The sequence below is a fragment of the Rattus rattus genome, chromosome 1, assembly GCF_011064425.1.
Source record: "Rattus rattus isolate New Zealand chromosome 1, Rrattus_CSIRO_v1, whole genome shotgun sequence".
Classification (NCBI taxonomy): Eukaryota; Metazoa; Chordata; class Mammalia; order Rodentia; family Muridae; genus Rattus; species Rattus rattus.
The window spans coordinates 45,361,243-45,433,331 of record NC_046154.1 but is presented as its reverse complement, the minus strand read 5'-3'; the positions used below and the strand labels follow the sequence as shown (position 1 = coordinate 45,433,331).

The following is a 72,089-nucleotide window of genomic DNA, read 5'->3' as shown; positions in this document are numbered from 1 at the left end:
GCTTCTTGAGTGCCTTGTCTGCTAGGGAAAAAGAAGACCCAGGTTCTACACAAACAGCCTGGGCTGATGGGCAGGAGCCAGTCAGAGGACTTTAAGGAACAGCAGCAGGACTACACGTTCTTAAAGGCCCAGTCCAAATCCTACTTTCCCTTTTTAAAAAGATTTATTTATTTATTTCACGTATCTGAGTACACAAAGTCGCTGTCTTCAGACACACCACACCAGAAGAGGGAATTGAATCCCATTATAGATGGTTGTGAGCCACCATGTGGTTGCTGGGAATTGAACTCAGGACCTCTGGAAGAACAATCAGTGCTCTTAACCGCTGAGCCATCTCTCCAGCCCCCAAATCCTACTTTTCATATGAAGTCTTCCTTGACCTTTCAACATACAGGGATAGCACATGTGCACATAGACATAGATACACACATACAGACATGGACACAGATACACACACATGAATACATACACACACATACACATAGGGAGACACATATGCACAGATACATATACATACACACAGATGCATATTCCCCACACTATGTCTGTGTTCCTGGTACAAGTCCTTTGGGTCAGGAACAAGCTGTGCTGATGGTTGAAAGCCAGAGCACTTTTACCCAGTGTGGCGATGCAGTCTCTCACCTACAAGTCTGAAATCAGACAAAGCTCTGAACACCCAGCCCTCCTCCTGTAGGTTACACAGTAGAACTTATTTCCCATTACACTTTGAGAACACTTGCTGTCTTTACCTCCTCCTCCAGGGTGACTGTCCCCTGTACAGTACACCTAAAGAAGGTCTATGCTGGGATTGTCCAGGGACAAGTAGACAAGTGTCACAGTCCCTCCAGTGTCCCTGCCAGCTTCCAGAAGGGTGACTGCACAGTACATGTCTGCCCAGACCAGCTCTTCCCAGCTCCCAGGCTCCCCTCTCTTGCAGAGTGATGCCTGGATCTGACCATCCCATGAGCTCCCTCCCCAATCTTGGCAGCCTCTCCATATCACTCTGCTGCTCCCTTAGGCCTGGCCTCCATTCTTCAAATACGCCAAGCTTGTCTGTGCTTCACAGCTCTCAGACATCCGGCTCTGTCAGAACCCTGGACCAGGCTAGCTCCAACTCAGCTCCCAGGTCCTAGCTCACATCCTGGCTCTCCCACTGAGGAGAGGATCCGCTCACATATAAAGGAAGGAGGTCAGGGATGTCTTAAACATCCTATACTGTGGACGGGTTCCCTCTTTTCCCCCAGCAAAGATCATCCAGCCTAAGATGGCGATGGAGGCCAAAGGAGTGTGTTGTACCGAGCACCACTAGGTCCACTGTGGTACCAGTTAGGGCTGAGAATCATGGTGCCATTTAGAGGGGAGGAGCATCGTCTGTGGTAGAAGAAGGATATTCATCAAGTGACAGCTCTCTGGGCCTGCAGAACTCCAAGTCCTCCATTATTGAGTTCCTGACAGGGAGGTGGAGGGATGGATCCCAGCCTGGCTCCAGCATGTGGCTAAGCAGCACCCTTCCCACAGGGAACTAGACAGCCTCGTCCAGTCCTCACAATACTCGAAGGGAGAGAGCCACAGACACTTCGAAGGAGGGGTGAAGCTCGGCGTAGGGGCCTTCAACCTGGTGAGTGGGAACCCCTTATTTCTTGAGTTTCTGGGCCCCAGATGTAGGTCTCCCGCATGTCCTTGTCCCATACAAGGTCACCCTTTTGTGCCACTGTGCCTGGCTGTGCACTAAACATGGGCCCTGAGGTGATCCTTAAATATCACCAGCCTTAAGGGGCTTGAGCTGGGGTGTCACAGCGGGTGACCACCTCTAGAGAGTCCACATGTGCCCACATGGTAGTTTGAGCCCTGCAAGGTGGGTAATTATAGCCATGGAGGTTGGCAGTCTCAGAGACCAGACTGTTTCCACCCCAGAGAGCTGCTGTTAAAATGCTTTCCAGGGGTAGGGAAGGAGACAGGCCTGAAAGCAGCTGTGACCCACAGGTGACAGGGACCCAAATTCTCTTCAGGGGTCTGGAAAGAGTTCCCAGGGGAGGAAGATAAGCAAGCATTTGAGTTGGCTTTGGAAAGACCCAGTGAGAGTTCCAGGCAGGGAGGGTGTTGCAGGCAGAGGGAGCAATATGGGCTTGGGTCGGAGAGACGTGCAGATGCCGAGCGGCTTGTGAAGGAAGGAACTGGTCCAGGGAGACCGTGCAAAGGCTGGTACGAGTCTGGAGAGGGTGGTTGCTCTCTCACCTGAGTAAAGGGTAAGCCGTGGTGGGGCCCTCTGACTTTCCCTAGGATGCCCTCCACACACCCACTGCCTCTGATCCCGCAGACGCTGTCCATGCTTCCCACTAGGATTCTGAGGCTACTGGAGTTTGTCGGGTTTTCAGGAAACAAGGTAAATGCCCACCTTTGGGTACCCTACATCTTCCCAGTACAGGGTTAGAGCTGGGCTAGACAGAGTGGGGCTGAGGGATCATGGCCTGGTGCTAATCCTCGCTCAGAGCCCCCTCTCTCTGTGGCCCTGGAGCCAGTCTAGATGTCTGAGCCTCAGGCTTCCCTCAGGGTTTGTGAGGCCACAGATCTCTCCCTGCCTGGCATCTCGCAGGGTAGAGGACTGTGCAATAAGGATAGATATGAGGGTAGCTCCAGGGGGACCTGAGGCACATTGCCTTTCTATGGCACGCATTAGGGACCTGGTCTTCTCCCCTGGGTCACCTGCTCACTCCAAGGCCTTTATCTAAGGCCAGCCTTTGGTGCCCCTATGCCATCTGTGAGCTGTGCAGGGAGCCCTTCTGCACATCAGACTTTGAGAAGAACCAGGAGACTCACTGAGGGCAAGACCTAGCACACCAGCAGGGGTTGGAGGAAGCAGAGCAGGGAGGTCCCCTTCAGGAGGTGGCCACTGTGGTGATAGAAGCACTGTCCTGGACATCAGGAGTCACCCCCAGCCTCCTCCCCATGATGCCAGACAATTCCCTTTTCCCCGTGAGCCTCATCTCTGTAAAATCAGATGCTCCACATGGTCCTGAAGGTGCTGAGAGAGGGTCTTCTTTCTAACCTTTCCTGATATCAGACACACATGGACCACTAGTTTATGGTTTACCTGTTATTTTTCCCAAAATGACATCATTTTACCTAAATTTTTAAAGGAAATGTTATTATGCAAAATCCATCTTAATCATGAAAAAAATTATTATGAGGTCCTGACAAAGCCAGGCGTGATGGGTCACAGCTTTTAACACTAGCTAGCACTTAGGAGACAGAGGCAGAGACAGGAGGGTCTCTGTGGGTTCAGGGCCAGCAGCTAGCCTACACAGTGTTTCAGTGCACTGAGAGATGCTTGGTGAGCCCCTTTCTCAACAAACAAACCCAGAGAGTGACATAACAGTCTTCAGAAACAGACCTGAGGTTGGCCACAGCCCCGCCTGGGTGAGAACAGAGCTGTGTGAGCCCAGAGCTGGGGCTTCCCCAGGGCACCATCAAAACGACAGAACGCAGAACAAGCTATAAACATGAGTCCTGGGGGACAAGAAAGGCTGGGTGGCTCAGCGGCTCCTCAGGCCTATGCTTGGTCTGGGAGACCCTCTGTCTGTGGTACACAGCTGGAGGCTCTGGGGCCTGGTTGGTTGCTCCCTTGAGCAGGCAGTTGGGTGGGGGCTGGGGGGATCTCAGGAAGGCTGAGGTGGGAAGGGCACCGCAGTTGCAGGTGTGGGCGGAGCAGAGAAGCTGTGGCAGGGTTGAGGCAGGCCAGGCCTACATTTGAGAAAGGGCATGGATGCTGAGGAAGGTAGATGGAGACTACACACAGGTTAGGTCTGGTCCCAGAGATGGTTTGGAACATTCTCCCCCAGCAAGCCTTTCAAGGCCTCCTGGTTAGGATTGTTTTCCTCAAGCCATTCCTTCTCCCCTCCCCATCTCTCCACCTGCACATGCCCATGACCCTCTCATGGGGAGGGAAAGTCAGTCCTTTCCTCGGGGGTCACAGTCCTGGCACCACCGCCCCTGGCTCCAGAGAACAGGCATCTATGGCTGCCTGCCTGGGCCCTGCATTTTCTGGGAGCCCACCCAGCCTTTCTTGTCCCCCAGGACTACGGGCTGCTGCAGCTAGAGGAGGGCGCGACCGGGCACAGCTTCCGCGCAGTGCTGTGCGTCATGCTGTTGCTGTGTTACCACACCTTCCTCACCTTCGTGCTCGGTAGGAGGCCCAGGGTGCGAGATGGCGGGCTCCCGGGTGAGGGGCTGCACACCCTGCTTGGGCTTCCAGGGCTGGGGCCAAGCCAGGTCCGTGGGCTGCACCTGGCCTGCTGAACATCCACTTCCTCTCTGTGTGGGTTCCATCGGTGAAATGGGGGTGATTGCGTCACCTTGTGGAAAGTATGAAGATGCCGTCCCTTCTGGTTCCGACTGAGAAATGGCCTCCAGATTACTGAGCCTGTGGTGTGATAGGCACTATCCACATTAGCTTGTTTAAGCCTATCCCTCTGGAGATAGGGAGAATCGTTGTGCCATCCCACAAGGGAAAGACAGAGGCTCCGGGAAGGCTCTGGCGGGTTGCCAGAGGGAGCACAGGCCCCAGCAGTGGTAACACGAGCAGTGTACCTCCCTGCCTCCTCCAGGTACTGGGAATGTCAACATCGAGGAGGCAGAGAAGCTGCTGAAGCCCTACCTGAACCGATACCCCAAGGTGAGCCCAACCCCTGCTGGGTACCCCAGCCCACCAGTACCCAGTGGGCCCACACACATCCTCACGAGTTTCATTGCAGGGCGCCATCTTCCTGTTCTTTGCTGGGCGGATTGAAGCTATCAAAGGAAATATTGATGCTGTGAGTGATGTGGGGATCTCTTGGGGTATCCTAGGCCAGCAAGAAGTTAGACACACAGAGGCATACTCGGGGATAGGGTGAGCCCATGAAAGGGCAGGGGTGGGAGAAGCATTCTGTGGGAGGTGGTCTGGGAGGAGGGAGCTCGTGCTGTAGGCTTTTGGTAGGAAGATGTAGGATTATGTCATTCCTGATCAGGAAAAGCTGCTGGCCAGGGTGTGGGTGATTAGGCTGGATGTGGGAATAGGAATGAGGTAGGTGGGGAGAGAGCCATGGAAAGGGGTTGAGCAATGTTTCTCAACCTGTGGGCCACCACCCTTTTGGGGTCGAATGACCCTTTCACAGGGGTCACCTAAGACCATCAGAAAACTTAGATATTTACAGTTCACAACAGTAACACAACTGCAGTTATGAAATAGCAATAAAAATAAGTTTATGGCTGAGGATCATCACAAGCTGAAGAACTGTATTAAAAGGTCACAACACTAGGAAGGTTGATAACCACTGAGCTAAAGACCTCAGGGAAGGTCACAGTCATGGCAAAGTCCAGAGAACTATGCCATGATAGAAGGCTACATTGTAGAGTCCTGGAAGTGTCCAGCCAGCCCTCTCAGGATCAATCCCTAGGTGTAGGTTACCATGGAAACTACTAGGCTCTTTGGTGTTTTCTCTGAGGCCCAGACATTATTATATCAATATATTAACACCCTCTGGAACTGAGTAGGCGGCCCAGTTGGTAAGCTGCTTGGCACAAAAGGACAAGACCTGAGTTTAGTCCCCAGCACCTATGTGGAAAAGCCAGACACGGTGGCATGGGGTTTGTTGGCCAGCCAGCCAGTCTAGTTGGGGAACCCCAGGTCTCAGCAAAAAAGCCCTGACTCAAAACAAAGGCAGATAGCTCATGAGGAAAGACACTTGAGGTTGGCTCCACCCACATCCATTCACAGGAACACGCAGGCATGGGAACAGTAGTAACATCTTGTGCTTCCTGTCCCCTCCCCCATGTGCGCTACTCCAAGCTTTCACTCAGTGACCAGATCTCTAGAACCCAAAGGAGAGGCAGTCATCATGAATAGCCCACAAGGGGCCCTGGGAAGGCGTCCCTGCTGTGGAGTTAAAGGGTGCAGCAGTGCGGGGCCAGGTGGGCCTCCCTAAGCTGACTGTGGTTGTCCACAGGCTGTCCGGCGGTTTGAAGAGTGCTGTGAGGCCCAGCAGCACTGGAAGCAGTTTCACCACATGTGCTACTGGGAGCTGATGTGGTGCTTTACCTACAAGGGTCAGTGGAAAATGGCCTACTTCTATGCCGACCTGCTGAGCAAGGAGAACTCCTGGTCCAAGGTGGGCTGACACTGTGGGTCAGGGCTCACCCACATAGACCTAGGAGCCTCAGAGCTAAGGACCAAACCCCAATGAACACAGATGTGTCCACTGGGATCTAAACAGAACCAAAGGTTTGAACAGGACTCAGGGGTGGGAGGAGCTAAAAGCTGTGACAAGCAGAGAAACTTGATTTGGTGCTGGGGGTTGAGTCCAGGGCTGTGCCTGTCCATGCATTCCCTACATCCTGAGCTACATCCCTTCAACCCTAAGGTGTCAGCATAGCTATTTGTCACAAGGAATAGACATGTCTCACTGTCTAGCATGTGCTGTCTACTGTGGCTGGGATGTCCTTCTGCACCACCCGGGTATGGCAGCCACCAGCCACATGGACACACCAAGCACGGAGCATGGAGCACCGAGACAGTTTACACTTTATGTATTTTTAGTCAAAAGGCCCCAAGTAGGCGTAAGAAGGCAAGACCTTTGAAGGAGAGTCGTGGAGGAGGACTTAGGGAAAGAGGAGAATGAGAGAACAAAGCAGACCCAGAGCAAGAAACACACACGGGCTCAGGGCGAGGGCACTGCGGAGAGGAGCTGTGTCCACTGGGTGAGGGCGTGGTATGAAAGTGGGGCCCGAGGCCAGAAGCCACTTGCTGGAAGCTGACAGGCTGTCTGCCTGGCACAGCCTGGGTTTCCCACTCTTGTGAGGTAAACATTTGTGGAATTAGAGGGCAAAGAGCTGACCCCAGGGAGAAAGGCCTTGGATCCGAAGTGATTGTGGTCCACCTAATGTCCCTGGATGACTTGACGCATGAGTCACTGCTTGCTCCAGCCTGACTCCTGGCTGTACAGTGAGTGTCTATCAGGGTGGGGACAGGGAGGCCAAAGAGTGTTTTCACAGGCAAAAGCCCGGAGGGGCTCTAGAGGACAGGGAAGAAATAGCATCAGATGATCCTGTGGAGGAGTTTGGGGCAAGTCATGGGAAGCCTGAGAGGCTCTTTTTGCTTTATTATAACTGGGGCAGAAAGGGCCTGAATCCTTGTGCCTGCTGGACACTCCAAGTGCCAGGCCTTAGCCTCGGCCAGGATACAGAGGGACAAAGGGAAGACACTGAAGGCACATCCTGGAGAGAGATGAAGCACAGAAGATACAGTGTTTGATGTTGGCTATTCAGTGAAAAAAAAAAAAACCTCCCCAGTCAGGGACAACATTGGGGTACAGTCGAGGGTGTGCCGTGTGTCTTGAAGGAAGACTGGGCTGCAGTGGGCTGCAGGAGGGGGACCCCTTCTCTCTGGAGCAGGGCAATGGCTGGGATTAAAAGCTTATGCCACCACGTCCAGCTGTCACAGGGCTTTTAAAGACTTGTCCCACATCCTCCTGTGGCTTACGGATTTCCATCTGTCTCTATCCCCTTGTCCCATCCTATGACTTATGAACTATGTGTTCCCTTGACTATATGAGACTACATATTAACTATCTTTCATATGTGGTAGCTGTTATCCAGGAACTCACTTTTGTTTGTGTGCTAGAGCATGTATTTGGCACATGAGTGGATCTGTGAAGGAGGCATTGGCTTCCAGATGTCATTCTCTGTTCACCTTATTTTTTGTGGTGATGTCTCTTCATGGAACACAAACCTTGCCATTTCAGCTATGTAGGCTTGCCAGTGAACGCTAGGGATCTTCCCGTGTCTGCCCTGCTCCAACTCCTCCCTACTTGCCAGTCCCAAACTGGGGTTCCAGACACCTGCAAGGAAGCCTAGCTTTATGCATGTGCAGAAGATCTTAACTTGGGTTCTCATGCTTACGCAGTGAGCATTTTGCACACTGAGCCATTACCCAGTTTTTTTTTTTTCCTGGCTGGTTTTTATATCAACTTGATATAAGCTGGAGTCATCTGAGAGGAGGAACTTCAATCGAGAAAATACTTCTGCAAGATCAGGCTGTAGGCAAATTTTAAAAAGTTAGGGATTGGGGTTGGGGATTTAGCTCAGTGGTAGCAAGCACAAGGCCCTGGGTTTGGTCCTCAGCTCCGGGAAAAAAAAAAAAAGTTGGGGATTTGGGGATTGATGAGGAAGGGCCCAGCCCCTTGTGGGTGATATCACTGTGGGCTGGTGGTCCTGGGTTTTCTAAGAAAACAGACTGAAAAGGCCATGATGGGTAAGGCAGTAAGCAGCACCCCTCCATGGCCTCTGCATCAGCTCCTGCCCTCAGGTTACTGCCCTGCTTGAGTTCTTGCCCTTGCTGCTTTCTATCACTAATTGCTATATGGAACTGTGAGTGCAATAAACCCTTTCCTCCTCTGGTTGCTTCTGGTCATGATGGTTCACCACAGCAATAGAAACCCAAACTAAGGTAGTCTCTCACTTCAGCCCAGGCCTAGAATTTTTTTTTTTTTTCACCGCCCTACACTGGGCAGCCAAGAGCGGCGACCGGGAGATGCAGGCCTAGAATTTATTATGTAGCTTTGGCTGTCCTTAAACTTGAAGCCATTCTCCTGCCTTAAACTAACAATTGTAAGGATTACAGGTGAGAGGGCTCACCTCATGCTAAGATCGTTTAAAAATTATTTTTTAGGTCAGCACACAAAATTATTGGTTTTATTGTGACATTTCCACACATATATGAGAGTATACAGTGCACTTTATTTTCAGGCCCCTTCTTCCCAGTCCCCTCCTTTTCTCCAAAGTCTTCCTTTTTTTTCATGTCACATAGAGAACTGAATAGATATCTTTTTTTTTTTTTTTTTTCCGGAGCTGGGGACCGAACCCAGGGCCTTGCGCTCCCTAGGCAAGCGCTCTACCGCTGAGCTAAATCCCCAACCCCAATAGATATAATTCTATGTACATCATCCATCCATCCATCCATCCATCCCTGGTTTGCTTTCTGTTGCCATGATCTGTTAACACCATGACTACACTGGCTAATTTTAACTCAGCTTGACACAGGATAGGGTCATCATCAGAGAAAAGGGAGCCTCAGTTGAGAAAATGCCTCAAGGTCCGGCCACAGGCAAGACTGTGGGGGCATTTTCTTAACTAGTGATCAATGAGGGAGGGCCCAGACCATTGTGGGTAGTTCACCCTGGGAAGGTGATCCTAGGTTCTAAAAGAAAGCAGGCTGAGCAAGCCATAGGGAAGAAACCAGTAAGTGTCACTCCCCCATGACCTCTGCATCAGCCCCTGCCCTCTCTGCTTTTGATGATGAACTGTTACATGAAGTTGCTTTTGGTCACTGTGTTTCATCACAGCAACAGTAACCCTAAGATAAAATGGTACCAGGATAATGGGGTTTTGTTGTGATAGACCTAACCATGTTTTGAGGAGAATGAAAGGACTTTGGAATTGGGGGGCTAGAAAAGCCAATGAGTGTTCAAAGTGTGGTGAGCTGTACTGTGGAAGCTTGGAAGATTAAAATTTTGAGAGTAGTGCAGATGACGAAGGCCTGGTTTGTGAAGCTGTAGCAGGAAGTTACAGACTATCAAGGCTGTCTGCTATTTTGAGTTGAGATTCTGTGATTCTGGATAGCTGGGGTTGAAGAACCAGCCACGATTAGCAAGAGACCAGAACCTCTGAAGTAAAATCTTTGCTTTCCTGGGACAACTGATGCTGGAGCTAAGAAATTAGCAGCAATTAAGAAGAAAGCATTGCTGAGGTGAAGCATGGGAGGTGTTTCCTTGGAGTCAGCATGCAGAAGCTAGAGGCCGTCATTATTGTGCCTTGCACTCAAGTGGTGCTGGTTTTGAAGGCACGAAGGACTCATGAAACAAAGCCGGGGCTTGGCACTGTGAGATCAGGATAGACTGAGGTGCAGCCTCAGTGGTTAAAGCTACTTCTTTAGGTGCACACTCAGGAGTGGCACACTTGCTCTATTTTTGTTTGTGAGGAATGCCCGTACTGATTTCTATACTGGCCACCGGTGTACCGGGCCAGCAGGCTAGAAGGCTCCTCTTTGTTGCTGGTTTTCTTGAATGTAGTTTTGATCTGCGTTTCCCTTGTGGCTAAGGCTGTTGAACATTTCCCCAAATATTCATTGTATCGGTTTTGAAAACTTATGTATTGTTAATTTTTGTTTTTATGATTGTGGTGGGCATGTCAGTGTGTGTACACTCTGATCTTCCCTTTCACACTTTTGTGGGTTCCTGGATTGTTATGCTTATATAACAACCACTTTCCCTATCTACTTTGAGCTATCTAGATGATAGATGACCCCTTTTCCTTTTTTTTTTTTTTTTTTTTTGGAGATGGGGTCTCACTTAGCTCAGGCTGGCCTCAAACTTACAATGAAGCTAAGAATAAACTTCAACTCATGATCTACCTGCCCCGACTTCCCAGCTGCTGCAGTTACAGACTCTCCATGCCCAGATCCCAACTCATTTGCTGATTGGTTGCTAGACCTTTTATAGTCATTTAACAGACATGGTTTTTGACCTGGTTATTTTACACTAATTGGAGGCCCTACTGTCAGTTTTAAATTCTTAGTTTAAAAACCCAAATAAACTGAGTTTGTTTGGGGGCAGTGTTCTAATAAGAAAGATGTTCCTGGGTGTGGCGGATGTAGAGTCTGTCTCCATTGCTTATGAAATTGATTTTGAATTAGTGTATATGTACTCAGCCATATCTTTATTAAATTAATATCTCACAGGCATTCAATCGATAAAGCAAAGCTAGACGGGAGCTACTATCCCTGGAATTCAGTGCACCCTTGTCAGGGACAGGAGACCTATAGGTGGTGTGCAAGGGTGACACCGTGTTAAAGGTCCCGTGAGGGGATTGCATTACACACCCACAAAGACGGAGCTTAGCTGATTGAAGGGTAGGCCAGCCGAGGGTGCTCCAACATGGATGGTGCAGGCAAATATTCCCGGATGTCCTCATGATCTTTTTCTCCAGTTCTCTTTTGGCCACTGGCAGGCATTTTCTTTGGCAGAGCTGTCCTGGGAGGCAGCTGTTTCAAAACTTGGCCACTTGAGGGCAGCACTGAGGCAAACGCCTCAGCTCCTGTCTGTCTTGTGATACTTACGCTTATGGGGTGTGGTCACTCTGCAGTTGGAACAGGGCTCCCCACTTTTCCTGTCAGGTGGCCTAGGATCTAGCAGGCGAGGTCCTTGCAGACATTTTCTTTAAGGTGGATTGAGATGACGGTGCAAAGTGAGTGATGTAGGTCTATCACTGAGCCTTGCGAGGGTCCCCTGTTCACTGTTCTGAATCATCTGTGTCCCATGCATGTCCTACCTATCTACTTCCACTCCAAATCTTCCCACCTGCAGTCACTGCTTCCAGTAGCTCTCCTCATACTCACCCTGTCTGCACCGTCTCAGCAGCCCGCATGTTGCTCAGGTCTCTCTCGATGGGGCCAAGATGGAGAGGGAGGCTGCTTTGCAGGGACCTAACTCCCACCCCTAAGCTCCTCAGTTGCTTCAGCATCGTCCCTGGGGCTTAGTCATTATAAATCTCTATGGACCCACAGTGAGGGCTGAACTTCATGTGGCACTCACGGTGACTAGAAGGAGGGCTGCTTGTGCCTCACTGCTGCTGTCTCCCACAGGCCACCTATATCTACATGAAGGCTGCCTACCTCAGCATGTTTGGGAAGGAAGACTACAAGCCATTCGGGGACGATGAAGTGGAGTTGTTCAGGTGGGCCCCGCCACGGTGCTCCTGCTGTAGGTCTTACTGTGATAAAGCACCATGACCACGGACAAGTCCATCACAGCAGGGATGACGACGGGGGCCAGTGGGAAAGGGATGGGCATGGTAACAGCTGCAAATGCAAGGCAGAGAGCAAAACTGGAAGTGGGGGGTGCTATGCATGAACTCTCAGAGTTTGACCCCAAAGACCTACTTCCTCTAGCACAGTCATATTTCCTAAACCTGTCCCTAAAACAGCACCACCCACTAGCAGCCAAGTTCAAATCCTTGTAGGGGACATTTTTCATTTAAGCCACCAGACTCTGAGGTAAGAACTCTCCATCAGCTGAGTTTGCTAAAACCACAGAGAAGCACAGCCCAAGTCATTGAATCAAACCGATATTAAAGCCACTGCCCAGCTGGACAATTCTATTAAGAAAGGAATAACAAGCAGGCTAATTTTGCAACTGGAAAAGGTATTTGAAGACCCTGGAGTAGAACCTGGAACCAAATATCTTTTCATTATTTTTTTAAAATCACTTATTTGCCTTTGGTGAAGTCAAAAGGTTAGTGAGTCCAACCTGGAGTTGGAGGATGGTGTCTAGACCTCTCCTCCCATGTGGAGATGAGGCTGGCCAGCTTCATTAACAGGCCTTTGTTAGTGCGGAAAGACAGCACTTTATGTGCATAGTGCCTTCTGCTAGAGCAAACTGTGGCCCCAGCTCACAGAATTCTCCCAATCTTGAAAGCAGGTATACTTTTGAGATTAGAAAACAGACCCAGAAAGGTTCTGCAATGAACACACAGCAAGGAACCTGAGGTGGCCTCACCCATCCAGTTGTTTCCTGAGCCCACAGAGCTTGGGGTCTGAGATCCCAGCCACACCCAGTGGCCAGGCAGCTGGTAGTGGGTGAGGCTCCAGTCAAGGCATGCCCGGCTGTGTGTGAAACAGCTGAGGCGGCCACAGTTCAGGAAGCTGGAGTTAATTAAGGGTTTGAGCTGTTTGTGCAAGTCCCTCCTTTCTCTGGGTGTTGGTCATGCCTGTGAAACTGGGATTAGACTTTTGTGGGCCCTCCCAGGATGGCCTGGGTGTACAGGGGAGATAACTAGGAGGCAGGCCTAGAAGATACCTAGATACATTCTGCCAGCTCTGGAACCTTTGCTCAACCACCTTCGAAAGCAATCAGGTCATGCAGGAACTGTGAAATGAGCCATAAGAGGCTGGCTTGCACCTTGAAATACTTTTAAGAGTCAAGTTCCCTCATCATAAAGTGTGGAAACCGAGGTCTAGACAGGCAAAGACTGGAGACCTGTTCTCCCTACACTCTTGCTCTTTTGTTGCTGGGGACTTGGACATGTTAGGCAGGAGCTCTCCCACTGACCTGCATCCTCAACCCTTCTTTCTTCAGGGCTGTGCCAGGCTTGAAGCTCAAGATTGCTGGGAAATCTCTACCCACAGAGAAGTTTGCTATCCGGAAGTCCAGGCGCTACCTCTCCCCCAACCCCATCTCCTTGCCAATCCCTGCTCTGGTGGGTAGGAAGAGAGTCTCTGGGGCAGAAGGTGGATGAAGGGACTAGAAAGGGTTTCACAATTCACCTGGGCTGGGAGACCGCCAGCAGGTGCAGGTGGACCTCAAGGCCAGAAGAACAGCTCTTCTAGATACTAGATAACACCCCAGCCCCAAGCAGAGGGATCACCTGGCTGTCTTGTTCCTACAGTGACTGTTCTGTTGTCCCAGGGTTCTAATTGCTATTTGCATAGTCATCCTTATTAGATCAACCTTTTCTGAAGTGAGGTTGAGGTCTCTGGCCATATTATGTTTGACTTTGAACAAAACCTTCATGGTAGGTGTAAAGCAGGTCAGTAATAACTTGAACAGCTTAGAAAGATGAAGTAAAAAACTTGAATTCAGGGATGTAAAGGCTCCAGAGCCTAAATCCAGGACCACTGTTAGGCTAATTCCATGAATCACTGGAGCTGGGATCAGATAAGTTGAGTCCAGAAAAGTAGGTTCTGCTCTGCTCTGATTGCTGGGTAAACATTCCTGTTCAGTAGTGTGTAACCTTAGGGGTCCTTCTACCTCCTGTAAAGTCAGGTCTTTACAGTATTTTACAGACTGAGTGTGGCGGTGCATGTCTGTAATCCCAGCATGTGGAAGGTAGAGGCAAGGGGGTTATCGTCAAGCTACACAGTGATACAAGAGACCCTGTTTCCAAAAGAAAATTAGCTTCAGATGTATAATAAAGTTACTGCTATCAGAATGGGGGTGGGGTACTGTGGCAAGGGTCGAAGGACAGGCAGGCTATGTACTTCTGGTTCTAGAATCGTTGTAGCCGTTATTCTATCTTGAGACCACAGAGCGACTTAAGGAACACTGACCTGAATCTACTGTGTAACAAGAGCCCTAACATCTTTAGGGCTCTATAGAAACTGCATTCCGTATCCATTACCTAAGTGATAGTTTAGGAAATGGGACTCAGCTACTAAGTTATTGAAAGTGAAAATTTAATGAATTTCCTGCCGATCAAGATGTTTCCTAACTTTGATGAGGCTGCTGTCCTCGAGCTGCTGTTGAGGAAAGGGACAGTCTTAGGCGCCACTGTCCTGAGATGCTTAGTAGCAACCTCCAACAAGGGAGGCCCTGCCAGCTGGAGCAGGAGGGTCCCCTGAGCAGTGTTGGTCATGGTCTCGTCCTCAGGGAAGGAGTCTGGATGGAGAGAGGGTATGATAGTATTCATGCAAGGTACAGTAGGGAAGTAGCTGAAACCTATTGGCAGTGGACCCCCTAAACCCTTTTAGAATCCCTTGTAAGGCTGCTTCCACAATGCCCTCAATCCTACAATTTTATAGGCTAGGAGGGGGCCAAGACCTTTTGAACGGAGCTGCCTGTTTTACAGATGGGAAAACTGAGGCCCTGCTGAGGCAGAGACCTAGGACTGACTTGCCCCTCCCACTCTCAGGAGATGATGTACATCTGGAACGGCTATGCTGTGATTGGGAAGCAGCGGAAGCTCACTGATGGGATGCTGGCAGTCATCACCAAAGCTGAAGAGATGCTGGCCATGGGCCCAGGTGATTACCTCAGGCTCCTGACCCTGACAGGCTAGGTCAGGTCTTTAGAGATCAAGGTTCCTCTGCCAAAAATGTCCTCCTCATCCCGCTCTCCTACTAACCAGCCTTTTTAGAAGACCAGTGTTAGGTCTTCTAAGCAAGTGTCCCCTGTCTTCTTGTCCAGGGCCTTCTCTTGAGCTTCCTCCAATCACTCCTAATTCACTCTGGAGCCATTATCTCAATTTCTGTCTTTTCTTCTCAGATGTGAGTCCCCTGAGGTGAATCCTGTCTTGATTCACTTGTGTCCTGGGTTCCACAGAGGGGCTCCCTGAGTAACTGTTGCAGAAGTGAGCAAGCCTACCTTGTTCTCCCACACCTCTATTCTCAGAGAATGAGTACTCAGCAGATGACGACTGCCTGGTCAAATTGCTGAAAGGCCTATGTCTGAAATACCTGGGCCGAATCCAAGAGGCAGAGGAGAATTTCAGGAGCATTTCTGCAAAGTAAGTGCTTCTGGCTGCTCCATCTTCCTACTCCAACTCATTCTCCATCCATGTGCTGATGTCTCCTCTGTGCCAGGATAAGATATCAGGAAAGGCTATCAGAGAGACACCTAATTTGGATGTTTATGGCTTATGGTTTTAATCTTAGCACTTGGGAGGCAGAGGCAGAAATATTTCTAAGACTTTGAGATCAAGACATATAAACACAAATTAATAAATTAATTTGGAAGTTTAGCCGGTAGACAAAAACAAAGGGGAAAGTTTTAAGTGGAGTGTGCCTGGGCTCAGGATACACACCAGAAGCTGGTGTCAACAGTGAGGACCTCCCCTGCCTAGAAGGCTAGAGAAAGGCCAGGCTAAGAAGGGCCTTGTCTTTACAGGGATAAGCTGTCCTGCAGATGGTCGGGAAAGGACATGGCAAGGAAGATGGTGTTGTTTGTCTCTAGGACAGAATGGGGCAAGGGTCAGAGATACCCAGATAGGGAACAGGCTTCCAGTTTAATAGACCAACCTTGAGAAAAAGCGGTTGAGACTGAAACAGGGGGGTGAGCTAAGTCAGCCTGAAGGCTCTGGAGACGGTCCCAGCTTTTCTAAGGCAAGGAGCTGAAGTTCTGAGAAAGCTGTGGAGAGAACCTGAAGGGTGGGCCATGTCTGCTTCTGTTTTGCAGTGAAAAGAAAATTAAATATGACCATTACTTGATTCCAAATGCTCTACTGGAGCTGGCCCTGCTATTTATGGAGCAAAGCAGAAATGAAGAGGCCATCAAACTCCTAGACTCTGCAAAGTAAGGCTTGGTCAATCCTCATGTTTCCTATCTGTGCTCCCTGCGAACTGAGGTGCCCAGGTAACAGTGAGGCTGCCAGTGTTCTGGGAACAGTTCTGACATGTTACAACAGAGTTTTCCCCTCCGTTTACAAATAATTGGCTGAATTCTTGAGACAGGAAGTGAACTACGAATGGCCCGCCCTAAGCCAGCTGTAGAGCTGGTATAAAGACCTAAGTCCCCAACAGGACCAAGAGTGGTAAGAGTAACCCCTTCCATTGGGCAGAGCTCAACTTAGTCTTGAATCCTTGGAAACTAGAGTTTGAGTTGTCTGTGAATGGGGATGCGTCTCACATAGCTCAGATGGGGAACTGAAATATGACACACCTCCCAGAGGAGCCCAGCCTCACCTGTCTGATCCTTTTCTCCCCTTAGGCAAAACTACAAGAACTACTCCATGGAGTCAAGGACACATTTTCGAATCCAGGCAGCCACACTGCAGGCCAGATCTTCCCTAGGAGACGGCAGCAGATCCCCAGTCTCATCAGTGTCCCTGTAGCTTTCTGCAGCACTCTTGGGCTGGACAGAGCTCCTGGAAACATTTCAAAAGATCACCTCCCCTACCCTGCCCTTCCTTGGGGTCCACCTGGTGCTCCAGTGGGATTGCACAAGAATGTCTGTGCAGAAGCAAAGACAGCCTTTTTACCAGTGTGGCCAAAGCCTTCACACATACGGGTACCTGTTTTACACTGTGATGTTTAAGAGAATGTATGAACAGTTTACATTTCTTTAGAATACATTGATGGGATTATAGTTGGTGTTTAAAAAAAACCTACCCCCCCCAAAACAAACAAAACCCTCTAACTGCCTGTTAATCTGTTTACTTCCTGATCTGGAAATAATTTCCCTATTTGTTATCCAAGGCCAAACTGCTTTTCAAACCTCAGCTTTTGATAGGAGTTCCTAGCATCTGAGACTTTGGCTTCAAAGTTCTACATTGCAAATTCCAGGACAGCCAGAACTACACAATGAGACACTGGGTCTAAAAAAAATAAAACAAAACAAAACAAGTTGCTAACATTTAAAATTTGAGTTTTCATATAAATTTGTCTTCTAATTGAAAAAAAAAAGGCATGAGCTTCTGATTCTCAAGGCCAGTCTTGGAGTCTGAAGCCAGATGAGGTGCTTAATTGAAAGCCTTAACACAAGACAACAGGAGGCTACTCTACAACCTGTTAGCTTTCTATAATGTCAGTCAAAACAAACACTCTATCATGATCCTTTTTCTCACTTAAAGCTTTTTCTTTCTTCAGAACTACACAAAAGAACCCTTTCTACAGACAAACCCTTTACAAGTATGTTTTTTTTCCAAAGCCTGGATACTATGCCAAGGCAGCACTGGTCACATGACACTAACACATGGTTGGTAAAACTGCAGCTTACAAGACTGCTTTTGCTTCTCTTTTAAACTGTGCTGCTGCCGCCGATTTCCTGGTGACTTCATTTAACTAGCCTATTTTTACCTCAATTGCCCTGGTTGTAGTCTGGCTAATGACAGTTCAGTGGGTTAGGCTTCTTGGACTCCACCTGTAGCTTCTGAGATAGTCTGGAAAGAGAACACTGGGCTTCTTACTCCTATCCTATCCTGTCCTAGGCTCCTTCATTTCCTGAGCCATTCTAGGCTCCTCTTCTCTAGTACAGACTTTTACAGCACCTCTTCCCTGTAGGAGACTGGGACAGCTGGTAAGCCCAGAGGGCAAGTGTGCCTCACTTAAAGTCCAAATCTTGTGCAACAAATGGACCAGCTGGCAGGGGAGCAGCAACTGTGTCAGATCTGCATGGGCCGTTGGCTATGTTGTCTAGCTCAGACGCTCCCTGATCTGCAGGCTGGTTGGCAGTATGCTGGTCCCTATCAGCTCTCACACATCTTGGCAGGTTTCCCAATTTCCTTATCTCTCAAGTCAGAGCAGGAGTGTTTCCAAGACAGTTGTTACATGAACAGCAAAACTTAAAAAAAACTAGGCCCCCGTAAGAGATTCCCAATAAGAATGACATGAGGAGAAGCCTTCAGAAAGTCTCAGCAGGCTGGGACCATTGAGCAAAGCGATCAAACCCATTTAATTTAGAACTCTTTAATTCTAAGATGATGGGGAACCAACAATCTCCTGTTTTACTGCAAATACACAGCCTTCCAGAGTACCTTCCAGAGTACCTCTTCAACAACCATTTCCTGATGTCCTCATAGCAGGTAAATGAAAAGGCTGGATTCTGAAATCCAATCATAAATGGGAACATCTGATACTTCTGTCAGCTTCTGCTTTCCAAGCTTAAAAGGTATTTTTCTGCTAAGGTTAGCACAGGTAAACCTACAACCAACCAACTTCATTTGGAAACTTGAAAATCCATTCCTAAATGAGCAACTATAATTGTTTCCACTGCATAAAGGCAGTTGGTAACTAGAGGCATACAGTTGCCAGTAGACAGACTGATAGGCAGATAGCATAGCTAACACCTTGCAAATGGCCAGGATGGGCTGTTTTCTTCCATAGTAAGGGTCATTTAACAATTGTAGATATCTAGCTGGACATGCTGACACATGCCTAAATTCTCAGTGCTCAAGTAGTACAGGTAGGAAGGTTAGGAATTTCTACTGGGCAGTGGTGGCATAATCCTAGCATTCAGGAGTTCAAGGCTAACCTAGTCTACAGAGTTCCAGGACACCCAGGGCTACACAGAGAAACCCTGCCTTGAAGAAACAAGTGATAAAACAATAAAGGAAATCTGCTACACTGCTACATACTGAATTCAAAGTCAGCACGGGCTGAGACCCTGTGTCAACAAATCATTGAAACAAAGGGAACACCTATGTTCTATGGAAAAAACAACTAGTAATAAATGCTCACATCTGCTAGTTGTTACCAAACTAGTTGTAATCCTAAGTGAGGGACTGAATGTTTTAAAGATGTAAAAACACAGGCTAAGCTTGCCTAACAGATCACATACCCATTATGGATCACAAATATTCAACTACTTGAAGCTGAAGCTGAATTCTAAAGCCCATTCTCGGCTAAATTGTTAACTGACTTAAGTTTCATGCCAGACTTACACTGAATCTTGTGGCATCATTAAAGATGGAAGAGATACCCACCAATTCCACCTTTGAAAATATCTGTAACATGGGTCCCTATTCTGCATGCTACCATGGGATACTGAGAGGATCTAAATTCAACAAATCTAAAAGAAAATAAATCATTTGAACAAAACCAACACTTAACAAAAGTGGGGCTGAGAAGGTGGCTCATGAGTAAACAAACTTGCTGACAAGCATGAGGACCTAAACCCAGATCCCAGTCGTCCATGTTTAAAAAAAAGGGGGGGAAAGCAAGCAAGCTAGATGGAAAAGCGCACCCAGTCCAGCACTGTGGAAGCAGAGACAGGTGGATATGCGTGCACACACACTCACGCACGCACGCACGCGCGCGCGCGCACACACACACACACACACACACACACAATTCCTTAGAGCTGTCTGGGATGCTGGGAACTCAAGTGCGCTGCCATGCCCAGTGAATGCTGGGAACTTGAGAAAGTACATGCTCTTAACAGCTGAGCTATCTCTCCAGGCCCCAATTACAACTGCCTTTAGTCGTGATGGCTCATGCCTACAATCTCAGCATTTGGGAGACCAAAACACGCTAGATAGCTCTGGAGTACAAAGCCCATCTTGGGTTTCAGAACACCAATTTTTGCTTTTAGATTTTTGAGACTGGATCTCACTATGTAGCAGCTGTGGCTGGCTTCAAACTCAGATCCTGTGAGAACTCACATGAAAGTTGTGGACCAGCAGGCCCAGACTGTTTTACAGATACAACTACCACCTGCTCATTGGGCACCCCCTGTTTTAGTTGTTAAAACACACAGGTAATGCCTGCTCAAGCAGCTCAAATGATCCATTAGCTAGACTCTTAAGAAAAAGAAGGCTCTGGGGGTCCACAAGATGGTTCAGTATTTGACACGCAGGCCTGACCACCTGAGTTTGATCCCTGGGATCCACAAGTGAAAGAACTAATTCCAATAATTATTACTCTACATGCCTGCCAAGTGCTTCATACTATTGACAATGATAACAGTAAACAAGTCCCAGCAGTTCCCACAGAGGAGGCAGGCTTTGGTATGATTAAATTAGGCCATCTCTAGTGCTGCCATTAAGGCCACTGGTTTTTGGGTTTGCTCCTGCATTAGGCGTTCTGTTCAAGTGGCTTCTTTACATGACAGGATATATGACAGGCACTTCAGGCCTCCTGTCCTAGCAGCACAAAGGACCCTAGTCTGCAAAATGCAGAGTAGGGACAAGTTTGGCCTGGCTCAGCATCTATCACTTAGGCAACAAGTTCAAAAGTTTAAGTCTCAGACTATTATTAGCATCTTTTGTGAACTTGTTAAGGACATTCTCAGACCTAGAAGCTGTATGCCAAGAGTCCCAAAGTCTTCCAGATGAATCTGATGCACTCAAGTTCCTGAAGCACTGGCTAGAGACTGGGCTCACTGGGGAGGTAGCAATTCAACCGATTTGCTGCTGTTCTTCCTCTCTGCCTCTCAGCTCCTTCTGAGACTGGGTCTCCTTGTGCGGTGTTGGCTGGCCTAGATCCACCTGCCTTTGGTTTCCTTGTGCTTAGCTTCCAACTGTTCATCAGACCTCCCTCCTCACCAGACATGGTCAGATTTCTCTTTTCCTTTACAAAACAAGTATACTTCTACGGGAGCTCATTCTGATAAGGAAGTAAAGAACAGTCAGAGTAAAAATAAGTGTGTGGTGTTTAGTTCAGAGGAAAGCTAGAGGGAAGGCACATAATGTAAAAGGCTGAGGCCCTTTACCAGGTACAAAGGCTAGACGGCAGTCCTATGAAGACAGCCACTTCATCCCAGTTTGGATTTATTTTCAGCCAAACAGGAAGCTATTAATTTTAAGCTGGAGAATGACATCATTCAATTGATTTATAGCATTTTAGCTACTATGTCAAGAATGGATTATCTGGGGTTAAAAATGGCCAACATTTGTTTCTGGCTTGTCTAAAACACTACCAAAATACTGTACCTTCCTCACCAGAACTAGACCTAGAAGAAATTAATGCTGTTTCAATATGCTAAGTAAACAATGATCGCCTGGTTCATTTGGTAAGAATTCATAGTCATGTAGAAGTAGGGAATCAACAGTGCAAAGTTATCCTTGGACCCTACATACGTTATGGCACCCACACACACACACACACACACACACCACACACACACACACACACACACACACACACACACACACACACACACACACACACACACACACACACAGGGCGGGGGGGGGGAGAAAGAGAGAAGGAGAATGTGTGTGAAATGTGGAGCAGAGAGCAGGCACAAGGAGAGAAAGTTGCTGATGTTCCAGACTGAGGACCTAAAGCCAAACTAGATCCAGAGGAAATGAAGTTTAAAGATATACAAGGATGCTATCATCCTCCAAATGGAACCTCTTCAACACCCCAGGTTGCTCTTTGACCTTCCTGTATACACACATGTATGTAGCACACACAAAACAAAACTAAAGCAGCAGGGAAGACAACACAGAACACATGGCAAGAATCCTATGTAGCCTTGACTATGGCGTCAGTCACAAATAACTGACAAGCCTCCAACACTCTTTTTTTTTTTTTTTTTTTGTTTTTTTTTTTGGAGCTGGGGACCGAACCCAGGGCCTTGCGCTTCCTAAGCAAGCGCTCTACCACTGAGCTAAATCCCCAACCCGCCTCCAACACTCTTAATTGCAATCAGCTAGGAAACAAAACACAATGCACATTACACATTGCACAAAACACATTACAGTAGCTTGGGAAAGGATTATCTACCAATTATCCCAAACTCTGCTAGTGCGTCAATAGCTTGAAGAGACTGTAGTAGTTTGATAAGGCCCCCCAGTAAGCTCTCCGATCAGCCCCTGGTTCCCGCCGGCCGCACTGTCAGTATTTCATGAGTAGGTTAGGTTACAGCTCACCCCACCTTCCAGCTTTTGCTTTTTGCTTCCTAGGTGCATGCAGATGAAAGGTGGAATCATTTAGCTTCCTTCATCTGCTACCATGACTTCTCTACCACCACTATGCAAATCTAGACTACCTTCTGGAAATAAGCCCAAATAATCTTAACAGACGTGTAATTACTAGAGAATGTGAAAAATTTATTCTCTCTCTGCAAGGGAAGAAGAGTCTGTTACTAAATTGAGACCCTACACAGAAGTAACTGAGAATGACCTTAGACTCAGATACTCTTGATTTCACCTCCCAATTGCTGGGATTACAGGCATATACAAAGAATGAAAATTCTTTCAGGGATCATTTTTGATACTTCAGGTAATTATCATATGGGTCAGTGATTATATATAATACAATGATTGTATTTTAAACATAAATTAGCACCTAATAAGAGTCATCTTGAGAGATAGTTTTAGTTGAGATGTTAGAACAGGAGCCATAAACTGATTCTTTCCCAAACTTAAAGCCAACCTTCCTTGTGTTCATAAATTTCAAAACTAAAGGTTAAAAATTAGTTTGATTATTAATTATTACAATATGTTAAGAATGTATTAAGATGTATTTAAAAATACTCACAAATGTATTAAAAAATACAAATGCAAAAAATGTATAACTCACAGAAGAATACAAAGTATGATGCAGAGACTGAAGGAAAAAGGCCATCCAGAGACTGCCACACATATGGATCCATCCCACGTGCAGCCACCAAACCCAGTCATTATTGGGGATGTCAAGAGGTATATGCTGACAGGAACCTACCTGATAATAGCTGTCTCCTGAGAGGCTCTGCCAAAGCCTGCCAAATACAGAGGCAGGTGCTTACAACCAACCATTGGACTGAGTCGCCAATGGAGGAGTTAGAGAAAGGACTGAAGGAGCTGAGGGGGTTTGCAACCCCATAGGAAGATCCATATCAACCAGCCAGACACCCCAGAGCTCCCAGGAATTAAACCACCAATACATGGAGGGACCCATGGCTCCAGCCTCATATGTAGCAGAGGATGGGCCTCCTTGGTCCTGTGAAGACTCAATGCCCCAGTGTAGGGGAATGTCAGGACAGAGTGGGTGGGGGAGCACCCCCATGGAAGCAGGGAATGGGAGGATGGGACAGGGAGTTTCCATAGGGGAAACTGGGAAGGGGGATAACATTTGAAATGTAGATAAAGGAAATATCCAATAAAAAATGGAATAAAAAGAATGTTAAAATACATTTGCATGCACATACAAGCAAATAACTAAAGAGGGATTGCTGCGATTGATACCCATAAGCCCAGTACTAAGGAAGCCAATACAGAAGGACTACCATAAGGTTGCCTAGTCTACACAGCGCACTAGGCCAGCCTGGGTTACGGAGTAAGATCCTATCTCACAGGATCAGATGTACAGATTGTACCTACGTAACTAGGCTATTTGTTGTTGCTGGTACTGGGGCTGAACTCAGGGCCTCTAGTAAGGTAGGAAAGTGACCTGCCACCAAACTTCATATCCTCAGCACATAATAGTAGCATCATTCTAAGTGTTTCTAAGAAACTTACCTTTTGATCTTTTTTACCACTTTCAGTCAAGACCACAGGTTGCTCTGGTTTAACAAGATGTTTTTTAAAATGTTTAACTTCTGTGGCTGGAGAGATGGCTCAGCATTGGCTGCTCTCCCAGAGGACTATGTAATCCATTCTCAGAACCCATATGACCACTCACAACTGTAACTGACAACTTCTTCAGGCCTTCATAGGCACCAGGAACATGAATGTTGCACAAACATACATTCATGCAGTCAAAATATCCATATACATAAATAAAATGTAAAAAAAAAAAGTTTCCATCCTAATGAAGGAACTTTTAATTATGTAAAGAACCTCAATGCCCTATGTTCTATGAAATAATACACAGACACACACAGGGGCAGGGTAAGTCTTCCAAGACCAATTTAAGAGATTCCTTGTATCAATGTTGTCTTAGGGTTTCCATTGCTGTGAAGAGACACCATGACCAAACAACTCTTATAAACTCTTATAAAGGACACCATTTAATTGGGGCTGGCTTACAGGTTCTGAGGTTCAGTTCTGGGAAGCATGGCAGTGTCCAGGCAGGCATGGCGCTGGAGGAGCTGAGAGTTCTACACCTTGTTCCAAAGGCAAACAGGAGAAATCTGGCTCTTACATGGCTAGGAGGAAGGTCTCAAAGCCCACCCCAACAGTGACACACTTCCTCCAACAAGGCCACACCTACTCCAACAAGGCCACACCTCCTAATAGTGCCATTCCCTGGGCCAACCATATTCAAACCACCACAAATGTAAACATAATTTAAAGTATATCCAAGCAGTTCAATTTGTATAAGCTTCTCTTCCACCTTTTCCTTGGTTAGGTTTTCTAAACATTTCAAATTCCAGAGCCATACTGAAACAAATCTTGCCCATTTCTAAATGTTATACCTGCTTTAGGAAACTTTAAAGCTATTCAGTTTCTAAGTGTGTGCTTAAATCATAGGAAATACAAAGCCATGAAACTTCCCTACGTTTTAAAAAATGATTTGGGATAAAGTCTGATTCCTTAATATGTAAAGGCTGCCACTAAGGTGACCTGCTTATTTTTCTTGACATACACAGAGAAAAACAGAACAGTAAACACTCTGTGTGTGTGTGTGTGTGTGTGTGTGTGTGTGTGTGTGTGTGTGTGTGTGTGTGTAAAAACAACTTAAGTTTATGCGTGGGTTTTTTTTAAAAAAAGATTTGATATTCTCGGGAACATGTAACCAACTCTTAACTTTAAGCACTGATGGCTGTATTATAACTTTTAATAATTTAGTAGATGCTAAAAATTTATGGTTCTTAACATAGTTATGTGCAGAATAAAGTTAAAAAGAATAGCAATCACCCAAGAGCACTCATTTGAGAGTACTTTTCTGAGACAGAAGGGGTCTGTTGTTGTTGTTGTTGCTAGTGGTGGTGGTGGTGGTATTATTCTTACCAAAGTCTTCAACATGACAGACTGGGAAAAGGTTTTTTTACAAATTTTGAGAACCTAGGAAAAAAGTCTGACTGTAATTCTTGATGACACATGTGTATAATTAGAAAACATAAGGATTAGAAAAGAATTATCACTAAAAATATGGCACAACTTCAGCTGTTTCCTCCAAATTTACTTTATAATTGGGTGGATATAAATTAATGAACAGAAATTAAGCAAGAGATACGTGACCATTTAATAGAACCTGATAATCTAATTTCAATATTTTCCAAGTTCATCTTTAAGTATTTCCATCATGGGATTCACTGGGAAACTAAGCAAGGTTATGAACACTGAATAGTTAATCAACTGAATGTCAATTAACTATTTATGACATAATTTCTTCCATAACGCAATTATGAGGGCCTTCAAGAAGCTTTTGTATGTAAAAACGTGTTAGTCAAGTACTCAACACAATATAAAAGAACATCATTTCTCTCATTTGTAAGGTGGAGTGCTTCTGTTCATCATTTTTAACTACAATGTCACTGAGTAGAAGGAACAAATTACCTCGAGAACATAAGGAAAAATAAACACATGCTAAATGGATAAACATTACATCTTTACTAGACCATTTCTACCTCTAATCCTTCAGACGTGTAGAGATTTAGAGTGTTCTTACATTAATTGCAAGAAAAAGGAGAAGTTCCTTTGAGATCACAACTATGAAGTCATGTGGTTATACAAATCCTGCTGCATTGGTGTGCAAAACATGAAACACATTTACCTGTCCTGTCAGTCACTTAGCGAGACTTAACAGATATACCTTTCTGTGAAACAGACTAGATGTGTTTCTGAAACTTCAATAACCCCAGCACTACAGTAACAAGAGATGCAGTATCCTTTTGCTATGGTTCCAGACGGTGGGGAAAGAGGTCACAGGAAAGAGAATCAAAACTGTTACAGCTGAGAAACTTTTCTAAGTTTCATCATGGTGCCACCTTCATTATTTTTACATAAGCATGGTGGCATAGTTCAAAGCTCAATAAATCAGAAATATTAATATTTGAATTTCAACTTGACTTTCAATTATCACCATTTTAACAACCAAAACAATAAGACACACAAGGAAGGGGATATCAAATCCACTTTGCTAGCCTTGGTTTCCTGACACATCAACTCATTTTTAATAGAAAAGGGATAGTGCATCTCAGTTTGCTCACAAGCTAGGAGATCACTTTGAATTCTGCATTTCCTAACTGCAAACAGAACATAGCACTTACAACAGGTTATAAATAAACTGGTTTTCAAGCATAGAGCCAGCCCCAACGATAATACACTATTTAAAAAGACCTAAGGCAATGAATTCCATTTCCAATGGAACAAAAGAACTGTGCAAACAAGCTTAAAACTACTTTTTTGTGCCAGTGTTATAAAATGTAGCTTTTAATAAAACCTTGACCCAAATGTCAATAACTTTTCAGAAAAGAATTTGGGTGGGAGAAGAAACTTATTTCATTTAGGAAAAATAACAACTATATCTTTTTCCTAAGCTTCAACACACACGATTTAAACATGTACAGTTGCTGTAACACTTTACACAATTCCTATGTACTGGAGCAAGAACAAGGTCTGATGACAATTATATTTTAAACACTGGGTCAAGGCTTTACATAAAAATACCATCCATCTACTTTCCCCCTAAGTTTCTAAAATATCACATACTTTCCTCAACATCTGCAGCCATCCAGGAATCTGTAGGAAACTTTTGTGCATGATCTTAATTCCTAATCCCTGGCTCTTTGGGCTCAGTGACAAAAGATCAAAACCACCAAAGCTGATGGTTCACTTGAAGTCAGACGAGACCCCCTGGCTCAATTAGTCTCATAGGATGAAAGCAGGGCTGCGTCAACTGGCTCCATGCAGGAGGGGCACGTGAAGGATCTCATCAACCAGTCATCTATACAGTCCAGGTGATAGATGTGCATGCACGGCAGAAATCGAATTGGGTCCCCATAGACAAAGTCCATCATACAGATCACACATCTGAGGGAGCAAGGAAGAAGTGAAACAGTATTAATCTAAATACACACAATCAAAATATTCTCATACCTAAAACATGTAAGTTGCCCTGTTACCTCATTATCAAAGTATGAAAATGGAATGAATTCCTTTCCTAACAAGCACTGAAACATTCACATTTTATTTTGAGTTGTTAGTTAATTATAAGCCTTGAAAGCAACTAAACTGAGCAAAGAAAAATAGACCACATTAAGGCTCAAACTCATACTGTGCCTGAAAATAGTTACACATTACAAGAGATATCTACTATGATGCTTTAGGTAGGAAATTACAACCAGTGCTTCCTTGCACTGAGTTTTCAGAGTAATCAGGAATAATACTCATTAAACTACAAGTAAAATCAGAATGATCGGGCCCGAAGTGGTAGTACAATGAAATCAGTATTCTGGACACCGAAGCAGGTGGATCTGAGTTTTACTCTAGTTTGATCTACATAGAGTTCTAGGCCAGCCAGGGCTGCATAATAGAAGGTTGTCTCAAACACAAAGCAAAAGAAAAAAGCAAAACAAAATGACTAATTCTGCCTACTGTGTGTGTTCTAAGTTAAAACTGTCTTCATTAACTCACTTTCAAGTCCACTGCACTTTTCTACAGGTTTAAGAAACCTAATTCTACAGGGGTTCAAAACCAATGCTCTAGACAGACTTTGCTCTTAAGTGCCAGTATTAATTAAATGCATTATAGCTCAAACAGACAAACTTTAAACCTGTTTGATCTGTGTGTTTGTTGGTAAAGTCATTCTCAATTAGAATAGCTGCCCCTATTAAATCAAGACAATAAAATGACTCACCAGGCTTGAATAAATTACTTACATTATAAAAGATCTCTCATATCACTAAAATCTTGAAGTCTTAATTGTTGCTTAACTAGCGCCCATAGACTCATGTGTATGGATGCTTGGACCCTCCCTCTATTACACTATGGCAGGTAACAAAACCTTTACATAGGCCAGTTAGGGACAGGCCTTGGTGCCCATAACCTAGCCATCTGTGCTGGTGTTTGTGGAGGGAGCCACAACTGAGAAAATTCCTCCAGGTTGGCCTGTGGGGATGTCTATAGACGCTTTTATTTTTTTTAAATTAATGACTGATATGGAAGGGCATTAGACCACTGTGAGCAGTGCAACCTCTGGGCAGGTGGTTCCTGGGTAGTCTAAAAGGGCGAGTTGAACACACCATATTGGGATATTGGGAGTAAGCCAGGAAGCAGTTTCTCCCTGGCCTCTGCTTCAGTTCTTAGCTTCCCTGGATGACTGACAGTAACCTGTGAACCAAGTAAATTTGGTTTTAACAATTTCTCTAAGTGGCTTTGGTCAGTGCAGCAGAAAGTTACTAACACTGTTATTCCAGTCTAGTTCTCGGCTGCTTGTCTGTTAGCACAATGTGAGAGCAGCTACCTCACAGTCCCACCAACACAGACAAGACTTAAGTCTTGTTGCCATGCCTTTCCCACCATGATAGACGGGAGTTCCATGAATAAAGCCGTTTTCTGTTCAAGTGTTGTCAGTTACTTTATTACAATGAAAAAAATAAGACAGCCACACACTCTAACAAAGTTTTTTTTTTTAATGTTTGCGCTTTTTTTTTTTTTTTTTCCTGAGACAGGATATGTAGTCCCTTGGTTGTCCTAGAGATGGCTATGGAGATCAGGCTTGGTCTCAAAAATCCATCTGCCTCTACCTCCCAAATACTGGGACTAAAGTGTGTACCACCACAACTGGCTAAATTATTTCTGAATCACAAGTTATTCAACTATACCTCTACAATTACAGAGTTTAGATTTTTTTTACCCCTCAATAAGACTACAGTAAACATTTTGTGCCTAAAACTCTAGTGTGTGTGTGTGTGGGGGGGTGTCAGGGGTCAGGGGACTGGTGGTAGTAATAAAATGCCTAGCACCTTTAATTAGTTTAAAAGAGGTTTAACTCCTATTTACAAAGACTTAACTCTTTGGAAAACTTGGAAACAAAGCTAACAGAAATCACATTTTAGATAAATGGTTTTAACTATCAACTGTCATAATAGACAACTAGCAACTATAACAGTCAGAATGCAGGAATTCCCCTTCTATTCCAATACAGAATTCTCATAAGCTTCCTAAGTGAGAGAAAACAAATCCCAAAAGCTGGCATTTATACCTGGAAATAAAGCTTAGTGGAACACTGGTACAAGGTCCTAGGTTCAATCTCCAGTATCATAGGGGGAAAAAAACCCACAACTATACACAAATTTGTAAAATACATAAAATTGCTACTTACTCTCGGATCTTTTTTTCTGATCCATCTCTTCCAGGGTCATACACTCCTTTAGGCAGATGCTGTATAAGGCCTATTCTCTGAGCTATTCTAATTTGTTCCTCTTCAGTCAGCTGAGTTGCTAGCCGAGTCTGGCTAGGTGTCGGATGATAGACGGGAACAGGAACTTGTTCCTAAATATGAAATGCAACAGACATTTGATTATTTAAAATCCTGTGTTTGAGGGTGTAGTGACTTGCTTAGGCCGGGAAGGAAATGGGCCTGAGCTAAGTGGGAGTCTGGATAAGTGCAGCAGTAGGACTATCTCGCTGACCTTAGACACTTACTAATATGATCAAAGATGAATGTCCCCTTTAACCAACCGATAATGCTGGCATCTTCAGCTAAGACACTTTTTCCAAGTGTTCTATCTAATAAGTAAATTTCATGGTTTATAGTTAAAAAGACTGTCCCTATTACTAATGTACAAACTGGGTGGTAGTGGCCCACGCCTTTAATCCTAGCACTTAGAAGGCAGAGGCAGGCAGATTTCTGTGAGCTAGTAGAGGCCAGCCTGGACTACATAGAGAAACCCTGTCTCAAAAGTCTTGACCAGGTATTTAACATCTATGCATCAACTCATATCTAAAGAGGGTCACTGTAAAAGTTAAATGGGGATTGTATCAGCTAGGATTACGACTCTGCTACTCTATGATTGCAGAACATCATTTCAAAACTAACAAATATACTGGAGCCAGATGTGGTTTCACACACCTTCTATTCCAACACTGTGGACACAGAAGAGACAAAGAATCAAGGCTGGGCAGGGCTACATGATGAGTTTGAGGCCAGCCAGAGCTATACATTGAGACCTTGACTCAAAAAATTGAGAACAAAGATTCACTGAACTATAGTGAGAGTAAATTTTATACAATCCTTTATGAAAAGACTATGTTGATATTTGTTCCTGTTTCTTTTAAGCCAACGGCTCTCTCATCTGCCTCTGCTGGAATTAAAAGCAAACTACTTCAGCACAGGCTCTGCTCTTCTGTATAAAACATCTGATAGGATGTAAACAGTCTACTAAAATGTTACCTAAAAATAACTACAAGTATAGTAACCCATCTATTTCCCTAGGGTTTCATTTCAGTTTATTGTATCAAGCATTTCCTGAATCTTTAGCCCATTGTTAATAACTAATTAAAGCTTGAGTTCAGGCCGTAACCCTGAGTCTTTTGGTTTTGTTTTGTAAGTATATTTTTAGGTGTGACTAATATTGGTGCTCCCTTCTGCCACCTCCTCCTACCTCCATATAAACCTTGAATGTTTACCAATTAATCATTTCCTATATACAAGGAAACAGCACAAAAAAAGATAATTATAAACCAGTTAAGAAATCTAAACTGCTGATTAACAGAAACACCAGCCTCCAACCAGAGTCTTTATACCCATAAAACACCAGTAGGGGATAAAGGCCAAAACATACTTAGAGACTGGCTACTTGCTGTAACCATCTCTATGAATATCAAGATAGTTCATTGCATTTGAACTAACACAGTAATTATCTGTGCCCCAGACACATAATTCCAACAATAATTCCAAATTATTACAAGACATTACTGAAAATTTATGGCACTCCTATCTATCACATATCAGAATTTTGTAATATGTTATAAAAAGAATGATTTGGACTAAGGCATTAATTAATAGCAAAAGGGAAAACCTGATACAAATTATAACCAGTCATTTCTTCTCCAAGTCATACTACTTGGCTTATTGCTTTAGATTTAACTTGGGTCCAAAACCAAACTATACTTTTGTTTCTTCTACAACCTTCTCAGATAGGAATTTCCATGCTGTCTCTCTAGGTTAATGACAAAGAAGAATAATGGAAAAAGAAAATGCATTTCATTCAGACCTGGCACTTAATACAATTTTAGCACATTACTTAATATCTGAGCCTTAAAGTTCCACACCAGCAAACCAGAAGACATATATGTTTTTGTTTGTTTTTAAAGAATTAGTTATGCTGCCAGGTGGTATGGTTCATACCTATAATCCTAGCACAGGGGAAGTAGTGACAAGAAGATTGCTTCTAGCTTGAGACCAGCCTGATTTACATACCCTAGGCTAGCCAGGGATACACTGTGAAAATATGCCTCAAGAAAATAAATAAGAGGCAAGGAAAATCCAGGAACTCAGTATCTGGGCCACTCTATGATGACCTCACTTAAGTGGATAAACAGACAATAGGCTAGTCATCCTCTGATTCCTTTTGTTTCCTCCTTTTCCTTTTATTCTACCAAACTATTTTTGCTCTTTCCTTATATTTCTATATTTAGTGTGCTTGTGTTTGAGATCTACTATGTAGGTCTGGGGGACTGAATCCAGGTCCTCACATGTGGCATATCCATTACTTGCAGAGCCATCTTATGCTCCCAGCTTCCCCCTTTCAAGATAGATAGGTTCTTGATATGTAAGCCCATGCTGTCATTTTGCTTCACCTTCCCAAGCACTGGATTAAAAAGTCTTATCAAACCATCATTTATCACTGATAGGAAACAGATTTGTTCTACAAATCCAAATTCTGAGGTAATATGGAACTCATAACCTGAGAAGCAGATATTTTTCAAGAACAATATTACCTTAATGCTTTACTTTCCCACATTAATCTACTTAAGTAGAAGGGTACTGAAAAGAATTTGCCCTAAACAAATTTTGAATTAAAATCTTTCCTTGAGAAAAACAACATTATAGGAAATACAATATACAATGAGCAGAAAACAATATGGTAATGTGTTTAGTATTTAACCCTCAATTCTGAAACATTAAGTTCTAAAATATGCTGATTTTTACTAAATAACATGTATTGTTCTGGAGGTCAAATCATAGCCTTATACATGCTAGGGCAAACTATATCCCTAGTTCCTTGTTATATATTTTTAAAAAGCATCTATATAAATGGTAAATACTTTGGGTACTAATCTTAACATAAGCCAGGAAAGAAACAAATGAAAAAATATAAAATGTGCCTTTAATCCTAGCATTTAGGAAGCAGAAGCAGGAGTTTGAGGCCAGTTTGGTCTACACTGAATTCCAGGGCAGCCAAGCCTAGTTGAGACCCTGTCTCAACTCCTGCCCCGACACACATCCCAAAAGGAAATGTGTCTTCACTATTAAAGCTGGATTCAATACCAGCATGGTAGAATACCTGTAACCTCAGCAATTTGGGCATAGGCAGGAGAATCACAGGATCAAAGTCAATTCTGACAAGAACAACTTGAGTTATAAGGAGACCTTGCTCTCAAAGGCTATTTATTCAAGTTAAGGAATATGATACAATTTCCAAAACTAAAACAATGCAGTAGGGACATGCCTAAATAATATCCAAGGCTGGAAATAGTACAAGTCTGCCTTGTGGTGAGGGAAAAATAAAGTCACTACTAAAGAATGCAGCCTGTTACCAACAGCTGTATATTTTCAGCCAGTAGGAAATAAGAACCCACTCTTGATTTTTCTCCTTAACATGCTGTTGGCCCCACCCCCTCTCCAGCTGCAGTCTCTTACTGGGAATATTTTCTCTAAATTTTACCAGGCTTACAGTTAAGGCCATAAAAAGGAAGATTTGGAATAACCGGTCTCAGTGTATGTTTTAGTTCAGATGATTCATTAATTTTGACCATAAAAGGGTGCGAGGAGAACCCCAACAAAACAAGATTACATTTATCGTAGTTCCCAAATGACACATGGCATGGAGAACTAAATAAAAGCCTACAAATCACCTATGATACAGAGACAAATTACTTTATATTTAATGATGGTATAACCTAGAGTAGCCTTCATGTTGGAAAAAAGCACTCCATCTAGGGAGTCAGACTGGTATTTTTAAGGCTTGTTCTGTAATCAAGGATGGAATTCTGATCCTTTTGCTTTCACATCGAGTTGCTGAGATTAGTCATGTGCTACCACATTCTATAAGAATGTAGCTAGGGTCCAACACATCCTCACCCCAAGCTTCACTTATGCAAACAAGAACTCTAAACTGAACCATACATATCCTCAGCCCCAATTTCATTAAATTCAGGGAGCTAGAGAAGTGGCTCATCAATTAAGATTCTAACTACATGCAGAGGATAGTTCCTAGGATACATTTTGGGTGGTGGTGGGGGTCACAACTGCCTGCAACACTGGGAAATATGATATTAACATCTGTCGGTTTCTGCACTCGTGAAATACCCACACACACAGACATATATTTGAAAAAAAAAAAAAAAAGGTAGCCAGATATGGTGGTATATACGTTTAATCCCAGGGAGGCAGAGGCAGACAAATCTCTGTAGTTTAAGACCAGCCTGATCTATGTGTTCCATAACAGAGATACACAGTAAGATTCTATCTAAAATTAATTTTTCAGAGCTAGAGAGATGGCCCAACAGGTAAAGAAACTTGTCACTAAGCCTATTAAACCCAGTATGACTATCTAGGAAACACATGGTAAAAGAGAACTTATTTGAGAATGAGCAAGTTGTGTCTACCCAAGGTCATGAGGAGACTATTGTCTGAGTTGTACTATTTGGTTTTTAGTTTGACGTTATTTTTCTGTAGTTCAGTCTATATTCAAATTCACATATAATAGTACCTCTACCAGCCCCCTAAATGTATTTCTTACAGTTAGGTATGTGGAGTTTTGTTTTTTTTTTCCAGACAGTCCTGGCTAGTCTTGAAAGATCGTCCTGCCTTGGCCTACTGACTCCTGGGATTAAAAGGTGTGAGCCACCACTGCCTGGCTCAGTTTCACTTTTTACGTGGACATGTAGATATATTACTGCTATCAGTTGAAAAACTATTATTAAACAGACATGCTAACATGGAAGGGGAATTCTCACCAACCTTCAACACTTGATAGAAAAACTATAGGCAACTTTATGACAGCTCATAAGAGAATGTCTTCCAAGGATGAGCCTCCTAACTGGTTATACAAATAATCATCCCTGAAATCACTCATTCATATATATATATATATATATATATATACATACATACATATATGTATGTATATGTATATATGTATATATATGAGTGTGATGTGTATGTGCATGTACATGTGTGTGTATATATACATGCACTCAACAGACTCAGGTTATATTTATACATGATGCACATATAGATATATATCCATATACTTATATATCTATATACCTATACACACGCACATATACATATACCTATATATGTATATATATTTAATAATAAAGAGGCCAAGAATTTGAGATGGGGCAGGAGGGTGACATGGAAAGGGCTAAAGGAGGGGGAATATAGTTTTAATTAAAGTATTTTAAAATTTACTAAATGATAATAGTATATCCTAGAATCCAAGTGAAATAGTTTACATTAAAGTTTAAATAGGGACCTAAGAATTTCTCAAGGTCATTTAAACTGGCCAAACTAGCTAGATTTTTTTACACTCTACTCAGATCGGCTGATCTTCTACACAGGTGGTTCCTATTTCCTACACAATTCAAAGACATCGATAATGCATTAGATTTCAATGCTGACAAGGTATACTGCTGATATTTTTCTGCTACACCATTCAAATTTTACCATGTGTCAGCATCTTTAAGTCCTGAAGTGGGAAACTGGGTTTTGTCTTGTTTTCAGATTTTTCTTCAGGGGCCTGAGGGTACAGCTCAGTGGTAAAGCTCCAAATAGTAAGCCTGGGTTATTGAGACTATGTCAAATATAAAAACTTTTAGAAAATACAAATGTGTTGCACATGGGTTAGTCAAAATGAATTATTCCAAAAGCTCGAATGAAATAAGTTGGTCATGATTAAAATTAAAAACCCATATTTTCAAAGGCACACATATATTTATATTTATATTTATATTCAATCAGCCAGTGCTAGGGTTCTTGCTTAACATGCTGAGTCAGGGTTTGGATCCAGCCCCTCTCCTGTCAAAATCTTCTCATGCTAATCTCAGAACAAATACAGGAAAAACTAAGTTCACTAGAGAATCTAACTTTGAAACTCAAATGTAAGGTTGTCTACATCAAGAAAATCTGTCCATTATTAGCCACTTACATGAAGAGTTTGTTCTTTTTTGGTTTGATTTTACTACTAGCATATAGTCCAGAGTAGCCAGACTGGCTGAAGCTGGCCTGCTCCTACCCTTCACCTATTCAGTCCAGGATTGCAGATACATATCACTACACCTTGGTGGTGATTTTCAAAAGGAAACTGCCTACATTCCTCATAAAATATTCCACGGTACAAGATGAGAAATACAATCATCTTGCCCACCTTTACTACCACCAGTCCCACCACCACATACATACATATCAATTACTTTAAAAATAAAGGCCCAAACAGGGCAAGACCCTATCTTAAAACAAATCAAATAAATTACATTAAAACAGAAGTTGGGCATGGTGGCACAAATCCCAGCACTTAGAGGCAAGTAAATTCCGGGACAGATGGGGCTATGTACAAAGACCCTATCTCAAAACAAGACAAAAAGTAAATAATGAAAAATAAAAGTCCACAAAGATTTAATACAATTATGAAAAACCTCTTAAACCTTAATGAGGGATTTGCAGCCCTTGGAACTTTAGTTACACACAGTGAGTTCATCTGAAGAAATGAATTCAGTGCCTCTGGAGGAGCAGCCAATGTTAACTAATCCATCTCTCTAGCCCTTCAATTATGAATATTAAAGTTTCTAGCTTCTGTCTGACATGTAAGAAACCTGAATGTTGTTGCTCTAGTCCAAAGTAAAGAACAAACCAGCATATTAAAAATGATGTCCACAAAGGCAAGCTGGCCCTCACCATTAAGAGAAATAGCTGCTGGAATACAAAGAATCAGGATTGACTAGAGCAAAGACCAACTGAGGGAGGGACTGCTACTGATAAAGTGCCAGTGTGGTAAGTCTTAAATTTCAGGGGAGCTGGGATGAGTGGTACATGCCTTTAATCCCAGAACTTGGGGGGCAGAGGCAGACAGTTCTGAGTATGAAGCCAGACTGGTCTACATAATGAGTTCCAGGATAGCCAGAGCTACATAGCGAGACCCTGTCTGTCCTGTGCACACACAAGCATGATCCCCAACCAACTTGAGGGGAAGCTAAAACTCAACGGTGAATGCAGAGGCAAAGGCAGGAGGAGTGCAACCACTTCATTATCACCTTAGGTTACAAAGGAAGATCCTGCCTGTCCTGGACAACTCAGAGAGACCCTGTTCACTTACAAACAAGCCCAATGTGGTGGCACACACCTTTAATTCGAGTACTCAAGAGGGAGAGGTAGGTAAATCTTTGTTTCAGGCCAGCCTGGTCTAAAGAGAGTGAGTTCTATCTAGGACAGCCAGGGAAACATAAGAGACCCTGTCTCAAAAACAAAAAACAGCAAAAACCCAAACAAACAAGAACCCACAAAAGGCCATATTATTAATCTGAATAAATTTGTATTAATTATCCCCAAAAGCAAATCTGTGAGGTGGGGGCTTGTAGATGGGAAAATTCATATTGACAGTAGGACAAGTTTTGTTTTTTTCAGGTGATAAAAATATTCTTTTTTTTTTTTTTTTTTTTTTATGATAGTTTATTCAATCAATTCTTTTTTTTTTTTTTTTTTTTTTATTAACTTGAGTATTTCTTATATACATTTGAATGTTATTCCCTTTCCGGTTTCAGACAACATCCCCTCCCCCTCCCCTTCCTTATGGGTGTTCCTCCCCCCCCCCCCAATTGCTGCCCTCTCCCCAACAGTCTAGTTCACTAGGACTTCCTCAGAAAATTGGACATTGAACTGCCTGAGGATCCAGCTATACCTCTCTTGGGCATATACCCAAAAGATGCCCCAACATATAAAAAAGACACGTGCTCCACTATGTTCATCGCAGCCTTATTTATAATAGCCAGAAGCTGGAAAGAACCCAGATGCCCTTCAACAGAGGAATGGATACAGAAAATGTGGTACATCTACACAATGGAATATTACTCAGCTATCAAAACAATGACTTTGTGAAATTAAGTAGATAAAAATATTCTAAAGGGCTGAGATGGCTCCAGCAGTTAAGAGCACCGACTACTCTTCCAGAGGTCCTGAGTTCAATTCCCAGCAACCACATGATGGCTCACAACCATCTGTAAAGAGATCCGATGCCCTCTTCTGGTGTGTCTGAAGACAGCTACAGTGTACTTATATATAACAAATGAATAAATCTTTAAAAAAAATATTCTAAAATTGACTGGCAATGGCTACTTAATTCTAAACAAAGTAAATTATAAGCAAAACAGGTGAAATATGTGGTATACCTTTATAAAGCTTTTAACATTTAAATGTGGAAGATGAAATTAGATGGTTCAGTCAGGAAAAGCAGCTTGCCATCCCAACTGTGATTAACTGTAAACATTGAATGTAGCAACAAACGTGTAAAGTACAAGTCTCAGTTATAACAAAAAATATTATTTAACAAATTATGTACATATAGGTCTGTTGAGGTTTGGTCTGTCTGCTATGTACTATAATGCTAAATACTGGCCCTGGCCTCAGGGCCAAGAGAATTCTCACAAACATCAGGTCATCAAGTGATGAATTATGTGACCTTGTTCCTTAATTTCAAACTACTGGTTGAACAAAGATGCTGCTAGCCTATAGCTGGGCAGAAGAGAGGGAGGTGGGGTTTCAGTTCTCAGGCTTCGGGTTGGAGGAGGATCACGGGGTAGGAAGAAAAGAGGGAGAGAGAACACCATAGGGTAGATGAGTCAGGAAAACATGGCCATGAGGGCTGGCCAACTGGAGTTAAGAGCTGTCCAGGTAGAACATGGCAAGTTATAATTTAGGGTTATTAATGGGGAAGTAGATTCTAATAGCTTAGAGGGTAGTTATCTGCCCAGCTGTAGTGCATTAAAGGCTTAAATTTAAAAGCTGTGTCTCTTTTATCTGGGAACTGAATGATCTAAGGCAGGGTAGAAACCCCGATAGAAATTAAATATTTAATTACCACAACATATGTCTATCATATGTCTGTGTGGGTTTATATATGTGAGTACAGGTGATTTGAGAATACTCAGTATATCCATTGGAGCTGGAGTTACAGATAATTGAAAACGGCCCAACAAGGATTCTGGGAAGTTGTACTCTGGTCTTCTCAAAGAATATCAAATGCTCTTAACCATTGAATCATTTCTTCAGCCACCACCTTCCCATTTTGATCCAGGTCTTTGACCCTGGCTTTGTGGACCAGGCTAGCCTAAAACTCAGATTAGTATGCCTCTACCTCCCAAATTAAAGTTATGCTCTGCCATGCCCAAGCTTAGGATGGCCTTTAAACTCCTGACCCTCTTCTGAAGTACTAGGATTAAGTATTTAGTATATTATATCATTGAAAGTACTCCCCTATCCACCCAAGAAAGCTACTATGAAAATATGTTATTCAAGAAAGAGAATCTAATGAAAGAATGAGTCAACATAAAATGATTTAATATTCACTGGAAAAGAGGAAACAATTTAGTGAGCTGGCAAGAGATATTCATCTAGTAATTCTAATCAATACAGATTCATTCCATGACTTAAGAAAGCTATAACCTAATCCACAGAGCTATCAATGTAAAAGGATTAAATGAAGAAAGTTTTAGAAATGTCACTTTTTTTAAAGTTAGGTTTTCTGGGCATGGTTCTGCACCCCTGTAATCCCAATACTGGGGCAAGACAAGTTCCTTTAGTTCTAGCCCACTTTTGGGCTATACAGTGAAATTATAACTAAAAAAGAAAAAAAAAAGTAGGCTTGTTCTGGGACATGCTTATTATCAATGATTTAATACAAAATACAATTGTGTATCTTAAACTTTAATTTTTAATTAAAAACCTTTAATTAAAAGGTCTTTCTATATATCCTTGGCTGCCCTAGAAGTCACTTTGTCTCTCAAGTGCTGGGATTAAAGCTATGTGTCAACATGCCTAGCCTTTCTTCAACTACCTGAATTTGAGTTCTAGATCATACATGATGGTTAAGAGAACTTAAAGCAGTTAACTTGAAGTTCAGTTAACTTGACCTCCACATGAACACTGTGGCATGTGCAACCTCCTCCCAAATAAATGTAAAAAAAAAAAATCCAGTCATTCCCAAGAAAATTTACAGTAATAAAAGCCTTCAAATGTTTAATGGTACAACAATGGCAGCTTAGCAGTATAGTGTTTGCCTAACATTCAAAGCCCTAAGATCCTAGGTGCCACAAAACAAACAGCTAACAAATATTTGATGCATTAAATACATATTATTTAAAATAGCAAAAGATAAAAGTATTGGTCATATTTATAAATATGCTAAGAGTAGGAAAAGAATTATCTTTATGTTCCAGAAGCTAATAAACTCAGGTTTTCCTTTTTTTTTTAGCATTACATGGAGAACATTTCAAAATGTCGACTTGTTCAATTTATTTGGAGGCAGGCTCTCATGTAGTCCAGGCTGGCATAGTCTAACCTGGCTTCAAATCAAAACCAAAGGGTAGTCCAAATAGTGCCAAGCATGTTTAGTACATACTGTACTAGAGATGGAGTCCAACTAAGGCCATATCCCCATTTATGTGTATACTTTAACTGTACATGACTCAACACCTCCCTGAACTTATGTCTTCCACATACTTATAATTCTTTCCATTGTAAGCTCTCCCATCTAACCGGTGCACCTCAATGTTTCATTTACTTTTACAGTAGGTTCCAAGTAGGATTTCACTGGAAGTCTGTATCAATGACAAGTCACATTCACAGTTCACTACACTACACTAGAAGTCTGTATTAGGGCCTAGAGATGGCTTAGCAAAAACAGTGCTCTTACAAATGACCTAGGTTCCATTCCCAGCACCCACATGGTGGCTCACAAACATCTGTAACCCCAGTTTCAAGGCTCTAACAGGTATGCATGTTATACATACATATGCATGCAGGCAATATAATCATACAGAGAATAAAATAATCAAAAATCTTAAAGCTGTATTAAACAATTTAGTACTAATAATTTCATACTAATCTTATCTCCTTAACTAAAATGTCAGCTAGTTCTTTGAAAGTAAGGGATGTATCACTTCTTTCTCCTTGGTGCCTAACACATACCCACTGACAGACGCTACAGATAGGCTCGGTGGACAAAAGATCACCTGAGTTTTATCCCCAAAACCCACATGAGAACCAACTCCAAGTTTTTTGACCTGACTCTCAACCAACAAATGTGTGAAGAATATGATTTTTTTTAATATTCAGAAATTTAAAAAATTCTGAGAAATATATTTGGAGGGATGTTCTCTTCATCTCCCCACTTTACTGTATACTTTCTAAATTAAGTAATAAGAGAATTACTTATCTGGTCCCTGAGAGCACACATCAGGCTAGTTATTTAACTAAAAGATATGTTTGCAAGACTGCAGACATGGCTCTGTATTTAAGAGCACACACAAGCTCTTTCAGAAGTTAAGAGTTAAGTTCCCAGAACCTACATCAGGCTGCTCACAACCAACTCCAGCTATAAGGGATCTAAACTCTTCTAGATTCCATAGGCACCAACACAGCAACATGAATTAAAAAATAAAAATAAAGAATCTGAAAATACTGTACTAATTAAGTAGCATGGTAACTAACTTCTACACTTTTTTGATCAGAATTTTCCCATTTTTTTGTTTTAAAATACATGAGATTGCCACCATATCATTTAAGTTAATACTTAATAATATTACATTTAATCATTACTAGTGTCTACCTCCCAAACTCAAACTGTATACCCACTAAACCAGGTATATACAATATGCATTTCATGGCCACATACATAGGACAGCCTGTGGTCTAACACATTTGCAGATGTCATCATGTCAGGTTAGATATACCTGCATAGCAACTCTTCAATTACTTGATTATTTATTTGAATACAGACTAGAAACCTATCACCTCTAACTCTCTATTAGAAGCCATTAAAACAGAAAACAAGAAATGTATCATTTCTTCCACTCCTTCTCTCCTGTGTGTGAATGTGTGTGTGTTTCACCTTTAATTCCAGCAGTAAGGAAAGAGAGAGAGAGCTCTTTAAGGCCAGACTGTTCTATATAGCAAGTTCCAGATGAACCAGAACCAGTCAAATCTTGTTTTATTTAAAGAACAAAACAACCATAAAACCAGAATCAATGGGCATAATGGTGTTTGCCTAGGGTGTGGGAGGCGGAGTCAGGATGAACAGGAGTTGGAGGCTATCCCCAGCTGTATTTCAGGTTCAAAGCCAGCCTGAGCTATGTAAGACCTTGTCAAAAGCAGACACACACAAAGTCTACTAGACATGTTCTCAAATACCTTTGATCCCAGCACAACTGGGAGGCAGAAGCAGATGAACCTCTTTGAGGCCAGCCTTGGTCTACAAAATGAGTTCCAGTATGGGTATAGAGAACTCCCCCCAACCCCCGCATCGAAAACAAATCAACAAAAGAAAAACTGTCCTACATCAAGTTTTTTAATTTATGAAAACTTAGAGATCTAAAAAAATTGATGAAAATCAAGTTCAGATTTTTCATACCAAGTAACTCATCTCATTGCCCCATCTCCTCATATTACTTTATAATTAGCTCTAGAATTAAACTGTCAACACTGACTGTGCTACTCTTAAAGGAACATGCATCTTAATGACTCATTTGATTTGATCATTAATGACTTAATGATCAAAGTCAGACACAGAAATTTCAACAATTGTCACAAATAAAAGCCATGAGCCTGAGACAGCTTGCAGATAATTGTGCTTGAGGCCAAACATGCAAGCCTGAGGACCTGAGTTTTACCCTTTAATCCATGAAAGTGGAAGGAGACCCCTGCAAAGTTATCGTCTGATCATCACACCTACATGCACCCAAAGTTGTAAGGGCACACAATTTTTATTAAATAAGACAAAAACAGTGATGGTCCAAGTCTTTAATCCCAGCAGAGGCAGGGTGGACTTCTGTACCTCTTAGCAGCCAGCCTGGTCTACATAGTGAGATTCCCCCATCCCTACACACACACACCCCAAAACAGAGAATTGACATATTGTTCAGTCTAATTGGAGTACAAGTTACATCAGGGCTACAAAGGGCTAGAAAGGCATAGAGTGAAACCACAACTTTGATCACTTAGAGATCAGTGATTAGTCATGAAGAACCACTAAGGATTAATCCGAAAAGAATCTAATCTGGGTCAAGGTAGAAGGGAGAGGGTAGAGAAGGCATCAATTAATGTATTGTTGCAGGAATTAATGATCAAATTGATCGCAATACTGGAAAATATGGCATACTTTATGCTAGTCAGTCAAATATTCACTAGATGTCAATATTTGGATTTTTTTTAAACGAGGTCTGATGTCATACATGCTGGCCTTAAACTTCTGTTTCCATCTCCTGCATGTCTACAGTATTTACAGTGGGTTTAGTGTATTACAGTGGGTATTATTACAATGAGAACTTTTGAAATGTTTAATATATAATTCCCATTTGAGGAAGTTGCTCTGGAAAATCAAAATTTATAAAATTACTAACAGCTGAACATGGTAGTACACACCTTCTAGACTGCTATCTGCTCTACATAACTAAACATGGGCAACTTAGCAAAATCCAATGTATGTACATCACACACATGCAAAAAACAAAACAAAACAAAGACAAAAACAAAAAACAGACTAGAAGAGACCCTCTGAGCCACAGTGTGGGTGGTGGGAAGGGAATTCCGGGTCTCCTGCTGGAGCTGCAAATGCTCTTAACTGCTGAGTCATTCTCTCCAGTCCTGAAAGTCTAGATTTTTAAAGGGAAGTTTTATATACACTTTTAATAAGTGTATATAGGGCAAACTCGATTTTTTTCAAAAACTATTCATGTGTTTTGTGTGCCAAATACATGCAGGAGCCTATGAAGACCAGAAGAGGGAAATGGATACCTGGGAACTGTTATAGGCAATTGTGACCCATAGGTGCTGGAAACCAAATCCAGGCCCTCTGCAAGAACTGTAAAGACTTTAACCACTGAACCATGTCTCCAAACCCTAGACAAAGCCTTAACAACAAAGCCTCATTCAGGGCTGTGGTAGTGTTCATAAGAGCCTGAATTAGGATCACCAGCACCAACCCAAATAAAGCAGGGCACAGGGAAGGGCATTACAGGACACACATTTGCAATCTCAGTGCAGGGAAGGCAGGGACTGGTAGATCCGGGGAGCTCTTTGGCCACCCAGCTCAGCCAGGGTCCAGGTTCAGTGAGAGATCCAACCTCAAAAATAAGGTGGAGTTAGGCATGGTGACATATGAGTCTTTAATCCCAGTACTAGGAGGCAAAGGAAGGGGTATCTGTCAGCTCAAGGCCAGCCTGGACTACACACTATGAGACCCTGTCTCCAAAACAACCATTTCAAATGTTCCTAGCTTTATAGTGGAGTCAACCCCAATAAATCCACTCTAAGTTGAAAATATCCTTAGGATGAAAATGCACTTAGTGTTATCTTCCCTACCAACATCAAAGCTTAGCAATACAGTACAGTCCAAAAATATCAGTTTTTAAATTATCCTTGTAATACCCTGGTTGAAAGAGAGCTGAAGACTGGTGGTACCTAGCATCACAAAAGTAACAAAGCAGGGTGTGGTGGTACAAACCTTGAATTCCAGCATGTGGGAAGCTACAGAAAAAGATCAAGGTCAGCCAAAGCTTTACAGTTTATTCTGACCAGGCTTGGAAGACACAAAGACCTTGTCTTAGAACAAAGGCAAACCAAAAATTCGCTGAGATGATCTCACTAGTAGTCTAGGGGGCAAAAATAAAAAACTTTGAGTATAGTCTATTGTGCATTACTTATATACCATCAAAACTGTAAGATGAACCAATATAAGTCAGGACATTCTATCTATAAATATACTATAAAATCGGGATGCACCAATCCATGTATATTTAGTCAATAATAAACTCCTTAACAGAGTGTCATCCTCAAATTAACACAATATTTTACGCATACAGATTTCAAGCATTCTTCCATGAAATAATATTCTTTCTGGCAGACAATAAAGATGTAGGACAAAAAATTATAATTATTTTAATCAATAATTATTTAAACCAATCTTATTTAATTTTATTGGCATTTGGCTTTTTACATGGTTTGCTTATTTTTCTCCCTTGAGACAAGAGTCTCAGGCAGTCTAAGCTGTCCCTGAACCCATCTTTGTGCCTCTGCTCCGAGTCTGAGATTACAGGTGTGTTACTGTGCCTGGCTTGTACTTGATTATCAGGAATTTAGGGCTATCTTCAACTATACAGCCGGTTGAAAGCCAGTTTGGGCTACACAAGAAAAAAAAAAGCTTCAGGAATGTAACAGTGTTTGCCTAGCATGTTGAGGACCCTGTACAGTCCTCCACCCAAAATATCCAATACAAAAGGAAAAAAAAAATCTTGAAGGTATGAGAATCAGTCATCCATTCATGGTGAAACCTAGGGAGTAATCCAGTCAGAGGAACAGGGAGAGAAGAAATTCTAATTATTATAGACCCATGAGCTTAGTGGAGTACTGTGGTCCCACTACTACTCTAGCTGCTATGCTGAGAACGCAGTATAGAGAAGGGTGAAATCAGCGCCAGACTAGTAAAGAAACCAGAACCTGTGCTCACACCTGTAATCTCAACACTCAGGAGGCAGAGGCCGAGTCAGGAGCTGCAGGAGCTTACCTCTCAGAGTGAGACCCTGTCTCAAAAATCTTTAAAGAAATCAGCAACAACAACAAATGAGAAATAAATAAATAAGGGCCTCATATACTAAGCATGTACTTTATCACTAAGCAACACTCCCAACCCAGGACTTAAGCCCAAATAAAGTCTGTTGGTTACTGTTAGTAAAAATAACTGGGACACCTTTGCTTTACAAAGCTCTTGGCATACCAGCATAAATACAAGAACTATGTTTTAAAGTAATGTCACAAGAGAAAAGGAATAAAAACATATGATCCTTTAACTTCCAACCAGATATTTTCCACTTAAAGCCTACTGTAACTGAATATATTCTTTTTTGAGACAAGGTCTCACAGTTTATGCCTGGCTGGCCTGGAACCTGATATGTCAACTAGGCTGGTCTGGAACTCAAGATCCACCATTTCTGCCCTTCCTCCACCTCCCTAGTGCTGCAATGAAAGATGATGCTATCATGCCCAGCCTGGTTTTGTTGTTTTGTTTTGTTGTTTCTGTGTAGTGTTGATATCTTGGAACTGATCTGAATATCAGGCTGGCCTTGAGATCTGCCTGCCTCTGCCTCCTGAGAGCTGGGACTAAAGGTGTGTGCTATTCTTTAAGGAAACATCACACTACTGTAGCTTTTATATTAATCATGCTATTTCTTTTTAAAAGCCCAAATATTATAAATCATTTACTTTGGATTGGTGCTTTCTAACATCATGTAAACAAACATTAGTAATAAATTACAGACTTCAGGGGGACGTTATTATTTCTAGATTTCTTTTAAAAATTCTTGAAATAGGGTCTCATTCTATAGCCCAGACCAACACTAAACTCAGCATATAGCACTGACTTCCAACTGTCAGCAATCCTCCTGACTCAGCCTTCTAAGTACTAAGATGACAGATCTGAGCTACTGTGCCAGGCTAAATATTTCTTATGTTCTCATATTTTAAAGTAACCATTTTCTTGCAATTCATAGTAATTTTGCATATCAGTAGTTGGGTCATCCGTTTCAGGAAAAGGCAACCACAATACAATTTCCATTGTCAAAAATAACAGATTCCAAAAAAGTACTGGTAATACCAAAAGCCACGGCTATATCTAGTCCTTTTGGAAAGGACAAAAATATAGTTCCCATAACTCTATTTGCTCATGTCACCTACATAAATACATTGAGGAGCTATCCAGTGGAGGGGAAAACAGTAACAGCCTAAAAGATGGGTCCAATGGTTTATAGTACCTCTAATTCCAGCAACTCTGGAGGATGAGATAGGAGGACAGAGGTCTGTCTGGTCGACTTCCTGAGACACTAACAATAAGTTCAAAATAAAAAGAGCAGAGTTCTAGCTCTGTAGTAGTGTTTTGCTAGAATGTACAGGGTTCTCAGTTTTAATTCCTGCTACTGATAAAATATCCATATTCCATTTAGTATTTGAGACTGCTCCTGAAGCAATTTAAATACGTTGGGGGAAATGGGCCACATAAACATAGACAATACTAAATTTTTATGGGGCAGAAATTGCATGATATATTGAAGACAGAGCTTCTATTCTTCATTTATCTCAGTTATTGAGTATCTACTATGAGTCAGACGCAGAGTGTAAAAGCACCTGGAAATTGTCCCAAATTCAGCTTGTACAAGGGGAGAACACATGTCAAGGGTGAGACACAAAACTACCTAAACAAAGATACAGCACTAAATTATTACAGGTATATGGCTTTGCTTGTAAGTGTAGAAGACTCATGGGGGACATATCCAGGAATTCAGGGGGGCAGGGAAGGTAATGTCAGGACTTTAGATACTTGAGCTGAGTCCTTCAAGAGGATTAGATGTTCACCTGGGCAACCTTGGGGGAAGGGCTCTTAGCATAAAGATCACCTGGAGCAAAAGACAGCCAGGTTTGGTAAGCTTGAATTACAGAGGCTTCTGCAAGGATACAATAAAGATTGGACTTGACTAACATGTATAGAAGACCCTGAAGGGGGTCAGAAAAATCAGCTCATGTGATCACCCTTTTTTTTGTCATGTGATGAGAAACTGGTTTACACAGGATTGGGAAAACACTACACTAGATAATGATGTCACCACATAAAAGCAAAGGAGACTGCACAGTTAGAAAACTAAACTCTCTTCAGGAAAATATTAAAGAACTGTATTCAAGCCCACCTGAGAAGTTTTACTCAATGTATTACCATTTAAAATGACCCACTCAGGAGTCTTTGATAAAGAGGACTTTTAAGTAACAGATGGCATTTCCCAAGTCAGGTAGAAAGGTCTCTCAAGTTCAAGATAAATCAAATTTTTATTAAGTCAACTTATTTAAAAGGTGTGCCACAGGGGTGGAGCTTAAAATTACCACATATGTATATATAAACAAATAACTCTATGAAGCTGAGGCCAAAATCGCTACTTGGAATTCTATCTCCCAAGTAGATGGTAAAAAGGCATTCTACCAGAGCCAATTAACAAAAGAGTAGGGAGGATCATATACGAAAACACAAATATAAGAGGGGGGGGCGGGAGAATGACAACCTAGCAAAACCCATAATCCTGAAATCACACAACTCAAGACATAAAGGCAGGATAATCATGTCACCCTCAACTCCACAACCAGACACCAAAGGGGATATAAGATCACACTCTTGATTCCTGAACTCAAGGACAGAAGACCGTCCTCAACCCGTGCCAAAGAGGATGCCAAGAAGAACCCCTTTCCATTGGAGAACTGGGCAGCAGACACCCTCAAGGCCAGCCCTGAAGGGGTCAACGCCCCCCCAAGTCTAGGCCGTGGAGGCCAAGGGCAGAGGGCCTGAGCCGCCTCCTCTCGCACGCCGACACACACCCTCCCTACCTGATATGGCGGCGGCGGCTCCTGATCTGGCTCCGTCCCCTCGCCAAAGCTAGCCCGGTCGGACTGAGACTCGTGAAGCAGGGAGATGTCATCCGAAGTCGGGGATTTGAGGCAATTCCCCATCTTCCGGGGCTGGGGTGTATGCTTGAGATCTGAGGGAGGAAGAAAGCTGTGACCCGGTCTCCCGCACACACGGCGGTCAGCTCGCTCGGCGCCGCGGGGTCCAAGGCGGCAGGCCCGGGGCTCAGGCGGCCGCTCCCCCGCGCCCCGGCGCCACCGAGGGGCCGCTCATGCCAGCCCCCGGGGCAGGGGGCGCGAGGCTAGGCCGCGGGCTGCGCCGGGGTCGTGTCTGGAACCTGAGGGGGGCGGGGGCGGGGAGACTGAGCGCTTCCCCACCCCGCCCCCCGCGGGGCGGCGGCGGCCACGGGTTGCTGGGCCTAATCCAGGTCAGGAGGGGGGGGCGCGGCCGTCGCGGCTGCCTCAGCTGCTGCCTCAGCTGCTGTTGCCCCTGCCGACGCTAGAGCAGCGGCCTGGGGCCTCATCCTACTCCGCCTCAGCGCGGCGGCGGTGGCCAGAACGAGGCTGGCCGGGGCTACGTCATGCCGCCGTGCGTGCTCCGGCCCCGCCCTGGACCGCGCGCCCCGCCCCCAGCCAGACTAGGGTGCGTGGCTCGGCTGTGAGCTTAAGGTCCCGACTATCCGGTTGTCAGCCTCCCGACCATCTGTCTCCGGCGCCCCTTACACATCCTGGCTGCAGCCCGCTCACGACTAGATAGAGGCCCTTCTTACCTGCGCGGTGTCCTCAGAGATTGCTCACACTGTCTGCCGGGTGATGTCTGTAAGCACGAATCTGAATGGATCAGGCAGATGGCTGGGGTGTTTAAATAGCTTCCTTCTCCTTTATCCTTTCAGAATAAAGTCCAAACTCACAACGAGCACGCCCTATTCACCCAACATCACAGCCTAGATATTATCGGATTGTCTATTTCTTCCCAATCCCACCTCCCTAATTCAAGCCACCCACCCTTCACCTCTCAAACTAACATTTGCAGTTGATTCTCAAAGTCCCTGAATTCATCATTGTCCCTTTGAATCGTTGAGGGATATATATATCGTTGAGGGATATATATATCCATATGGTCGTCCTTGAAACCTCCAATGGCTTCCCAATACTATGCACAGAATAATCTTAAATCTCTTATCTCTCTGGGTGGTGGCGCTTGCCTTAATCCCAGCATGCCTTCAATCTTTAATTCCAGGCAGAGGAAGGTGGATCTTTTTGAGTTCTAGGACAGCCAGGGCTACACAGAGAAATCCTATCTCGAAAAAACAGAATGGGAAAAAGAGAAATCTCTAATCTCACAAAATACCCCTTTTTCATAAATTCTAAATTCAGATGACCAAAGTGCTTTTAGTCATCTCAGAGACTGTTCTCTCTGGCTGAGATTTCCACAGACAGACCGTGTCCCTGACCTCTTACCTCTCATCGGGCTCATCCTTATTCCCACAGGGCCTTCGTGGATTGGATTTCATTTCCCTTGGGAAGCTTTTTCTGTCCCAGAAGTCTGAGTTAGTCAACTGCTCAGAGTTCCCAGTCTCTGTGCCTTTCTGTCAGGTTGCCGAAGCTGAATCCTCTGTCCCTTCCCTGTGTAAGGCCTGGCATGTTGCCTAAGGTAGAGTCTTTCCTTGGTTGGGTGAGCAAATACTCAAACAGCACATGCAAAGGGAAGAACAAGAAGAGAATGTTCTCCACAGTCATTTTTTTTTAATCAAGAAGGCAAGAAGTTGACTTTGATCCCCATTTTTATTCACCATTTACTGATTTATTATTATTGTCAGGCCCTATGCCAGAGCAACTGATTTATAACACCAGACTTTTTCCTGAAAGAGCCTGGGTTCATCTGGAACAACAAATAAACCGTCTTAGAGGCTCCCCTCCACTGATGTTTGTAGGAAACTCTGGTTATCTCATTTGAGAGAGGGTCAGAGGGGTTTTTGAGAGATACTACTGGGTTTAATGAGTAAATCCCAAATATATCCCAATTCTACAAAATCACTGTCAAAGTGAGCTTAAATTCTATGTTAAAAGCAGGGGTTTTAACTAGGCATGCCTTTAATCCTAGCTCTCTGGAAGCAGAAGCAGGCAGATCTCTGTGAGTCTGAGGCCAGTCTGGTCTGCAATACATGTTCCAGAACAATCGGGCTACACAAAGAAACACTGTCCTGACAATCAAAAGAGGAAAGAAAGAGAAAGAAGGGTATTGTTGAATGCCTGTAATTCAAGCATTTAGAGCCAAGGCAGGAAGATGTCTAGTTCAAAGCTAACCAGAGCTATGTAACAATAACAACAACAACAAAAATCCTGCCTCAAAAAAAATCTATTTTCAATCAAACAAAAAATTTTTTTATTTGAGACAGGACCTCACCATGTATCCCTGGCTGTCCTGGAACTTCCTATGTAGACCAGGCTAGCCTCAAACTCTGCCTGTCTGTTGCTAAAGTGCTAGAGCTAAAGGTGTGTTCCACCACACCCTGTCTCTAATCGATGTGTTTCAAAATGAACCATGAGCTGGGCATGGTGATACATGCCTGTCATTCCAGCACTTGGGAGGTAGAAGCAGGAAGATGAGGAGTTCAGAATCATCTTCTGATACAGAATGAATTCCAGGCCAGTCTGGACTCCAGGAGAACCCTTTCTCGGTATCTCCTCCCAGAACAAAGACAGTCCCATTAAGAAAGGAGCCTAGAGGAGCCTGGAATTCCACATTATCATGCCTTTCAGCCTCCCAAATGCTGGGATTGCAGAAATGAACGCCGACATTCAGCACTCTATCTTTATTCTTTGTTTGACTTGGTTTTTTGAGACAGGGTTCTTCTCTGTGTAGCCCTGGCTGTCCTTGAACTCACAGAGATCCACTTGCCTCTGCCTCTGCCTTTGCTGTCTGAGTGCTGGGATTAAAGTGCACCACCACTACCTGGCTTTTTTGTTCTATATTTTTTTTTACTTTGTTCCTACAAGTTCATATACATTTCACCTGTATCATAAATGATATAAAAAGATATACTAGCATCTTTACAAAGGTATAACTTTAGACCCATGTACCTGGTGAGAGTACCGTGGTGTGTTTCTTTGAGCCTACTACCCCTTTGATTAGAGAACAATACTAAAATATTAGTCACTCTCATTTGGCAGAAATTCTAGGCAGGTGTTAGTTACTTTGTAAGTCACCACAGAGAGAATGATTTTGGAACAGCACCTACAGAAAAATGAAAAGGAAACAACAGAAGCCAGGTTTATCAGTAGACTCCTAAATCCCGATATTCAGGTCTTGCATGAGTTCAAGGCAAGTTCTGGGCTACATAAGGATACCCAATCTCTGAAAGGGAGGGAGGAAGGGAAGCTGGGGAAACGGCTGCTTGGGTAAAAATGCTAACTGCACAAGTCTGACAGCACAGCACGAGCTCTGTTTCTGGAATCTGAGTAAGAACCAGATGCAGTGTTTGGAATGTAGAATCCCAGTAGTCCTACAGTAAGATGAGAGGCAGAGACAGGACAGCCTCAAGGAAGCCAGAGGGCTAGCTAACGGGTATGATGAGCACGGCAGGGCACAGAGGAACCTGCCTCAATGAAGTGCAAAGCAAGACTGGACTACACACACACACACACACACACACACACACACACACACACACACACACACAAAGGAGGATGGATGGGAAGAGAAGGGAAAGGGAAGACACAACAGGAAACATAAAAATGAAAAAAAGGGTTGGGGATTTAGCTCAGTGGTAGAGCGCTTGCCTAGCAAGCGCAAGGCCCTGGGTTCGGTCCCCTGCTCTGAAAAGAAAAAAAAAAAAAAAGAAAAAAAATATAGTTGGAAGGTTAGTGTAGTAGCCTACAACGGCAGCACTCAGGAGACAGAGCTGCTATAAATTTAACATGTTGAGAAGTAAGCTACCCAGAGAGACCCTGTATTAGAACCACTACTACCACTGAGGCAGATGACTTATTTTATAGAAAAAGGTAGGTTGGAGCTGGGGAGATAGTTGGTTAATATAATAGCTTGATAAGTGCATGTTCTGCTCTTGCAGAGGACTGGAGATCAGTTCCCATATCCCCAAGTCTGGCAGTTCACAACTGCCTGTAATTCCAGGGGATCCAACACCTTCTTCTGACCTCTGTGGGCACTCACACACATGTGTATACCCAAACACAATTAAAAATAAACCTTTTTTCTTTTAAAGGTTATTAATATTGGTGATCCACAATGATCCCCATAAGAACATAATGAGTTGAAAATTCCTATCATCTCCATGATGTCATAGCCATTGTAAGGTCATAGCACAACACATAAAGGCTGCATATGTGATAATGCTAATGTAAACACAGCTACTGTGCCACTGGCCCTCTAGTGTAGCACAGGGCTATGTACAGTGCATGGTCCTCCAAAGCAGCTGTTATAGGTGGATCTGTGCACTTACTATCGTTTTTATCATTGTTTTAGAAAATACTGCTGGCAGCAGTGGCCCATGCCTTTGGTCACCTCTTAGGAGACAAAGGTAGGCAGATATTTGAGGCCAGCCTGGTCTACAGAGTGAGTTCCAGGACATCCAGGACTACACAGAGAAACCCTATCTTGGAGAAGGAGGAGGAGGAGGAGGAGAGAGGAGGAGGGTGTGGGAGGAGGAGGGGGTGGGCAGAGGAGGAGGAGGAGGGTAGGAAAGAAGGAAGGAAGGAAGAGAGAAAGAAAGAAAGAGAAAGAGAGAGAAAGAAAGAGAGAAAGAGAGAGAGAGAGAAAGAAAGAAAGAAAGAAAGAAAGAAAGAAAGAAAGAAAGAAAGAGAAAGAAAGAAGGAAAGAAAAGAAAAATGCATCCACTTATGAAAGGAAGTTTAACTAGCTTGGTCAGTGTTAGATCACAGAAGCTGTCCTATATAGCCTGTCTAGTACCTGCCTTAAAATGCTAAACTCCAATGTATAATAGCCTCCAGGTAGGGTGGGATGATAGGTTAGCTCCCTAAATTAGTGGCTTATAGACCATCTGTACTTCCTTCACTGATCTGCTAAACTCAGAGATCCTAACTCCACTAAACTCAGAGAACACTACCCTCCAAAGCTGGTAAATACAAAGAATTTCCTTTGCTCTGCATGGTTATGGTTTGGTCTCCTATTCCAGCAGCCTCCACTTCCAGCAGTCAGCTTTAAGGACTGGCTTCAATCCATCGCAGAGCACCAGATCTGAATGAAATCTTTATTATTCAAAACAGGTGGGCTGGCAAGATGTTTCAGCTGGTTAGGCTCATCCTACCAAGACTGGTCCCCAGAGCCCATGTGGTGGAAGAAAACTAATTGCTATAAATTGTCCTCTGACCTCCACATCAACCACAGTACACACACACACACACACACACACACACACACACACACACACACACACACACACACACACAAGGTCTCTGTGTGTGCCACCAGCTACAGCCCCATACATCTCATGCTTACCACATCTCTCTGTTTCATAATTTCCTCTCCTTCTTGACTTAATCAGTTGTTTGGGGACCATAATGATCCCTAAGCACAAAAAAGCCATCCCAGATGTGGCCAACCATCATGAGACTGAGCTCGAGATGAGTGTAAACTGATTAAGAAGCTGGGCATGCACAAGTGGCCTGCACATCTTTACTCCTAGCTATTGGGAGAGCTGAGTCAGAAGAATTGCTCAGACTCAGGAAATCCTGGCCAGCTAGGACTCACAGCAAGGCTTCCACTTAAAAATGACTAAGGACTGCACAGGTGGGAAAGCCAAAGACATCTACTGCTCACCAATCAAGTCTGTCCTGTTCCAGCACAGCTGCCAGGACAGCTGTGATCCTGGAAGAACAAAGTGGTGGCCTCAACCACTGAGGACAATGAGACTTAACAAACATTAACAAAGTAAAAAAAAAAAAAAACATTAAAGACTATATTAGCTATAGAAAGCCTTGCTTCTTTGCAGAACTAGGGGTTAAACATAGGGTCTTACGCATACTGGGATGGACTACATCCCTAAACTATTTGTTTGCTTGTTTGTTTATTTATTTAGTTATTTGGTTTTTCCAAACAGGGTTTCTCTATGCAGCCCTGGCTATCCTGGAACTTGCTCTGTAGAGCGGGCTGGCCTCAAGCTTAGATAGATATCTGCCTCTGCCTACTAAGTGCTACGATTAAGGGTGTGCACCACTGCCACACCCAGCATATCCCTAGACTTTTAAAATTATGTTTATTTTGTCCAGGTGATGGTGGCAAACACCTTTAACCCCAGCATTCACGAGGCACAGGCAGGCAGAAATCTTGTTTGAGCTATCTACACAGTGAATTCCAGGACAGCCAGGGCTACACGGTGAAACTCTATCTCGAATATAACAAAGTACAGCCCGGAATAGCTGGAATTAACACGCATTTGCCACCATACACAACTTGGGAATATTCCTGATGACAGGTGTTGATGTCCAGACACAGAAGTGAATCCCTTTCAACACCGAAAACACAACCGCTGTGGTTGGATTCGGGTTCTGGAACCCTGACTCTCGGGGTGGTGAGGGAAAGAAGAAAAGACAGATACAAATATATACAGGAAAACTGGGTTTAGGTGGGAGCCTGCTGCCTCTGATGGAGGGCACCTAATACCACAGCCGCCTGAACCTCAGCATGCTGGCTAGGTACAGCACAGGGGGAGGGGAAGGAGATCTTGGGTGGAGGCCTCTGTACATGAGCAGTTTCAGGCTGGAAACGTCGGAGAGCAGGAAGCTGCAGTTTGTAGTTTTGAGCTCAGTGGTCTCTTTCTCCCACAGGAACCTGGGAGGAAAGCTTTGCCACCCCTCGAGTCTGGCCCACATGGGGGAGCTGCTCTGCTAATTTCCTCATGTTAACATTGCACATACTGACTCGGGGACTCCTCTACTGCCTAACACAATCAAAGCAAGAAGCCTGCCATGCTGAAAGAAAAACTTAGCATGACTACCTGCGATACTGAATTCACTGCTATCTCTGGGTAGTTGAGAAGATTCGTCAATCATTGTTTTTGCTAGGAAAGTAGGTCAGTGACAAATCACTCGCCCAGCATGCACAAGGTCCCAAGTTCCAATTCCAAGTACTGCCAAAAAAGGGGAGGGAGATGAGAGACAACAGAGAGTAGGAGACTCGTTCAAATTGGACAAGGCCACGGCTCCTATAGTTCCCCCACCTCAGGAAGCTGAGGAGAGGGAATCATTCCAGCTCAGAAGTTGGAAACCTGCCTTGAAAAACAGGTGCCAGGCAGGGAGCATGGGGGTATCAAGGTCGTTTCCAACTACAGAGTGAACTTGAGGCTTTCCTGGACTACATGAGACCCTATCTCAAAACAAAACCAGTCAAGTGAAGTGTTAATGATTCACACCTACCATCTTAGTACTCATGAGGCTGAGGCAAAAGACATGGGTTAGCCTGGGCTACATAGTAAGTTCTAGGCAACCCCAGGATCCAGTGTGAGATCTTGTTCACTCAAAAGCCAATAAAAACAAACTAGCAAAAGAGAAAAAAAATGGTGGCTCTGAGGCTGGTGTGAAGACAGCAAGGACATTTTTTGGGGTCCACATGAGCTGACTGAGGAACAAAATCACCTGCCAGAGCAAATAGGCAGTGTGGGGAAGTGTTCCCATTCTAGAAACAGACAGTAGTCGGTGCTGAATCCTTGGACTTTTAAGTATAGGACAGCAGCCTTGCTCAGGAGCAAGGCTTTGTGATCTGATTAGAGAAAACCCCAGGCTCTCCAAGCATATCAATAAGTACGAAATGCCCATGTGCATCAGGAGCCACAAGAAATCTCCTCCCAGTTCTGAGATGCTCTCCTGAGTCGCCATGCTAGTGAGAGGGAGGATTGTTGTTAGTAATACAGCTTTCAAGAGCTCGCTTATTAGTCAGGCCTTTTGGAGCAGCCCTGTGTTCCCAGCTATGCACCAGCTGAGGCCGGGGGAGCACAAGTTAAAAGCCCTACCTGTACTCTGAGAGTGAGTTCAAGGTTAGCCTGGCCAAAGAATTGAAAACCTGTCTCAAAGTAAGAAGTCAATCTGGGGTAATCCATTTCCAGGTCAGCTTCCTATGGCTTTCTCTGGCTTCTCTACCTCAGTAAGCTCTGCTTCTCTGCCTTAAAACAAAACAAACAAGCAACAACAACAACAACAACAACAACAACAACAACAGAAACAGACAAGCCTGTTATAGTGTTATACACCTTGGGAAGTGGAAAAAAGACCACAATGAGTCTTCTCAGCTCTCAGTGTGGGCTACACAAGATCCTGCCTAAACAAGGGATTTGGAAATATAGCTCAGTGTTTGGTTTTGAAACCCTGGGTTCAAACCGCACGTGCACGTGCGCGCGCACACACACACACACACACACACACACACACACACACTTTTTGCTTATTGTTGAGAATGTTCTAATACGTTCTCTTATGAGTGATGTTCATACCAGTACCAACCTGCCTTTTCTCCATCCAGCTTACCTCTTTGATCTAAGGAGTTATGGTGGCTTTAAAAAAGGTCTGTGGCTCAAGAAGGACCTTTGCCCAGGCTATTGCTGTAATGGAGGAGGATGCTGAGAAGGCCCTGATGCAATTCTGAAAACATTGTGACATCTATGACGGTATCAGGAACTTGTTTGTGGTTGGGGTGATGTCACCAAGGGATGAATGCATGGCATCTGGAACAAGACACTTAAGAGGTTCATCTGGGACTACAGACGACTCACCAAGGGTGAAGAGGTAGCAATATCAATAATGCTGTGCTGGTGAGGCCCAACAGTTTCACCTGGGTGTGGATGAGGATGACGCTGAGCTCCCAGGAGAGGTTTCTTAGCAACTGGTCCAGGAGTTGAACAGAACAGCAACACAGCTGCAGATGAGAAAGAGAGAAGTAAACGTCAGAAGAAGACAAACGAATCCCAAGAAAATTCAGAGGAGTTGAGAGGAAGTCTTGTAGACTTTAGTGGTCTCCTCAGAATCACTTAGAAATGAAGACTATGGATGTAGCTTGGTAGGACACTTAAGGTTCTATGCCCATTTCAGCACCACCAACAAAAAAATGTGGAACCCCTCCATACGAAATATTTTCTTTCTTATTTTGGGGATGTAATTACAACATTTTTCTCTTCCCTTTCCTCCTTCCAACCCGTCCTTATATTCCCTCCTTGCTCTCTTCCTAATTCATGGCCTCTCTTCTCATTAATTGTTGTTAGGTGCATATATGTATATACATGTAAATTTCTAAATATAACCTGCTCAGTCTCTCAGTCCGTATATGTTACTCCTGTGTGTATTTTCAGGGCTGACCATTTGGTATGGGATAACCACTTGGTGTGCCCTTCCCTGGGAAGATTCTCTCACTCTCAGCCTTCCTTAGTTGCCTGTAGTTCTTTGTGTAGGGTTGAAGCCTTGTGCCCCACACCACCCCACTTTGGCATGTCTACTATTGTCCTGGTTCTGCTCATGTTTAGGCAGTCATGTTGGTGAGACTTTATTGATGGAGCTTTGGACATTCCTAGGAGAAACGGAGTCATAGCAAATTTTCTGGTCCTCTGACTCTTTCCAACCACTCGTCTACAGTGTTCCTGAGCCTTAGGTGTAAGGGTGTATCCAATGGCACTGGGCTCCGCGACTCTACAGTTTAATTGGGCAAGGGCTTTGACTTATTCAGTACTGTGTCTTCACTATTGTGTCTTCAGCTTTGATAATAGCATTCTACAATACCATTGTTTGAGCTATAGACATTGTTTTAATATACATATGAATGAAATAAACATCTCGGGATGTGTTTATTTATTTTAAATTTTATTATAATGTATGTGCATGGGTATTTTGCCTGCACGTATATCTGTGCACCACATCTGTGCCTGGTGCCCACAGAGGGCAGAATAGGGCATTGGATTCCTTGGAACTGAAGTTAGAGTTAATGTGAAGTGGCAAGTGGGTACAGGGAATTAAACCCGAGTCCTCTGAAAGAGCAGCCTGTTAACCTGTAAGCCATCTCTCCAGCCCCAGGATCTATTAACCCAAAAAGTTAAGAAAAGGAAACGATATGTGTTCTTTCTCTCATTGAAACATTAAGGAAAGGAATTAAAACCACAGAGACTGGGCTTTAGGAACTTACAGACCGTAGTCACCAAAATAATGAAGAGAAATGAAAATGGTTTATCTGATAGAGAAGAGAATTGTCTGGGATGTGACCCCCCAACACAAGGATTATGGTGTCAAATGAGTCGTGCGGTGACGAAATGATTAAGAATCATAATGAAGGTATGAACAGAACTTTATGTTTGTTTGTAAACTTGTCCCTGACAAGTGGGGCTCTGTAGTCCAAGACAGGAAGCAACAGTCCTCAAAGCTTTCAGAGAAATAAGCTCAAGATGCGGGATGAATTGCTTAGTGTTTGAACAGTAAGTAACAACGAAACACATTAGAAAGGCAGGATGTGGGGAGAAGAAATGGAAACTTGCCTCTGTGCCTGTCCACAGGCTCTGTTGTGCATTTATTAATGGAGCAGTAACAAGGAGGCACGGCCAGCACATTGAGCTGCAGTGTATATGTGTTGTAAAGGTGGCCAGATGGGGCAACGAGAGAAGTTACTCTCCACGCTCCTGAAACTGCCCAGAGGGCAGAAGCTTCCCATGTGGTGCACGTTGTTGTAATTTCCACAAAGGCACTGCAGATTAAGGCAGGGGTCTAACTGGGTAATGGGACATTAGTGTGTTGGGGTCCAGGGCAAAGGGGAATGACCCTTAGTTGCCACAGAAGTCTTTACTCCAGCAATACTAGAGTCAGATTCAATGTGGAGTCCTCACAGAACCATATGAAGAGATTTGACTGATATTTACACAGTTCATTTTCTTTTTTTTTTTTGGTTCTTTTTTTCGGAGCTGGGGATCGAACCCAGGGCCTTGCGCTTCCTAGGCAAGCGCTCTACCACTGAGCTAAATGCCCAACCCCACAGTTCATTTTCTAGTCTTGCTCGTAGTGTTGAAAGAGAATACTTTTGGTATAGGGATACACAGAGGACAATCCATGAGCTATCTTCCTTTAATCCTATCATCAAGATTAAATGATGGGAGAGACATGTTTTTCTCTGACCTCCACAAATGGACTGTGACACTTACACAACAAACACACACACACACGCACGCACACACACACACACGCACGCACGCACGCACGCACGCACGCACGCACGCACACACACACACACACACACACCAGATAAATGTAATAAATTCTCTTCAAAACAGGGAACATAGGAAGCTTTGGGGCCATAACTCTTAGAACTAACAACAGGTTTGGTCTTGGGTTGTGACCTGAGCACTTGTGAGGTAGAAGCAGGAAGATAAGGGATTCACATCATCCTGGGTTATGTAAGGAGTTTGAGGGCAGCCCAGGCTTCAGGAGTCTAAAACAAACCACCTCTTTCATCTTGCTTGGAAAGTTCTCCTAACTATGGGGTTGTCTTTCTGTTTTTAATTTTTTTTTTTTTTTTTGGTTCTTTTTTTGGAGCTGGGGACCGAACCCAGGGCCTTGCGCTTCCTAGGCAAGTGCTCTACCACAGCTAAATCCCCAACCCCTGTTTTATCCTGGGTTATGTAAGGAGTTTGAGGGCAGCCCAGGCTTCACGAGTCTAAAACAAACCACCTCTTACATCTTGCTTGGAAAGTTCTCCTAACTATGGGGTTGTCTTTCTGTTTTTAATTTTTTTTTTTTTTGGTTCTTTTTTTGGAGCTGGGGACCGAACCCAGGGCCTTGCGCTTCCTAGGCAAGTGCTCTACCACAGCTAAATCCCCAACCCCTGTTTTTAATTTTTTTAAGAGAGGGTTTCTTTGTGTAGTCATGGAGGTCCTGGAATTCATCATGTAGATCAGGGTGGCCTTGAACTCAGAGATCCATCTCTCTTTGCCTCCCTAGTTCTGGGATTGAAGGCGTGTGCCAGCACTGCCCAGTCTTTTCCTCTTTTAAAACGCAATGTTTGAGTTTGTGAGATGGCTTATCAGTTGAAAGGTCCTTGCTGTCTAACCTGACAACTTGAGCTTGATCCCCAAGACCTATATGACAGAGGGGTTGACCTACAAATTGTCCTCAATACCTTCGCGCATGTCCCCTTGGTATGTGTGGGCACACGCATGCTAACATAAGAAACATTAAAATTTAACTAAAAGCTGGGTGTGGTGGTGCACATCTTTAGTCCCAGCACTTAGGTGGATCTCAGAGTTTGAGGCCACTCTGGTCTACATAGCAAGTTCCAGGACAGCCAGGGCTACATAGTAAAACCCTGTCTCCAGAAACAATAAACAAACAGATGTAGTTTTAAAAAGAGAAAAGAGGGGTAGAGTACACCCAGAGACAACCCTGCCTATGAGCTGGAAAGTGGAAGTCACCCAGACTGCCCCGAGATGGGAGAGAACACCAGAACCACGTGTGCACAATCAAGAGAGGCGGAGTGGAGACTCGATGGTGGTGAGGAACAGCTTGTGCTGCCATCTGAGGCCATGGTGAGGTCCTGGCCTATGCTAGCTGCCAAGGATCATATCTAGGTCCCTCCTGTCCCTGCAGCAGTTGGGGCCTGTGTCAACCTCTGGGACCCATGTTACCACCAAAAGTCGTGCAGATGTCCCTGGACTTGCCTGGGGTCACGGTCCCCTCCTGGGGCTATGTTGATGTCAGAGGAGTGAATGGTACTTCCCACACCTTGCACAGTAAGTCTGGCCCTGGTATGGGCTCAGCCTTGAGGGCATGGGCTAAGGAGAGCTGACTCTGATCCAATCAAGGGCTGAGAGAGCTGGCCCCACCCCTCACTGGGGTGTTGCTGGAGAGGTAGCTCTAAGGGCATGAGCATGGGAGAGCTGGTGAGCCGACCAACTGAACAACCACCAAGGCCCAGATCTAGGGCTTCAAGTTATCCCACCCCAACATCTTCCCTGTCTATGAATTGCTGGAGCTCCATGAAGGGGGCAGGTCCTACAGATCCAAAGCAGCAGGATCTCCATGACACCGGGCAACAACAAAGATATCTGAGAGAAGTCCCAGTAATGATCTAGTATTGATAGTGTAGTAGAACCAGAGACCTTGAACCAGACCAATGGATCGTTACAGAGAACAATTACAATCAAGCTGTTGGGGTATATTGAGGGACACACCATGACATACATCAGCTTCTCTGGCAATATTTTTTTTTCAATTTTACTTTTTATTTTCTTTTGGGAAAGAGGTTACAGGGGCAGAGGGTGGATTCAGGGAATGAGAGATGAGTAGGATTGGGGGGCATGATGGGAAATTTACAGAATCAACAAAAAGTTAAAAAGTAAAACTTAGAGGAGAAGAAGAAAGAGGAAGAGGAAGGAGGAAGAGGAAGGAGGAAGAGGAAGAGGAAGAAGAGGAGGAGGAGGCTATGGCGGCACACACCTTTAATTCCAGCACTCAGGAGCTCAGGAGGCAGAGGCAGATGGATCTGATATCTGAGTTTGAGGCCAGCTTGGTTTACAAAGCAAGTTCTATGACAGTTAGGGCTACCCAGAGAAACCTTATCTTGAGAACCAGGGAGAAAGAGAGGGAGGAGAGACAGAGAGAGATAGAGGGGAGAAAGCTAAGGGCTGGAGAAATAGTTCATCAGTTGAGTGCTCTGCTTCATAGGCTTGGTTCCCAGAGCCCACATGGAGGCTCACAACTCTCTGGGACTCCAGTTTCAGGAACTTTATGATAGCCTTTTCTGACCTCTGAGGGGACCAGACACCCATATGATGCACGTGTGTACACACACACACACACACACACACACACACACACACCACATATCACATCACACAAAATGTACATAGAAATAAAAATATGTCTTTAAAAGAAAACTGCTGAAAAGGGTAAAATTAGGGAGGAAGGAGAAGGGAGAAACAATACAACTTTAATATCAAAAAATAAAATAAATTAAAAAAAGACAAAACTCAATTCTTTGGGAAGCCCTCCCTTATATTTCTTTTGGACAGATATTTCCTTTTTTTTTTTTTAAAAAAAAAGATTATTTTATGTATGAGTGCTTTATCTGCATGTTCATTTGCATGCTAGAGGAGGGCATCAGATCATGTTATAGATGGTTGTGAGCCAGCATGCGGTTGCTAGAGACAGGACTGAACTCAGGACCTCTGGAAGAGCAAACAGTGCACTAAACCACTAAGCCATCTCTCAAGGCCCTGGACAGACATTTTCTCTGTCATCTGTGCTCCCTCACTTGGAACACGGTATTGGCATCTTTGGTGTCTACTGACCTTTCTAGACAACGCACTTTCAGCTAGCCATGCCCCTTGAATCGGTGATCCTCTTGCCTCAGCCTCCTGGCTTCCTGGACTACAGTCCTAGCTTGAAGTGTTTTGAGTTCTTTTTTTTTTTTTTTAAGATTTTATTTATTTATTTATTATATGTATATAGGTAAGGACACTATCACTGTCTTCAGACACACCAGAAGAGGGCATCAGATCCCAGTACAGATTGTGAGCCACCATGTGGTTGCTGGGATTTGAACTCAGGACCTCTGGAAGAGCAGTCTGCTCTTAACCACTGAGCCATCTCTCCAGCCCCCGTGTTTTGAGTTCTTTAGTGAGAGCTGAAAGGCCGGGGGGTTATTGGTGGGGATATTTGAGTACACTGAAGCACCAAATGAAGCCAGGGGTCTCCTGCTCAGTTTCCAAGATGGCTTGTGTTTTATCTTTTTTGTTTTGTTTGTGTTTTGTTTTTGTTTTGAGAGAGGGTTTCTCTCTGTAGCCTTGGCTATCCTGTAACTCAATCTACAGACCTGGCTGGCCTTTTCTAGCTGTCTATTAATAAGGATTTCACAGGGTAAAATGGTAAATACCAAATCAGTGGTGATCCCAGGGCCACGAGGACTGTAAAGCCCTCTAATACTGGCTGGATATGGTAGTGGTACTCAGCTTTAATCCCAGCACTCGGGAGGCCAAAGCCGACTTGGTCTACATAATGAATTCCAAACCAGCCAAGACAACACAATGAGACAAAATAAAACACAAACCTAAACAACCAAACAAAAGAAAACCTGAGATCTTAGAGTTACTAAAGGCAAAGCTGAGTAGCACCTGCACTGGGGAGGCTGAGGCAGGAGAATCACTGTAAATTTGAGGCCATCTTGGCTATAAGACTCAGTCTCAAGACAAGTCTCATAGATCATTTCAAACCATTTGCAGTTGGATGGTGGTGGGCATGGCTCAGGTGGATCTCTGTGAGCCTGTCCACAAAGTGAGTTCTAGGACAGCCAGGGATACACAAAGCCTGCCTCAAAAAAAGAAAAATAAATAAAAATAAAAATAAACCACCCACCCCTTCCTACCTCCCCACCCTGACACTCCCCTACACTGCGGGGTCCAGCCTTGGCAGGACCAAGAGCTTCTCCTCCCTCTGATGCCCAACAAGGCCATCCTCAAACAGAACATTTTTAAGGAAAAGAATTTAAGTGTTTTATGTGCCTCAGAGACCCTCCCTGCTAAGCAACTGGGCGTCTCACGGATGTGTCTCCATATTAGCGTCACAGGGGTGCACACTCAGGCTGTAAAAGAGTTGGGAGTGGGTGTATGTTTTTTTTTAACTAATGGAGTTGAGTATATTGATATGCAGAAAACTCCACTATGGAAAATACAAAAACAAAACATTAGCTCTCTCTGAAACCCACAGGGACAAGACAAACAAAGAGGTGTCTGGATTCCCATCTATTATGGCCAAAACAGACTGGAGAACATACTCTGTGACAAAAACCGGCTGTTTCTTCAGGGAGGTGGCAAACAGATAGGAGAGCAGAATCCGATCACAAAGGCTTATTCTTAGAGAAACGAACCAGCCAGCATATCCCGCCAGACTTCAGAATGTCTTGTTTTGTTGTTCAGTTTCATTTGTTTCCACTTTTTCAGTGCTCAGAACTAAACCCAGGACCTGTGCCTTCCGGCCAGCTCTACCTCTAAGCTAAATCCAAAACTCCTTATTTGTTTAATAAAAAAATTAAGTTAAAAGAAATTGTGTGTGTGTGTGTGTGTGTGTGTGTGTGTGTGTGTGTGTGTGTGTGTGTGTGTGTTCATTCAGAGGACAATTTGCAGGAGTTGCAAGCTCCCTTTCCTGCTGAGCCATATTGGTCTTCAAAATATTTTTTAAGACAGGAAAGGGTTTATTCCAGTTTATAGGTTGTAGTTTATCATCCAAGGAAGTCAGATGCACAAGGAGTGCATCTTATTGGCTTATTCCTGGCAGCTGTTTTAGCCTGCCTTGTTATAGCATCTAAGACCACCAGCCTAGTGGTGGCACTGCCCACAGTGAGCTCCTCCATCAATCATCAATCAAGAAAATTCCCCATAAGCTTGCCCCAAAGGCCAATTTGGTGGGGGCAATTTCTGGTCTCCTTTTCCCAAGTGAGTCCGACTTTAGAATACATATTGAGTATAAGCTTCTGTCCTACACATTGTCTCATCTATAACTTCAGTTACTTTCCGGAGGCCATTACACATTTTCCTAGTGAGAAAGCAAAGACATAGAGGGAGAAGCCAGTCCTGCTGGGGCTGACACTCATTTCTCCCACTTCTCTCACAAGTGTGTTGCAAGCAAGAAGATCAGAGAGTTCTCCAAGGAAGAATGAAATCTATCATGGCATCACCAAGGAAACTGGCAAAATGATATCATAGTCTTGTAAAAAGAAGACGCCAGCCACAGAGTATGCCTTCGAAGGGTTCTCTTACAGAGGACTGTGAGGGAAAGGTGGTTCTCTCCAGTTGTCTCTTTGCCTCTGCCTTGCAAACACTGTGGGAGCAATTAAGGACAGACAGACAAGTTCAGACTCGCTCCAGTCCCCGTCAGGTCTGAAAGACAGACTAGTGATTGTGAGCCGTGCTTTGGCACCGTTTAGAGTCAACAGCTTCTCTCTCTCTCTCTCTCTCTCTCTCTCTCTCTCTCTCTCTCTCTCTCTCTCTCTCTCCCCCTCTCTCTCATTATTATTTTTTTTTTTTTTTTACACTCCAGATTTTATTCCCCTTGAGGTCCATCCTCCAACCGTTCCACATTCCATACCAACCTCCCCAACCCCCACCTTCCCACCCCATCCCCACCCCACCCTGTCTCCACTAGGATGTCCACATTTAGACCCACCCCACCAGACCTCTAAACTCTCTGGGGCCTCCAGTCCCCTGAGGGTTAGGTGCATCTTCTCTGACTGAACCCAGACCCGGGAGTTCTCTGCTGTATATGTGTTGGGGACCCCATCTCAGCTGGCGTATGCTTCCTGGTTGGTGATCCAGTATCTGAGAGATCTCGGGGGTGGGGGGTGGGGGGAGATGACCAGTGAGACTTTTGGTCCTCCTACAGGGTTGCCTTCCTCCTCAGCTTCTTCCAGCTTTCCCCTACATCAACCAGAGGGGTTAGTAGCTTCTGTTCATTGGTTGGTTGTAAATATCTGCATCTGTCTCTTTTAGCTGTTTGTGGGTCTTTTGGAGGGCAGTCATGATAGGTCCTTTTTGTGAGCGTCCCATAGCCTCAGTAATGGTGTCAGGTCTTGGGGCCTCCCCATAAGCTGGATCCCACTTTGGGCCTGTAGCTGGACCTTCTCTTCCTCAGGCCCTTCTCCATTTCCATCCCTGAAGTTCTTTCAGACAGGAAGAATTTATGGGTCAGAGTTTTGACTGTGGGACAGCAACCCCTTTCTTCATTTCATGCCCTGTCTTCTACTGGAGGTAGACTCTACAAGTTCCCTCTCCCCACTGTAGGGCATTTCATCTAGGGTCCTCCCTTTGAGCCCTGAGAGTCTCTCACCTCCCAGGTCTCTGGTACATTCTGGAGGGTCCTCCCAACCTTCTACCTCCGGGGTTGCCTGTTTCCATTTTTTCTGCTGTCTCTCCGGCTTAGGTCCTTTTTCCCCCACCCAATACCAGGTCATGTCTCCCCTACCCCGCTCCCCTTTCCCTTCCCCTGTCCCTCCCTCCCACCCCTTGTGGTTGCTTTCTTCTCCCTCCCAAGTGAGACTGAGGTGTCCTCACTTGGGCCCTTCAGCTTGTTGACCTTTTTGAGTTCTGTGGATTGTATCTTGGGTATTCTGTACTTTTTTTTTTTAGTGGCTAATATTCACTTATTGGTGAGTATATACCGTGCATTGTCCTTTTGGATCTGAGTTACCTCACTCAGGATGATATTTTCTAATTCCATCCATTTGCCTGCAAAACTCAGGATGTCCTCGTTCTTAATAGCTGAGTAGTATCCCATTGTGCAAATGTACCACATTTTCTGTATCCATTCCTCTGTTGTAAGACATCTGGCTATCATAGGTAAGGCTGTTATGAACACAGTGGAACACTTGCCCCTGTGGCATAGTGGGACATCTTTTGGATCTATTCCCAAGAGTGGTATTGCTAGGTCTTCAGGTAGATCTATTTCCAATTTTCTGAGGAATCTCCAAATTGATTTCCAGAGTGACTGTACCAGTTTGTAATTCCACCAAAAATGGAGGAGTGTTCCTCTTTTTCCACATTCTTGTCAACACGTGTTGTCACCTGAGGTTTTGATCTTAGCCATTCTGACTGGTGTAAGGTGGAATCTCAGGGTCGTTTAGATTTGCATTTCTCTGATCACTAAGGACTCCGAACATTTCTATAGCTGCTTTTCGGCTGTTTGAGATCCCTTTGATGTGAATTCTTGGTTTAGTTCTATACCCCCATTTTTTGATGGGTTGTTTGGTTATTTGGTGGTTAGCTTCTAGAGTTCCTTATATATTTTGGATATTAGCCCTCTATCAGATGTGGGGTTAGTGAAGATTTTTTTTTCCAATCTGTAGGTTGCTGATTTGTCTTATTGACTATGTCCTTTGCCCTACAGAAGCTTTCCAGTTTTATGAGGTTCCATTCATCAACTCTTGATCTTAGAAAGTGAGACATTGGAGTTCTCTTTAGGAAATTTCCCCCTGTGCCAATGAGTTCAAAGCTCTTTTCCACTTTTTCTTCTATTAGATTGAGTGTATTCACCTGAACTTGAGCTTTGTGCAAGGTGACAAATATGGGTCTATTTTCATTTTTCTACATACCGACAGTCAGTTAGACCAGCACCATTTATTGAATATGCTTTCTTTTTTCCATTGTACATTTTTGGCTTTTTTGTCAAAGATTAAGTGTGTATAAGTGTGTGATTTTATTTCTGGGTCTTCAAGTCTATTCTACTGGTCAACTTGTCTGTCTCTGTACCAACACCATGCAGTTTTTATCACTATTGCTCTGTAGTAGAGCTTGAGGTCAGGAAGGGCGATTCCCTCAGCTGTTCTTTTATTGTTAAGAACTGTTTTCACTATTCTGGTTTTTTTTTTTTTTTTTTTGCCTTTCCAGATGAATTTGAGAATTGCTTTTTCCATGTCTTTGAAGAATTGTGTTGGAATTTTAATATGGATTGCATTGAATCTGTAGATTGCCGTTGGTAGGATGGCCATTTTTACTAGGTTAATTCTGCCAATCCATGACCATGGGAGATCTCTCCATTTTCTGAGATCTTCTTCGATTTCTTTTCTTTTCTTTTCTTTTTTTTTCCTGAGCTGGGGACCGAACCCAGGGCCTTGTGCTTGCTAGGCAAGTGCTCTACCACTGAGCTAAATCCCCAACCCCTTTCGATTTCTTTTTTGAGAGACTTGACGTTACTGTCATACAGATCTTTTACTTGTTTGGTTAGAGTTACCCCAAGATATTTTATATTACTAGTGGCTATTGTGAAGGGAGTTGTTTCCCTAATTTTTTTCTCAGCCTGTTTATCATTTGTATAAAGGAAGGCTATTGATTTATTTGAATTAATTTTATATCTGGCCACTTTGCTAAAGTTGTTTATCAGCTGGAGAAGTTCTCTGGTAGAATTTTTGGGGTCACTTAACTATACTATCATATCATCTGCAAATAGTGATACCTTTATTTCTTTTTTGCCAATTTGAATCCCCTTGATCTTTTTGTTGTCTTATTGTTCTAGCTAGCACTTCAAGTACCATATTGAATAGATATGGGGAGAGTGGGCATCCTTGTTTGTCCCCGATTTTAGTGGGATTGCTTCAAGTATCTCTCCATTTAATTTGATATTGGCTGTTGGTTTATAGTAAATTGTTTTTATTACGTTTAGGTATGGGCCTTGAATTCCTGATCTCTTCAATACTTTAACATGAAGGGGTGCTGTATTTTGTCAAGGAAATGGTCGTGTGATTTTTTTCCTTGATTTTGTTTATATAACAGGTTATGTTAATGGATTTTCATATATTGATCCAACCTTGCATCCCTGGGTGAAGCCTACTTGTTCATGGTGAATGATGGTCTTGATGTGATGTGTTCTTGGATTCGGTTTGCAAGAATTTTATTGACTATTTTTGCATAGATATTTGTAAGTGAGAGTGGTCTGAAGTTCTTTTTTTTTGGTTGGGTCCTTGTGTGGTTTAGATATCAGAGTAATTGTGACTTCATAGAATGAATTAGATAGTGTTCCTTCTGTTTCTATTTTATGAAATAGTTTGAGGAATATTGGTATCAGGTCTTCTTTGAAGGTATAGAAGAATTCTGCACTAAATCCATCTGGCTCTGTTTTTTTTTTTTTTTTTTTTTTTTTTTTTGGTTGGGAGGTTTTAAATGACTTTTTCTATTTCATTATGGGATATGGGCCTTTTTAGAAATTTTAGCTGTCCTTGATTTAACTTTGGTATGTGGTATCTGTCTAGAAAACCATCCATTTCATTTAGATTTTCCAGTTTTGTTGAGAATAGGCTTTTGTAGCATGATCTGATGATGTAGGAGGTTTTTTTTTTAAGATTCATTTATTTTATGTGTAAGAGTACACTGTAGCTATTTTCAGACACACCAGAAGAGGGCATCAGATCTCATTATAGATGGTTGTGAGCCACCATGTGGTTGCTGGGAATTGAACTCAGGACCTCTGGGAGAGCAGTCAGTGCTCTTAACCACTGAGCCATCTCTCCAGCCCCTGTAGTAGGATTTTTTAATTTCCTCAGATACTGTTGTTATGTCTCCCCTTTCATTTCTGATTTTGTTAATTTGGATACTGCCTCTGGGCCCTTTAGTTAGTTTGGCTAGGGGTATATCTCTCTTGTTGATTCAAAGAACCTGCTCCTGATTTTGTTGATTCTTTGGATAGTTCTCTTTGTTTCTACTTGGTTGATTTCAGCCCTGAGTTTGACTATTTCCTGCTGTCTACTCTTCTTGGGTGAGTTTGCTTCTTTTTGTTCTAGAGCTTTCAGGTTTGCTGTTATGTTGCTAGGATCTCTGTAATTTCTTTGCTAGGGCACTTACTACTATGAGTTTTCCTCTGAGCACTGCTTTCTTCGTGTCCCATAAGTTTGGGTATGCTGTGTCATCATTTTCATTGAATTCCAGGAAGTCTTTAATTTCTTTATTTCTTCCTTGACCAAGTTACCATTGAATAGAATATAGTTCAGTTTCCACGTGTATGTGGGCTTTCTCTTGTTTTTGCTGTTATTGAAGACCAGTCTTAGGCCATTGTTGTCTGATAGGATGCATGGGATTATTTCAATCTTCTTGTATTGGTTGAGGCTTGTTTTGTGCCCAATTATATGCTCAATTTTGGAGAAGGTTCCATGAGGTGCTGAGAAGAAGGTGTGTTCTTTTGTTTTAGGGTGAAATGTTCTGTAGATGTCTGTTAAATCTATTTGGTTCATAACCTCTATTAGTTTCACTTTGTCTCTGTTTAGTTTCTGTTTCAATGACCTATCCATTGGTGAGAGTGTTGGGGTGGGGTGTTGAAGTTTCCCACTATTATTGTGTGGGTCAATGTGTATTTTCAGGTTGAGTAAAGTTTCTTTTATAAATGTGGGTACCTTTGTATTTGGAGTGTAGATGTTTAGAATTGAGACTTTCTCTTGGACGATTTTCCCTTTGATGAATATGAAGTGTCCTTCCTCATCATGATTGATAACTTTTGGTTGAAAGTCTATTTTATTGGATATTAGGCAACTCCAGCCTGTTTCTTAGGACCATTTGCTTGGAAGACCTTTATCCATCCTTTTACTCTGAGATAGTGTCTGTTTTTGTTATCGAGCTGTGTCTAAATTTGTTTTTGAAGCAGGATCTCATTATATAATTTGATAGGCAGATCAGACTGCCTTCGAACTTCCTGCTTCACTCTCCCTAGTGCTGGGATTATAGGTGTGTGCCACCATTCTAGCTCTAGATGAGGGAAATTCCGAGACTGTTAATGTACTTTAAATTTTTAATTTATGTGTGAGTGTGTGTGTCTGCCACATGTTTGCAGGTGTCCACAGAGCCAGAAGAGAACATAGGTCAGATCCTGTGGAGCTGGAGTTACAGGCAGTTGTTTTAAGGGATCCATATGGGCCCAGGATCCCAAGACCCAGTTCTGATCACAAAGGACATTGATTTACCCCAGTAGGACAAAGGGAAGGGAATAAGAGACAAAGACAGAAAAGCAAGAATGAGGGAAAAGGGGAAGGGAGCAAGGAAGAGTGGGAAGGGGTATTTGTTCTACAGACAGGGACAAAGGACCACCTCTGGAGGGAGAGGAGACAGATGTGGAACATATGCAAATGGCAGTTTATAAAAGAAAAAAGAGGAATCCCCTTGTTAGGATGAGGTGTTTAATTTTAACTGGGACGTGCTAATTAGGTGAGCCAAAGGGGGCTTTTTATTGTAGGACTTCAATATTTTGATAGCTAGACCTTGGTAGTCTGCCTCAGGAGGAGGAAGTGGCCAAATAAAGGACTAGACCTTAGTGGTTAGATTTAAGAAAGTGATCTAATAGTTTATAGCAAAGCCGAGGGAACAGGGGAGAAGGGAAGGCCAGCCAGAGTCATGTTTGCTGTGCTCAGGCCGCCCTGAGCCCCTTAAGTTGTGAGCTGTCACACATGGGCGTTGGAAGAGCAGCGAGAGCTCTTTCCCACTGAACCCTTTCCCACACCCCCATTAACACTGTGTTTCCTACCACTGTGCTCTTGAACAGCACTTTTACTACTTTTATCTAACTTGTATCCCAGAATTGTGGTTTAGTGTGTAAAGAGAGGTGATGTCTCTTTAGTTCACAGTGTTCTAGCCCCATGGGACAATCCTCACCAAGTACCATGTTGGGAGCTGTGTCTGGAGCCTATGTTACACAAGACAAAGACCTCGATCCTGAGGCTGCTGCTTTAACTAAGTAGCTGGGGTTTGCTGAGTGAACTTTGCATGAGAAAGGAATAGAACTATTGTGATAATGTGTGGATAAAGGGTGGAAGTGGGCCACACAGAAAGACAGCTAGACAATGGGCAAGCTAGAACCATGTCTCTTCTTCCTGTCTTTCTTTTTTTTCTTTCCTTTGTTTCTTTCTCTCTCTCTTTCTTTCTTTCTTTCTTTCTTTCTTTCTTTCTTTCGTTGTTGTTGTTGAGGTTGTTTTGTTTTATTTTGTTTTTGTTTTTCAAGACAGGATTCTCTGTATAGCCCTGGCTGACCTGGAACTCTCTCTGCTCTGTAGACCAGGCTGGCCTTGAATTCATAGAAATCCACCTGCGTCTGCCTCCCAAGTGCTGTGATTAAAGGCGTGCACCACCACACCCAGCTTGTTTTTTTCCTTTCTGTTTTTGACAGTCTCATGTAACCCAGGTTGGCCTTTATTCATTTTCATTTTCATTTACATATATATACACATACACATATACATACATACATACATACATACATACATACATACATATGCTAGGGCTTCAGAGGCAGAGTGGGTTGTTGGTCAAAGTTTGTTAAGTAATCATGCACAAAGAAGAAACAAGAAGAAATTAGATATCCTGACAAGAACAATCAAACTTGTCCCTTGCCCCTTGCCCCAAGGAACTTGACAACCCTAACCAGCAGAAAGTAATCTAATGATGGTGCTGCCCCCTTTCTGATCCTTGACTTTATTCTGGGTTCTCTCTCTTTTTTCTCTCTCTCTATCCTTTCCTCTCTCTTATCCAGGTTAGGGAGTTGAAAGAGTGAAAGAAAGAAGACTCCACTGATTAGCAAAAGACAAGCTACAAAGAACTCTGGGACTCATGCTTATTTTCTTAGCCAGAATTTTCTATTGTGC

General features: G+C 43.5%; 2 protein-coding genes across 2 annotated transcripts in view; one reads left to right on the top strand and one right to left on the bottom strand.

Annotated features, from left to right (window-relative positions):
* Ttc39a (tetratricopeptide repeat domain 39A) overlaps window positions 1-17,163 on the top strand; it is a 38,037-nt gene extending 20,874 nt beyond the window's left edge. The window contains exons 7-18 of the mRNA XM_032900385.1: window positions 1,519-1,618; window positions 2,318-2,383; window positions 4,075-4,183; window positions 4,605-4,672; window positions 4,752-4,811; window positions 5,985-6,146; window positions 11,675-11,766; window positions 13,167-13,287; window positions 14,719-14,830; window positions 15,198-15,312; window positions 15,981-16,097; window positions 16,512-17,163. Coding sequence (XP_032756276.1) covers window positions 1,519-1,618; window positions 2,318-2,383; window positions 4,075-4,183; window positions 4,605-4,672; window positions 4,752-4,811; window positions 5,985-6,146; window positions 11,675-11,766; window positions 13,167-13,287; window positions 14,719-14,830; window positions 15,198-15,312; window positions 15,981-16,097; window positions 16,512-16,635 — 1,246 coding nt within the window. The 3' untranslated portion in view covers window positions 16,636-17,163. The remainder of the gene's footprint in view (window positions 1-1,518; window positions 1,619-2,317; window positions 2,384-4,074; window positions 4,184-4,604; window positions 4,673-4,751; window positions 4,812-5,984; window positions 6,147-11,674; window positions 11,767-13,166; window positions 13,288-14,718; window positions 14,831-15,197; window positions 15,313-15,980; window positions 16,098-16,511) is intronic.
* An 8,107-nt stretch (window positions 17,164-25,270) lies between these two features.
* Rnf11 (ring finger protein 11) lies at window positions 25,271-48,552 on the bottom strand. The gene is made up of 3 exons (XM_032900373.1): window positions 47,972-48,552; window positions 29,438-29,607; window positions 25,271-27,144 (listed from the first exon to the last, which is right to left on the bottom strand). Exons 1-3 carry the CDS (start codon window positions 48,092-48,094, stop codon window positions 26,973-26,975), a joined length of 465 nt encoding a protein of 154 aa, XP_032756264.1. The 5' UTR covers window positions 48,095-48,552; the 3' UTR covers window positions 25,271-26,972.
* Between the last annotated feature and the right edge of the window lie 23,537 nt (window positions 48,553-72,089).

Coding starts and splice junctions, on each gene's coding strand:
- Rnf11 (XM_032900373.1), bottom strand. CDS start 48,094: ATGGGGAATTGCCTCAAATCCCCGACTTCGGATGACATCTCCCTGCTT. Junction 29,608..47,971: donor AGCCGCCGCCGCCATATCAG/GTAGGGAGGGTG, acceptor TTTCATATTTAG/GAACAAGTTCCTGTTCCCGT. Junction 27,145..29,437: donor TCAGAAAAAAAGATCCGAGA/GTAAGTAGCAAT, acceptor TTGCTCCCTCAG/ATGTGTGATCTGTATGATGG.